Source organism: Engystomops pustulosus, chromosome 7, assembly GCF_040894005.1.
Source record: "Engystomops pustulosus chromosome 7, aEngPut4.maternal, whole genome shotgun sequence".
NCBI classification, from domain to species: Eukaryota; Metazoa; Chordata; class Amphibia; order Anura; family Leptodactylidae; genus Engystomops; species Engystomops pustulosus.
Window position 1 is genome coordinate 134,778,565 of NC_092417.1, and position 72,089 is coordinate 134,850,653.

The 72,089-nt window shown below is 40.6% G+C and overlaps 1 protein-coding gene across 1 annotated transcript; it reads right to left on the reverse strand.

Moving 5' to 3' along the window:
• Positions 1 to 1,711: 1,711 nt before the first annotated feature.
• Positions 1,712 to 52,256, reverse strand: ACTN3 (actinin alpha 3). The gene is made up of 21 exons (XM_072117878.1): positions 51,908 to 52,256; positions 17,349 to 17,463; positions 15,752 to 15,871; positions 14,727 to 14,813; positions 14,492 to 14,579; positions 12,661 to 12,739; positions 10,916 to 10,997; positions 10,738 to 10,823; positions 10,565 to 10,657; positions 9,798 to 10,028; positions 9,530 to 9,677; positions 9,225 to 9,375; positions 7,825 to 7,933; positions 7,596 to 7,736; positions 6,704 to 6,886; positions 6,484 to 6,618; positions 4,550 to 4,729; positions 3,826 to 3,972; positions 3,458 to 3,523; positions 3,162 to 3,320; positions 1,712 to 2,782 (listed from the first exon to the last, which is right to left on the reverse strand). The coding sequence occupies exons 1-21, from the start codon at positions 52,037 to 52,039 to the stop codon at positions 2,624 to 2,626; spliced, it is 2,691 nt and encodes an 896-aa protein (XP_071973979.1). The 5' UTR covers positions 52,040 to 52,256; the 3' UTR covers positions 1,712 to 2,623.
• Between the last annotated feature and the right edge of the window lie 19,833 nt (positions 52,257 to 72,089).

The window sequence follows — 72,089 nt, forward strand, 5'->3', positions numbered from 1 at the left end:
GATGTGGAGGTTGTGTAGACATGATAATTAATGCAGTGCGCAAGAATTTGCAATTATTTCAGTGCTTTTACACCAGAAAATTGGCATAGAAGCAGTAAGAAATCTCCCCCTCTTATACATTGCAGAACTTTTCCAGCTGAATAGTTTTGTATACTGCCAAACACACCTGATTGAAGATGGTGCGGGGAGTTGGTCCACCATCAGATACCATCAGAATGATTTGTGTGAGGCTACATTCACACAGAGCATTGGAGATGCATTTACAATGCTTTAGCAATATGCAAATGTTATGTTAAAATTGTGTTTGCATTGTTTATTATTTAATAATAGCAATGCTTAATTTTAGCACATTGTGGCTCATTTACTAAGGTTCTGTCGGACACATTTTCGTTGGGTTTCTTGACGATTTCCGTTTAGCGCAGAATTGCCCCGGGATGCACCGTCTTGCACGCGACAGAAATCGTGGGGCGGACAACCCGACGGATTTGGACAACGTGCAGGATTTGACATTAAGAATTGTGTCGTAAGACACGCAGGTGAACTCGGGCGGACTAGCTTAGTGAATCACGGCAGACCCGAATCCTCGTCGGACAACCCACTGCGGGATCGCGTCAGGACCGGGTAAGTAAATCTGCCCCATTGTCTTATCTTATTTTCCCCTTCTCTGCGCTCTTTTTGCGCTTGTTGTGAGTCTATTTTTGCACCTCATTTGTCTTTGACGTTTTGGTTCTTTGTCAATTGCAGGGTTTTTTTGCGCCTTATTGTGCGTAAATTTTTTAAAAGGCTCAATTTGTTGCGCAAATCATACCATAGCCTTTCCTAAGCATTGTCAGGACTGGCGCGTTATTGTGCAATTATTTGCGCCCGTATAGGCGCAATAGTATAATAAATTGGGCGCAAACATCTGGAAAGAGACGCAATGTAATGACAAATAGGGTGCAACAAGACACAACGAATTAAGGCATAGCATGCCAAAAAAGCGCAAAACAGCCATTACGCAGCAAAAAGACGCATAAACACCAATGGAAGGAAAAGATAAATGACCCCCATTGAATTGCATTTGTAGACTGCTATTGTTTACTTGTGTATTATTTTGTTTACATGGCTGTATATCTTTTCTTTGTAGGAACATTTAGTATATCTATAGATATTTCATTAAAAAACAAAACTTCTTTATATTGAGTTGTTTCTCTGATTTGGCTGAGTTGATGGAGACATTTTGGCCAGTGCTTACATCTTAAGCTCACTATACAGTATTAGAGCACAAACTTAATACCTATAACACACACATTTATTGATCACCCTCTCCTCCTCAATGTCCTGGCCAGATACATACCAGTCCTTATCTTACTTCACTGACATCAATGCCAGTCTGCCTTCCATGATACACATTAGACTAGGCTGATAAGTTGACAAATGCCAGACATGTCTTAGCCCATGTTGGCTGTTATGGTATTTTGAATGGTTCAGTGTAAAATGACTTCTTTTCAAAGAAAAATTGTATTTCGATAAAAGTTTTTTTTTTAAGTAGGAAAGATTTTTTTGGCAGATTGAATAAAATGAGAAATGATTGTAGTAAAATATGTAACTTATTACACTGCTCTTCTGCAAATGAGGCTCTTCATGTTCACCCCCTGTGAAGTGTATGCTGGTTATTTCAGTGTATGGTTAGTTTTCAAACCGTTCGCTAAAATAAATGAATCGACAACCATTAAATATTCACATTTATTTCCTCTGATATTTAGAGGAGCTTTTCTGAGAGTAGGCCACAGAAATGGTTGACAATGTTATGTGTTAAAAAAATAGTTCCTGAACCATAATCACACCACACTGGGTAAACAGGTACATGACTGACATATATTGGCTCAGCGAGAGTTCACCAACCTTGATCCTGAGTCCCACTCTTTTTACCACTTTCAATAACCTTTTGTTTCTTCAAGGATCTGTGCACATTACAAAAGTATCATTTACGCTACTTGCCTGGAAAGCTAAACTAAAAATTCTACCTTCATGAAAATACAGCAATCCGTGATGTAGAATGTAAAAATGTATATATACACTTATGGGTTTCACATAATTAATTCTGTAGACATGATGCGCTAGAGAATTCCAAATGCAACACATACTTGGACGATATCCAGTTATGACCTTTAGGATATGCATGGTAACCACACAGCTTCCAGAGAAGTACTTGCTACTGCTATATATGCAGTAACACAATAAATAATCAGAAATGAAAAGGCAAAGTGCATTGAGCTTTGGTGCCTCTAGAACACATGACTGTAGAAAAATCATATGACTTTCAAATATCAATAACATAGATAATGTCACATAATGACCCAATGTCCACTGAGCAATAAGAAGAAAATAAATACCCTAAAAGATGAACCTTTAATTTATAGAGGTGATAGTACAGGATGGCAACCTAATGACTCACTTCAGTGTTTGGTGACCGCTTTTCAGCTGTTTTCATTCAATAAAGTGTATATATACATTTTAGTTGGCGCTGTGTAACACTTTACCAAGGTCATTTTGTCCTTAAATAAACGATGGAGGCACAGGGAAGAGGGGTGGGGGGTAGAGCTTGGGAACAGTCAAGGGAAATGAGTTATAGGTGTTGTTTTTACAGATCACTCTCTCCATAAAGAGCACTGGAGAAGGACATATAATCCAGAGCTCCGGAAACGGCATCTGCCCCCATGTATTTTGTCATGCGGCTGATACAATATTCAGCTTGTTCAGGGGGCAACTCTCTGCGGAGTTCATCAACGGTGATGTAGCTCTGAAAGTAAAAAAAAAAATAACTTATACTGATGCAACACCACCAACTGCTTCAATTGAAATCCTTTAGGGCAAAGACAATTATAGTATAACTTTTTTTTGCTATCTCACCACTCTTGCTTACACTCAATAATAAAGTCTAAAGTTAAAAGGATTTATTAAAGGAATTATTATTTATGGCACCACATAAAAAAGTGGAGGGAGTGCACAATCCTTTTACACAGGGCAATGAGCTGCCAATAACCTTGCATCCGAAATACTACATGTACGATGCAATTATCTGACACATGAGCTTGTTTGTCACTAATCAAATGAATCAATCCAACAACAGCCTCTCCATATGACTGGACTTGTAAAGGGACCTTTAGTTTTTAACTGACCTTATCTGATGCCAGGATCTTGAATGAAGCCATAACTTGTTCAGCAGTGTCTGTTTCTGCTGTCTCCCGGGTCATGAAGTCAATAAAGGCCTGGAAGGTCACAACTCCTGTGTTGTTAGCATCAACCAAAGTCATGATGCGAGCAAACTCAACTTCACCCTAGAAAATAAGGAAACCATATTGAATATTTGGACGTAAATGCAATTGTATTATAAATTGTATGACAAATCATCTGTTTTAGAGATATGTCAAAATATAAAATGGATTCATTATTAGTTTCTTGTTTACGGTCTTACCAAATCATAACCCATGGAGATCAGGCAAGCACGGAAGTCATCAGGATCCATCATGCCGTTCCTCTTCTGTATGAAAAGAAGTAAATCCAGTGTTTAGAAATTTTTATTTAGAATAAACAATAAAAGGTTTTGCAGATGCAGATCAGGGGACTTATAAGCTGTAAGGTGACAGCTTTCTTATATTTGGTGAGTTTATTACTGTGTTATGTTTTATTGTTGTGCTCAGTGTCAAAGTGTTAAATATATAAAATTAGAATAATGATGGAAATGATTAAATTTATTTCAGAAGTGTTAATTTTTTTAAAATAAAACTTTGTAAATATTCTTATTAGCTAGTGTGTTCTTGTTGACCAGTAAGGATTACGCACCCTGTCAAAGTGGTTGAATGATGCACGGAACTCGTTCATCTGTTCTTGGCTGATTCCCTTAGCATCACGGGTCAGAATCTGGTTTTCAACTTCATTGATGGTCCTAGCAATTGTTGTAAGGAGCTGCTCCCATCCGACACGGATATGCTAAAATAAAAAAATGATATGAATGTGAAAATGAATGATTGGAAGCAAAAATATTTAATTGTACACTCTAAAGAGTTACCATTTAAATCATAGAGTAAGATGAAAAAGATATGTAATAAAGCATAATATGTACTGTAGTATACACATGGGCTCACAGGGCCTTGGGAGCTATAGAATCTACAGTAGTGTACACTGGATCCCAGGCTGCTGTGCAACATCATCGGCTCTTGTGATTGGAACTTTTTTGTTCCTGGGTGTTAGTGCCGGGTCTGGGCTGTGATAACCCAGTCTAGCCCCAGATCCTGCCGCCAGAAGAAGTACCACAGTAGATTCCCTATACGGTGGTAAATAAGGAGTTAACGGGGATACTGCTTATTACTCTTTTCTTATTACTCCTTATAACTGTTTGTTAATTCATGTGTGTGATACATGTGATTCATGTGGCAGAACAATAAGAGGGAAATTTGTTATCCTGAGATATATTCTTCTTAGAATTAAACACATTTTGAATGCATAAACGGATCAGAGATGAAACAAAAACACATAGTTTAGTTTACCCTTCAAAGACATTCCTTACCTCCATACTGTAGCTGGTGTGTTTGTTGTCAAAGATCAGAGACTCTTGGATGAGTTGATGATCGCCCTCAAGTTTATCAATATTGGTCTTGTAGGAGATGATATTCTGTTCATATTGCTTGAGGTGGTTCATCTGGTCTTCCAAAGAACTGCTGATGTCCACAGATAAGCGGCCAATCTCCTTAATATAAAAAATTAAATACAATCACTAGATGTAAAAAATGAACAATGAACAACAGATACAGCCCAGATATATTTTTGTATCTGCTCCAGTTTTTTTGTCCACACTGCATATAAAAAGTGTCTTTGTATTTATTATGTTTGTGTGCCAGAATTGTGTTGCGGTTGCATTTACTCCTACACTTTTTCATATTATGCACCTAAAAGGGCTTGGTAGTATTTGTTACTACTTTACAACACATTTATTACTGAGATGTGACACAATTCTGCCGTAACAGCATGGAACAAAGTGCACCAAGAAAAAATAGGTGCAACTGTGTCACATCCTGAAAATAGTATGGCCAGTATGGTTACCTAAAGTAACATATTCTCAGTGTAAATTATACTGCTCTCACCCGGCTGAATCTGTATTTCCTATTTAGAAAGTGACATGCCTATGGATATTAATTCTAAGAATTGTCTTGCTAACCAATGCTGATTTAAACTGTTTTTTCACAGATCACAATACTGGGGTATCTTAGTCTTTCAACAGCAGAGCTTTAAATAAGACCTGTCAACCAGCATCCTACCACCCTGACCAGTAATGCCTACTGATAAAGGGTTCCAAAGTCCTCCCCATATCATCTGATATTAGCTGCAAGTGGGGCACTGTACCTCAATTACAGCCATTTTTCTGATATGCAAATTAACTTTTCTGACTCTGTTGTCTGTTGGCTGTGACTCTTCTCTCTCCCAGGCTGGTAGTAAACCCCTCCCCCTCCCCTCCCTAAGAGACTGTCTGCTAATATTCAACTGCAGACATATAAACCTCTATTTGTCAAATTTTTTTACACAATGGGGCAGAATGTTCCTAGTTGCACATGGCAACCAATCACAGATCAGCTTTCATTTAACAGTGCTCATGAATATTGCAAAGGGGAGCCGTGATTGGTTGCCATGGGCAACTAGGAATATTCTGACTTTCAGACAGATAAATCTGCTCCAGTCTCTTGCATCACATTCATGTCATGTAATCAGAGTGACATCATCTCAGGTCCTTTAGCCTCCAAACATTAGCAAACTGTACCCCATGTAGTAGAAAACCCAAATGACATTTGGAAGTGAAGCATCTTACCGGCGCTGAAACATGCAGAGTATCCAAACTGAGCCATTTGGAGAATTCTGCATGTTTGAGCGTTGGTAAGATTCTTCACTTCCGAACAACATTTGGGTTTTTCTACTACATTGGGATAGCTACACTAAGGTAGCGCTATTTTTGTTTCCTTTTCTTATTGACCTGATATCTGGAGCTCTTTGACTTCCAAGTACGGTCCCCAGGTTTTTTCTTCAAACTGTACCCCATGTATCTGACCACATGTAATCACAGCAGCTGCCATGGAGGAAGGGAAGGAGTAGAAGTCCATGGAAGCTGCTGTGACTTCATGTGGTCACATACATACATGGTGTACAGTTTGCTAAAGTTAGGAGGCTAAAAAACCTACGATGATGTCACTGCTGGATAGTAAGGAGGCATAAGGAATGGGGAGGAGTAGATGGGAGGGGCTGGCCGAGAATAACACCTCCCTTTGATGCCAGGAAATATAATATAAAGTTGATTTATGGGGCTGTGCGGGAAACAATTTATATTTAAAAGCAGGGTGTTAGTTAGTTAATAGGGCTCTGTAGGGACCTGTCACAGGCTTTATATGTGAAAAAGTGGTGACAGGTTGCCTTTAAGTAAGTGTTCAAGACTGACTGACTGATTGTTGAACTGACCTCCATCTTGGTCTGGATCCAGGGCCCAATAACATTGGCTTGTGCTGCAAACTGACGACGCAAGCGCTCATTGGCCTGTTGACGGGCCAGCTCTTCCTGCAGGGTTTGGTCTCTGTGGGGAACCAGTTGTTTCACCTGTTGAATATGAAACAATTTTCAGCATTTCAATCTTTTAAAGTTTTCATTCTATGTAATTTTATTATTTTTTTTGCTCACTCACATTCTCCCACTTATTGGCAATATCAAGGTGAGTAAGGTTGGTATATGGATTAATTCCAGATAACTTGATTCCATAAGTCTGAGCAATTTTTTGAATTTCAGCCTGGATGCCCAAAATTGACATTTTTTCCTTGTCAGCCTCAGGGAGAGTTGCCTTGAATTGTTCATGTGCTGTAATGAGACTCTGCAATCAAAAGAAACAAAGCGATTTTAATGGAGGGTCGAAAGATTTACATAGAAAATACATAGATAAACATAGAAAATACACAAAATGATAATAAAAAAAAGCTCCCTATTTTGTTTCATTGATTCCTGAAAATAATTTCTTTGTGCATCCCAGGAGATCAACAATGTAACCCTCCTCATCGCAATCTTGTCTATGGTTGTTACATGGCTGCCCACACCTGGAGCCTGATTATTTTGCTTTGTCTTCAGCAGAAGACATAGGATGCAATGACCCCTTGAATAAGCCTACCACCTCTGAAAATGGGAAAGGTGAGTGCTCCTCGCAAGTTTTCTACATAAACAACTTTGTTGAATACCTGTTGGTATGTCTGAAGTAGAGATGAAATAAAATCCATGTATAACTTTATATTAGCTGTATATGTTATTTAAAACACATATGTGTTTGGTAGATTACCAAAGTAAAAATTACATTTTTATTTAACATGTATAGTTAATACATAACACTATATCAGAAAAGGTGGTCAGGGCTATAGAGTTGCACCAGCCACAATAGCTATTGGAACCAGCTTCTCTTCATATAATAATTCTTTATTTATATAGTTCATACAGATTACGCAGCGCTTCACAGAGCTTGCCAAATCTGTCCATAGATCACTTTGAAGATTACTCTCCCCTTTACAATGGTTATTTTTATTTGATCTCCTTACCTGAATCTCTTCAATACTGTGTACAATGAACATATCCTGCAGATCCTCTGTAGCTCCATCCATCCAGTTATTAAATGGAGCCGCTCTCTTGGCGAATTCCAGATACAGCTGGTCAATAGTTTCCAGGAGCTTTTCTACACGCTGGGAAGAAACATCATGTCTTCAATGTTATTTCATTTCCTTACAAGATAACATTATAAGGTTTTATAATATTATGCTCTACATTTACCTCAAGAGCATCTCTCCTCTTTTGTGTGAGGGTGCCAAGAGTGTCCCACTGGTCACAGATGGCCTGGCAGCGGCTATTGACAGCAGCAGCATCATGGTAGTCGAGCTCACTGTAGGGGCCACATGTTATAACAACAGTTATTGAAGAAACAGAAGACTACAATGGCTAATTGTGTTAATAAGTGATTAACTGGAAAGGTGGTTTGAGAACGCTTTATGTAAAATACAGAAAATAGTATATATAGTCATGGGAAAAATTGTTTTAGGTGTGAGGACAAAATATATATAAAAAATCAGCACTCGTAGCTGAATGGCTGTGGAATGTATCCCAGAGGTAATCCCGCAGCCATTCTGCAAGTATCCCGATCCTGATCCACAAGATGATTTGCAGAAATAAGTAACAAGTTGCTTTTTTCTGAAGATAAAAACCTACAGCAGAAGGGCAGAGTGAATGAGATTGCCATCAATCCCATACACGACAATTTTACTGTATTATGCTGCAGAATCCAATGCAGAGTCCCAACTACTACCAGGATGAAGGACTGTAAACCAAGCACACTAACACTCTGGGTGTGTGTCCCCACTAGCAGGATCCACTCTTCTTTTAGTATCTTTTACCCTGGTTTTTACAAAGAATTATGCAAACAAGCCTGAAGGGCTCTGGACTTCATAGGTGTTAATGGTGCCCCTCAGGCCTCTTTGCATAATTCCTGTGTTTGGTCAGATGCAACTTTGCAAATGTTATCTGTGTTGCCTTTTTCTATTTAGAAAGAAACAGTTTTCTCCTGGCAAACCCTACAAAACGAGCCATACTTCTTACCTGTTTTTTTTTTATAGTTCCCATTTCAGCAAATAAAAAAATATTTTTGTATATTGAAAAGGTATCCAATTTTCCAATATACTGTCCAGATCTGTCCATGGTCATGTGATGTCACACAGGTGCACAAGCCATTATAATATACAGCTCTGATTGTGTGATACTAAGGAGTCGTGCTACATGACCTCACATGACCATGGATTGGTTTTTATTCACTGGAAGTAAACTTAGATGCTTTTTATAGAAAGACAGCAAGCAGAGATCTAGAAAACCATGAGGAATTGATGCATAAAGTATATTGGAAAATTGTATAACTTTTTATCATTCAAACAATAACATTTATTTGCCATAACAGTGACGTCCCTTTAATGATGCTCTGATATGTTAAATAGGTGAATGCAAAGAGGATGTACTTTCTTTTTCTCATGACATACACATGTTTTCTCTACACTGTACATACAGTTAGGGTACCGCCCCTTTAAGATGAATAATTTCCATATAAAAAGGTGTCAGATCATTGCCTTTCTGCAATAACACTATGTTATTTTCAATTTCAACTATGCAATTTTATTGGTTAAACTGACTTCAGCTCCTGTGCAATGGCTGCAATCTGTTCCACACGGTCCTGGTGGGCAGCCAGATCACTCTCAAAAGCCTCATGTTTTCGCACAAGGGCTCTGATCTCCATGAGAGAAGCCGATTCATAATCTCTCTGAGACAGCAGCTCTTCCTTTCCTGCACAGAACAAAAGATTTGAAATGAGAAGAACAGCATCAATCTGGTTATCCGTGGCTAATTTTCAGACCCATTGGTAGCAGTGTCATATATCAAAATGCTCAACATTATTGTAACTAGTGTTCATCAGGTGTCTGAAAATCTGCCTACTTACCTCTAGTCCAGGACTCATGAAGAGTGGCCTTCTGTCTAAACTTTTCAGCCAGATGTTCCAATCTTTCCAATCTCCTGATTTCTAGAAGCAGCCATTCTTCATAACCCTTTTCCACTTGCTCCAAACCTTTCCAGGCATTGGCAATATCCTGATAGAAATATCTCAGTGAGTTTTTTTAATTTATTAGTTAAGTATCAATCAAATAAGTAATTTATTCTCAGTTGGCATATGCACCACATCATAACTCCGGTTGTTATATCATACTTACAGATACCATCTTGCCCTCGGATGGCATAAAAGCGGGGCGGTTGCTGAGCCTCAACTTGGTTTGCAGGGTGTTAAAGTTAATTTCCAGCTGGCATTTCTCCTGAACACGGGGCGGTTTGTGAACTCTTCTGTAATCTCTAAAATCCTCCAGTTTCTTCTGCATGGCACTCATTGCTTTTTCAGGTGTTCTGTTTTCCAGCCATGGGATGGTTCGGCGGATCCATTCCAGGAGCTAAAGTATTCCAAGGAAGTTTGACAGTGAATATTACACTAATAGTGATCAGAATAACTATTTCCTATTTGCTTGGGGCACCCGTTTCTGAGACCCATAAAATTGTGACTTTTCTTTGTATTAATGAAGCTCAGTTAAACCTTCTTTCTTTTATGCAAATTGAGCTGTAGTTTTATAAGTAACATTTTGTGATTTTGTGTGACTTTTCGACCAGTTTCGGAAAATTTTGCTTTTGGGTGGGTCTTGAAAAAATAGCTACCCCTTTTTGAGCTAAAAAAGATTAATATCCAGGATAACACTTGAAAATTCAATTAAATCGCTGCAACTTTGGGACTGCTGTACCATCTGTTTTCCGACAGAGTATACATTGAATATATGGCCAATCGGGGCATTGAAAAAAGTGTTGTGTGGGGTGGAAAACCTTACAAAATGTTGAAAGTACAGCTTTTTACATGCCTTGTCTGCCAGAAAATAGTTAATGTCACCCAATGTTTTAGAGAGTGGGAAAACAAAATCAAGTATAGTGTTAAACTAACCTCACTTGCTAACTTTTCATACTCTTCCATCAACTTTTCATTTTCCTGATTCACTGCAAGAACTTTACAGATCCTATTTGCTGCAGTCTCAGCCTGTGGGAAAAAGATGGTTGTTAAATTGTTCATCAAACCTTAAAATATTATCAAAAAGGTGTATATCTTATTATGATTACCTGTTCAGCTCCAGCAAATGCATGGTAGAAGCAGGACACGTATGTCATAATGGCCTTCTCATCTGGCTTGGGTGTATTCACAATATCTGAAAAGAAGAGAAATAAATAAGGTATTGTGAGTGACAGGTGCAGCCTTTCTATTCCACACTGTTTCCATAAATATATAAAAATTACAAACCTTCTGCATCCAACATCTTTGGAATATCCAGAAACTTTTCTGCTACATCAAAGGCAGTGTTCAGGTTACCAATGGGGTCATCCTATAAAGATTGTTGATTGAAACATATCATTGTATATGTTGTGCAGTATATCTAAGGCTACATTCATATCTACCAGTTTACCCTCCATTGTAAGGATACATCAAGAGTATTCCATATGTATCCTTACAATGAAGAGTAGCAGCATGTATGTTCCAGTCTAAGTCTACAGTATGTACATGTTAAGCATATACACCACAAGCTTTTCTGGCCTTTATGCAGATTGTGTGTGGCAAGGTGTAAATAGAGCCTACGTTAGGGAATATAAATTATCAGTAAAAGAGATTTTGTCAACATTGTCAATTTAACACATATAGGGGGACATTTATCATATGCTAATTGCACCAGTGTATGATTTACCCCTCCCTCACAGCACGGATTTATCAGGAGGCTCCACCCATGATCCCCTTCACGCAACTCCATGGCCACTTTTGGTCCTTGTATACCAGTTTTAAAGATGTACAAGCCCTGATAAATGTGCTCTATAGTGTTCCTAAAGAGTCTCATCTAAAATGAAACGTATAGAGACGTATAGCAATTGCACCAGTTCTCTTTAGGACTTTACACTACAAAGAATGTGCAAACTGCTTGCACATGTATTTAATGAGTGTCTGCGACTCATCTGTGCTGCACTTTTGCCATCGCAACACATATTTCTGCATATAAAGGGGCGTTTCGGTGCTAAGATGAAGTTTGCAACACATTTATCATGCGGTGTCCAACAGAATTGTGTTGCCCACCCTATGTTAAAGGTGCACCAAAAAAAGTTGGTGCACTCTGCCGGAGCAGTGGAGGGAGTGCCAGATGCATGAAGACACCACATTTCAAGAATCTGTTGCACACTGCATACTCCACATGCAGACTGCTTATTGTGTAGTTTGCACTACTTTTTGGTAAATTTGGGCCAATCACTGCAAAGAGTGTTGTAAGTTGAGCTCCTAGTGCCCAAATGGCTCAACATTTTAGTGCAGTTTTGATTACTAAAAATATGAACCTGTAATATTCTGATGTGAAAAAAATGTTAGCATGGATGTACATCCCATAAACTTTAATTAATGTGGGCTATATTACTATACACAAAATAAGAAGCATCTTACACTGTCTTGCCACAATCATCACCACTGAAGCAGCAGTTTGGTGGCCACACACTCATCATCTTCATTCTATGTGCAAAATCAGTGGGAGCCATGACCTCTCCACACCCCCCTGAAGAGCACCTGGGGTGAAGGGGATTATAATCGAAATGCTTGGAATTACTCTGGTGTAGAAACCCTGATAAATTTCCCACCTTTGTTTTTCTGGTATTTATTCTTCCCTTATAAATACATTAATCAATTTAAAAGTGATATCTAATATTAATTTACAATTATTATTTTTTAATAGGCATTCCTCATTTAATTTCTTTTTACTATCCTACTACGTATTAAAAGTGCCACTAAGCTCAACATGTCTGGTGACAATCTTGCTGTATATTTGCACTAACACCATGTACAATTTTCAATCCATCCATAGGCTATACTACAGGATCAGTAGTTTATATCTACTTTGAGTAGATGCGGTGCTGTTGTTAAGTTGGGTGATACTGAGGACATACATTTTTAGTCTTATTTGACTGCTAGACGTAGGAACATTTGTGAATTATGAATATACCCAGAGTTTTCTGTACCTTTCTCAGTTTGGAGTAGTCAATGAGATCAGGCCTGTGTCTATGGATGAGAGCGCACAATGCAAGACCATCCTTCCAGCTTTACATAAGAAAAAGGGAGAAATAACAATGAATATGCGCCTTACAGAAAAGCTTATAATGGATTATTTTTTAGTATATAATTTCTCACATAGAGCTCAGAGCTCAGAAACAATGACAAGGCTTCTAATTCACTTAATCTATAACGAATGCATAAGTGAAGGCAACTCTACCAGCTCATATATTCAATGGAGACTCATAGATAGTGACTTTGTCAGTGCATTTTTCTTGTTTTCTGCCTTCCCTGATATACAGATTATAAAGTTAGCCACACTGTGGGGTAAAAATAGTTGTCCTGACTGATGTCAGCAGATGCACTCTGTAGTTTCCTCTCATAAGCAGATTCCAGAGAAGGTTGTCAGAATAAGGCAGAGCTTATGACAGCAGCCAAAGTCACATAATGTAAGGACAGAAATGGAAAGCTGCCTTTGATCCTGGGTATTGGGAAAGCAGAATGTGTGAAGAGTTTAGAGTCTTGGCACCTTGTAAATCTGTCGCTCTGTATAGTGAGGTAAATGTTGGGACAATAACACAAAATGTGTACATTATGAAATAGTTAAAAGAGATTTCCTAATTATGTGCAGATACAAAAGCAGTGATATAGATACAGAAAAATGCATAAAATACCATTAATTTAAGTACAGGCGGTCCCCTACTTAAGGACATCCGACTTACAGATGAACCCTAGTTAAAGATGGACCGCTCTGCACACTGTGACCTTTGGTGAAACTCTATGAATGTTTTACTATAGTCCAAGACTGCAATGATCAGCTGTAAAGTGTCTGTAATGAAGCTTTATTGATAATCATTGGTCCCATTACAGCAAAAAAATTTGAAACTCCAATTGTCACTGGGCTCAAAAAATTTTTGTGTCTGGATCTACAATTATAAAATATACAGTTTCAACTTGTATACAAATTCAACTTAAGAACAAACCTATGTAACCTATCTTGTACGTAGCCCGGGAACTACCTGTATTTGCGTATTACTACAATTTAAGAATGGATGAAAAATAGTTATTTTTAAAGCTTTCTTCACATTTTCATCATTAGTGAGGATTTGATCCAAAAAGATGAAAAACAAAATACTTGTATTGCTCCAATAGATTACAGGCGGTCCCCTACTTAAGGACACCCGACTTACAGACAACCCATACTTACAGACAGACCCCTCTGATCTCTGGTGAAGATCTCTGGATGTTACTATAGTCCCAGACTGCAATGATCAGCTGTAAGGTGTCTGTAATGAAGCTTTATTGATAATACTTGGTCCCATTACAGCTAAAAATGTTTAAACTCCAATTGTCACTGGGGACAAAAATTTTTTTGTCTGGATCTACAATTATAAAATATACAGTTTCGACTTACATACAAATTCAACTTAAGAACAAACCTCCGGACCCTATCTTGTACGTAACCCGGGGACTGCCTGTACTGTATAGTTGATATAGCTAAATAGAACTAATCTATGGCGTTTCCTTCCCAGAATATATAGCAATAAAAGAAAGGTTGAAATAATGTCTAAAGATAATATGTGTAGGTCTCTAATCACCTTAGCTAAAAAATTCCAACACTCAAGTCTTACACTGATAGGTAGATTGGCAAATCTTTAAAGTATTTTCTGTAGTAGTTTTGGACTGTCCTCTATTAAGCAGTTGGAAACAAGAGGCCTAATGGTACTACCTTCTTCTTCTACAGCTTAAATGATACTTCCTTTTGCAATGTTCATATTTTATTTTATCTTATATTATTACCTGATGTGGAAGTTTTGCACGTTGACATTCCTGTAAGGAGCAGTCTTCCTTTGACACCAAAGTAGCAATCCTTCCTTGGCGGATGTCTCTAAACAATTGCAATGACATCATTAACATAATAAATCATGAGCAATGTAAAGCTTTCTAACCCAGGCTGCATGATATACATGTGCCTTTTGCACACCAGTATGCATCCTCCATAGTAATAATCATTAGGGCAACATTGTATGTTTACCTTCAACTGAAATGTCCTGAATAGCAAAACGAAGGATAATAGTCCAAATCATACCCAAGGTCATCTTCAAATTTCCATCAACAATTTCTATAGAAAGAGGGAACATAAAGAGTTACTATATACAATTATATGTTTAATACAATCATATAGTACCAATTCCTCTGAATCTATCTGTTTAGATTCTAGAGCTTTGTCTGCTACGTCTATGCCATTGAAAGGGGTTGTCCCGCATTTATTGCTTGTTGTATGTACATTATCTCTCCCCATGTTTATAGAAGGCCATATAATGTGGCAGATGTTGTGGGTAATTATGAAGGGACAAATGTTAGTGTTAGTCTCTGCCTTAGTTTCCTTGAAGATGGTGGGCCCAAATGGAAAATCTACCCAGTCCTCGAACTATAATTTATCACTTATATTACTGATCTCCTCATATTGCTAAGTGATACATTATGGGCCCTTCCAATGCCCCTTGCCCCCGGTAGCAACCACAACCATGTGCACTACCCATAGCCATGACAGCATTCTTAGGATGTAATGGATACCTTGGTATCATTACAGGCTTGGGTATAAATAGCACATTACACAGATCTATGTGGTGATATATTTGTACATAATAATTAGGTATTTCTCCTTTTCTCCTAATACCTAATTGTGCAAACATTGTTAACCATCAGAGTTGTAACTTGAATCTGCTGGGCGACAACACAAATTCTGCATTCGGCCTCACAACTACAACGTTCTTGGACCCAGTTTCAATTGCACCCCCTCAAGTTACAACACTGCTAACCACGCACTACAAAACTAACCGCAAACTTGTGAAATGGTTTAACTGCTAGGAGAAAAATATGTAAATATGTATCATATAACTCATATGTGTATCTGTTAATAAGCATAAAATAAGTAAACTCTGTCAGCTAATACCACATGACTAAAAGCATACAAGACATTTTTTTCATCTAGCAATGTACTGTATTTGAAAATATTAGATTATCAGCCAGTTATCTATTTGGGCTTATATAACTTACCTTCTGCACCAATAGAAACCAATTTCACTCCTTTGCTGGCAATAAAGTCAAGAGCCTTGTTCACATTTGCAATCTTATGGAAGCGCATTTTGCCTTTGTCTGGCTTGGGAAGTCTCTCCCCTATAACAGAGAAGTAAAAATGTGCAAACCTTTCAAAAGGAAAATATTTGTTATATTATATTTTGGGTCATAAATGGACATGTTGTAGGAAGTCATTGTGATTTGAGTATGATCTTGATATTTGCCTTTTCGAACTATTTCAATTGTGCACTAATAATTATAATAATAATAATCTTTATTTATATAGCACCATCAAATTCTGTAGCACTTTACAAATCAGAGGGGACAAATACAGATATAATATTACATTACAGAGTACAAACATTCATATAGATCAATAGGAGTGAGGGCCCTGCTCGCAAGAGCCTACAGTCTATGAGGATTGTTTACCTATTATTTTATATTGTGAAATAATGCAATTGGTGAATTATGGTGAAGAATGGTCATTGCATGTCTCAAGGGAGCCATAGCTGCAAAACATAATTTTTCACCAGATTCATCTCTTCTGACTAAGGAATCTATTAGATGTCTTAGTAGGCACAGTGACTGCTGTAATCTTATATTTGTTATCCATGGCCTCCTTCCTTCTAAAATCAACTTTTAAAATTCTGCTAATGAGCATTACCAGAGCGTCTCCTTGCCCAGGCTTCACAGGCTGTTACACTGTCTTACTCCCCTGCTGCCTAAGCACTCCACCCCTCACTTTTCCTGATGTAGTCTCCTGGCAGCAGAGGAAGTTTCAGCACAAAGTGGGAGGGGGTAAGCGTTCATTGCACATTGTAACAACACTGTGGCCCCTAGAGCCCTTGTGTCTCATTAGCATATTTAGAAGATGTTTTTAGTAGGAAGGAGGCCATGGGTAACAAATATAATTACCACCGTCTTGGTGCCTGGATCTATAAGTAAGTGTCCCTGCTTTATCATGCTTGATTTTGATAGATTTCCTTTTATCCTGCAAAGACACACATTATACTGGCTTGAATACAGGATTTCAGACAGTTAATGTGTAGCTATGGGGGAACTTAGATTGCTCTTTTTAAAGTCCAGTAAAACCTTGAACAGCGGTACACCTGCAGTACCAGTAGCAAGACCACGATCAATCTATTCCCTATCCTATGTATTTTTGCAAATTATATATGTTCAATCCATGTAACATACTGATATTTGCAGTCTTCAGTGAAGGACTTTGAGAAATTACTCAAACAGCTGCAACTTTTCCTTGAACATTGTCCGGTCATATTCTAAGCCATGTAAAAAAGTCGGTAGCCTCTTATTAAATTAGGCATTTTCGCTATCTGTTTCAATTTTGTCACTTGCTTAATATGTCAGCTCCTGGCTCACATGTAAATGAAACATGTGTGATGCCCTGCATCCTAGGCATTTCTTTCTTTAAATATGTAAATATGGAGAGACTTTAATTCTTATCCATACGCAAATTAGCATTTCTGTACGCTAAGGGCGTGCATAGCAGTGCAATAGGTAATGTCAATAAAAGCCGATGAAACTAGGCTAAACTTTTCTATTGTAAACCACTTACCTGAGATCACCTCAAGTAGCAGCATCAGTTTCAGGCCATTTCTGAAATCTTCTTCTATGTTCTCAATTTGTGTACCAGCTTTCCTAAGGTGAGAGTTGCACCAGGCTGTGAAGGTCTGTGGAGACAAAGTGAATGATGGATAAGTATACAATTACTTAAATAACAGAATTATAATTAAATAGTATAGGCTATGTTTTAAGATTGCTTGTTATTACTATGGCAACGCAGGCCTGCCTTCCCCCTTATATCCGGAGAGATGCACGCATACGCAGTCACTGCCTTGATAAAGCGCCGAACGGGCCTTCGGCTCTGTGTGCCTCCCAGTGTACAGCCGAAACGTACGTCGGAGCAGTTGTCATCCCTGTGCAGCGGTGTGGTCCACATGGGTAAGCCATCTTCACTTGATTATTTCCTTCTTTGATAGGAACTTCTTCTGGTATTCTTATGTGGTTTATACTCATACACACTACTGGGCTTCTCCCATTTATACCAATGGATTTCTTATGGCCATAGTTGCCAATTATACTATGATATTTTCATGATATAAGTGATTTCATCACCTGCTGCCTGGTATACAACCCTATTTGTGTCCCATCTAGGACAATTTAAAAAAAAAAAAGTATTTTCTTTTATTAATAAAGTATTTTTCTGACTACATTAATTTTTGTTTGTATTATTAAAAAATCTTTATTGGTGTTTTTCTCAACCCTTCCATGAAGGGATGTACAATTAGTTTGATTTTCATGTTTTCCAATGATTGTTTTTTCTGGTAATATACGGTACTTCATAGGGTTACCAATATACAATATGACACTTGGTCAGTACCATAGAACCCCTCCTTTTTTGGCACATTGTTACCCTATGTTGGTTTTGTTCAACTGTTTATTGATTAGTTCATATGAATAAAAAATACTTGGTCACATATCGGTTAGTACCACTTTTCACTTTTTCTCCATTGGACTTGTTCTGTCGTGCTTTGAAGTTTGAGCACAACCTATGTGGTCTTCCTACCACTCCGCTTTACCTGCTGTGCGACGCTCACGCTGTGAGACGCTGACTGATCCGTATAGCTAGCTGTCCGTATAGGTTCTGCTTCCGACTTGATAATTTAATATTGTCCTCGAACTATGTACAGGCGGTCCCCTACTTAAGAACACCTCACTTACATACGACCCCTAGTTACAAACAGACCTCTGGATGTTGGTAATTTACTGTACTTCAGCCTTAGGCTACAGTAAACAACTATAACAGATATCAGAGGTGTCTGCAATTAAGATTTATTGTTAATCCTGGTTCTTATGACAATCCAACATTTTTAAAATCCAATTGTCATAGAGACCAAAAAAATTTAGATTGGGGTTACAATAATAAAGTATACGGTTCCGACTTACATACAAACTCAACTTAAGAACAAACCTACAGAACTTATCTTGTGTGTAACCCGGGGACTGCCTGTATATTAAAAGGGGTTGTGATATGTATAAAAAGACATTTCTGGTAAAACCCCCTTCCGAATCACATCGCACATGTACAAAAAGGCCTCTTATTATTGCACCAGGTTATTAACCTTGGCTTCATAGAATATTTATGTATTGCTGCAGGGAAAGATTTTGTCATAAATTGCTATTGCTTGTACCCAGGAGAATAAAGGAGCTCATAAAGATGTCACCCTGCTATTCAGAGTAGACCTATACATTAGGGGCCCCAAGACATTGCTTGGTCAGAGAAATACTATAATAATAATAATTCTTTATTTATATAGCACCTACAAATTGTGCAGCACTGCAAAGAACTTGCCAAACTGTCCCAGTCTCCATGGGGTTCACACTTTAATCAACTTATGAGTATATTTTGGAGTGTGGGAGGAAACCGGAGGACCCAGAGGAAACCCATGCAAACACAGAAGAGAACATATAAACTCTTTGCAGACGTTGACCTGGGTGGGACTTGAACCCAGGACCCCAAATACTAGGAGTACAAGATGGATTATCTTGTATTTTTTTTACAACATGGGTTGGGTAATGGGTTAGGAGGCCAGTCTTGTAGGCTACCTTATGTATTGCACAACAGACACCAGCCACTAATTGCCATAATCGTTGCTAGTACCTTTGGGGAACTTAACCATTCAGATGCCACAGCTTAACCCAACACTGAGGTCAAAACACCAACAAGCACAGGCTAGACTAAAATAGCAGTATACTACCCAATACAGTATATTGCATGAGCAATCAGACCCCCTATGTTTTAATTAAAAAAAATAATGATCCCATTTGGTCAACGATGTAAGAGAAACAACTGTTTAAATTGCCACTTATTCACCATTTTGCCACCCATAAAAATGTAAATAATTTGTCATCTCAATAAGGACCACACAGTAAAAACCTTAAAAACAAAGCCCTCCATAAAATGGACATGTGGTTTTTTTTATGTAATCAGCCAAATTTGAATTTGTTGAATTTTTAGTAGATTGCAGAGAACATTAAATGGTGTAACTTGAAAGCATAATCAGTCTCACAGATAAGATGGCTCTTATATGGCTGCATAGGGGCATAACTAGGAGAGGCTGGGGCCCATAGCAGACTACTGAATGGGGTACCCCTTCTCCAGGTAGTCTTCTTATCCCAGGATGTTTGAGGGCACATATCTGTCCCAGTCACTGCAGACCACATGGGGGAAGTAGACGGTAGGAAGCTAGAGATGAGAAATGCTGTCCTGCTGTCTCCTCCTCTGACATTTCTTATCTGAGTTCCTCAGCTCACCTGTGTACTGTAGAAAACTTCACTGATATATACCTATTATGATGTACAATGTGCAGCATAATATGTATAGAAAGTTTCACATTCGCCATTCTTTAGTGTGTGAGGTTGGATGCCGGGGCCCCCTGACACTGCTGACCCCATAGCAGTTGCAATGGCTGCTATCATTGTAGTTATGTCCCTGTGGCTGCGTAAATGGGAAAGAAATACAAGTATGTGGAAATGCAGTTCTTAAAAGCATGTAGTTCTTGAGGTGTTACAATCTCTTTTGAGCACCGTTTCATTCGCATTTGTAGGTCTAAGGGGGTGCATCAAAACACTTTGCAATCTGACACAATGCGACTGCAATGCTTTTTTTTTTACTTATTGATTGCAATAGAAAACATACACCACATTCATCAGTTCTTTTTTATGAACTTGGAAACACATATTCAAAACTAATCAAAATTGCATGTGAAAAACTGATACACTGAACAAAATTTGACAAGAAATCCCATAAAACAATCGGCAGTTTTTGACTGACCAAACTATTTTGATTCTCTGGAAATTTTTGCAACACTTGTGTGTAAGAAGGCTGAAAGAGCATTAATTTGCATGTCATGTGAATAGTATCAGGGACATGAGACATAGGAGTAGTGGAGCTGCAATCACTTGCAGTTTGTGACAAACCGTGAGTAAAATCACTAATGGGGAAGTTGAGTTGGAATACAGGACCCAAACCCACAATGTTTGGCATAGACCCGAACATAACGGGGTTGGATCCATTCTTCCTTAATGCTAATGTTTTCTCCGTGTTTGATCTTAATTGCTTGTGCTAAATAATGGACAAAGGGGGCATTTACATTTACCATGCAATGAATATCAATTGTCATACAAGGCATGAAAAAGTCACATTCCTGGTGTACAACTTTCTTCTACCCCAGGACGTAACCTTTGTTTTAATTCACGAGCCAGAATTAAAGGGGAGCCAGGACCTCTTAGTAATTCTGGCATGTCATGCGCCAGCGAGGTGTATATTGAGACATGCATGATGCGCTTTTCTTCATAGATTCTCCCCAATGTTTTACAATGTTTTGTAAATGAAAAAACGTGTGACATTAGTAAGAATTAAATTATTATAGTGGCAATAAGAATTTTTTTTCCCTCTAAATGTGTTGCTGTGGTTCATTATTACGTCTATTTTATTACCAATAGCTTCTTAAAAAATATCTTTTTTTTTTAGGCATCTAGCCAAACCCACAAATCTGTCAGCTTCCTAGAAAGCTATTTTTAGGGTAATGATATCCTGGAGAGTCCCAAAGAGGGTTTATGGGATGTACACTGTACATCATCTTGGAATGAGGGAGCTTGGCTATCCCATACCAAATGGAAGGACAGGTGGAGGATCCTGTTACTGTCTGCAATGTGCTGGTAACATCTTCCTGCAGATTTTATGGCAGTGATGGTCTATTTTGGACACTACATGCCATATGACACGTCTACTGTAGCCATAGAGTAGGATTCAATGGTATAGACAAAGCATAGATTTAAATAATTGGATTTCTAGCCACAACGCCATTATGACGTGCTTAAGTCGTTTATTAAAATGTCTGGATATGCCATTCATAGATTTAGTAAGGACAGAACAATAAACTACCATTGTATGTCCACCATTGCCAGAACACTGACGTACAATGACAATCCAGAAGATTTTCATACCTTACAGATTATCACTGCATGGACTGGATTGTTACTGTGTAGTGGGGATTATCACCATTTATCCAGGATAACGCCATCAGGATGGTAGTCAGATAAACCAGATAAATCATATCCAGATAACTAAAAGGTATATTAAGCCTTTGTCTATTGTATTTATATCCTTGATTATGCCAAACATTTTGCTATAACTTGGCAACAATATCTGATTTGGCACAAATGTCCTCAAATAACCACATTTTTTGATTTGTGGGATTATTTAGATATTTTATTTGCATATTTTTTTCTAGCGCTGAAACTGAATTTGCGCCAAATAGAAATTTGTTTTATGTGCTTTAGAGAAGTTAACAACACATATGGCCATTATAATAGGTTTAATAGGATGGTTGTTACTCATCTTTTGTATAGTTATAAAAAGAAATTTGCTTTATAAGGCATTGATGTCAGATTGATAAAACTATTGGGGACATAAAAACTGGGGACATAAAAAAGATGGATTCCCACCTCTCTATTGGCTACAATGTGGCAAGATTATGTGACCTGGCTGCATAAAACAATGAGGCAAAAGTGGAAACTCATGGGAAGGAGAAATATTTATAAAGGTCAGAAAACCCACTAACTTTGGTTGGATGAACTATGTAATGATAGATTGGGTCCCATCTCAGATGCAGATGTCAGGGGATATCTGGAAAGTATATTCTTCTGATAGAGAATACACGCTTGATCCACAAAAATAAGGACTCTTTTGTATAGGCATGTTAGGATAGACAAATCATTTGGCCAGGAGTTTTCTAATGTGTATGCGCATCTATAGCCCTTAAGTCCTTAGACTGCAGTGTCCTAGTAAATGTAAGTCCCTGTTCTTCCTATGGTCCTATAACAAAGACAATAGAACTTGGCCAAGTGAATTGGGTTAAGATGTCCCTAAGAACAAAATGCATACATTTATCTATGTCTATTACAGTGCTTTTTAAACGGACTTTCTAATGCCATCTATAGATCACTACAAGTCAATGTTAGTCCCATAAAAAAGTCTTTTAACATGACTAAGGCTTAACTATAGTAATTTTTCAAGGCTCTTTTATTACAGAACTTACAGAATAGTTGCCTGTAGGTAGCTCTAGGAGCATATATATTGGGGCTTATTTACTAAGGGTCTGCAGATCGCACTTTCGTCAGATTTTCGGGGTTCGCGCCACTGTGACAGGTATTTAACTGGGGATTGTATCGCACGTGATCAGATTGTGGTGCGGCTGCACCGGCTTTCATGCGACAGAAATGGGGGGGCAGGCCGTCGGACGATCCGACTGATTCGGACTGAGCACGGGATTTAACATTCAAATTGGGTCAAATATGCCCTTACATGCACTAGGAAGAAAATGGTGAACTCCAGCGGACCTGAACGGGAAGCAACAGATGCAGGATATCGGACACATGATCTTAGTGAATGCGCTTTCAGGGAACGCACAGGACAGGTAAGTAAATGTGCCCCATTGTCTTCTGAAAAACCTATGGTGCCTATTTTTTTGCCAAAAAGCATTGCCTTTAAGATTAAATACAGGTGGTCCCCGACTTAGAAAGGACCCCTAGTTACAAACGGCCTTAGGCTAAAATAATCAGCTGTAAGAGTTACTAAATGTGTCTATAATGAAGCTTTAGTCTTAATCCTGGTTCTTATAACAACACAGAGACCAAAAAAATTCTGGCTAGGGTTACAATTATAAAATGTACAGTTCCGACTTACATACAAATTCTACTTAAGAACAAACCTACAGAACCTAACCTGTACATAACCCGTACCATCCAGATCTCCTCAACAAGAACCACTTTCCTCACCTCCCTCAAGAGCTTTTGTAAATGCCTTGCCAATTAAAAAATGTTTCTAAATAGAGCTCATTCACATAGGATGGCAATTGGCCCTCCACAAAAAATGTATCGGTTTTAAGTCTGTTTTGTGTCACTGTATTCATTTCCCAATTTTTTCATGTACATATGGCATCTGTAATCAGCTTTTTCATTTCCGCAAGCATAAAAAAATTAGGGTTTGCAAAAATTGGATGTCAAAACGCCTGGTTTCCCATCTGTCGTCCGTTTTATTTTTATGGACCAATTTATTTTTATTGAAGAAGATGCTGCAGGGTGCGTGTCTGTGAAAAGCCAGACATGCAAACAGGCACATAGACAAAGTGTCAGCAAGCTATTTGTGGAAATCACTCAATCATTCTTAAGAAACAAATGGTTGTGTGAATCAGCCCTTAGTTTGTTTGCCCTAGAAAATAGACTGGAGCTCAAAATCGGATGGGCCTTCCCTCATGAGTTCCATTTTGTGTTACCTTGTTTGCAGTTGTCATCTATCTGTCGAACATAAAGGGATAAAACCAAGCTATAAGCTAAACAAGTTGTTTCCACAAGGGCAATGCATGGTGTCAACTGATGTTGTGGGTAGATGAATGTGACAGCGTTATTGCTACAGACACTACATTCATATATATTGTCAATATGAAACAATAAAAACTTTAATAGAAATAAATCTGCCTTTTTACATGTCCAACAGCTGACGCTAAGCAAATACTGAGCTAGTGGCCAAATGTTCAGTTTTTGGCATAGAATCGTTCATATTATCGTAAATTCTTGCAGACTGCAAGAATTTGAGATTATAATAGTGACTAAAAAGTTTGCAGGTATTCACGCAAAAATACGTCAGGTCGAACCTGGTGTAGTTTCACCCGACAACTTCACTACGCGATGGATATATCAAGAGGCCTAAGCCTTATGATGAGACAAGGAGGGGAGAGGGGTTTGAGACAGTGGGGCAGATTAATCAAGCTGTCTGAAAGTCAGAATATTCTTAGTTGCCCATGGCAACCAATTACTGCTCAGCTTTCATTTTCACAGTGATCATAAATATTTTAAAGGGGAGCTGTGATTGGTTGCCATGGGCAACTAAGAATATTCTGAATTTCAGACAGCTTGATAAATCTGCCTTACTGTCTCAAACCCCCTCTCCCCTATTTGTCTCATTATAACGCTTAGGCCTCTTGATATATCCGTCGCGTAGTGAAGTCGTCGGGTGAAACTAAATCTGCCCCAGTGTGTCCGTCATAATTTGCTGCCGCATGAGTTACAGCGTATGAAACATTTCCCCTATAATTTATATATATTTATAAAGTATTTTTAAAGTTTAGTTTAGTGCAGACTAAAATTATACAGTTCTATGCTGAATATATAACCCTAGCTCAATGATTAAAATACATTTGTTTATCTACCACATAATAACTTGTAGCTCCAGCCTTTTGTGAGAAAGCTACACCCACTTCCAAACAGAGCCATATCTGCTTTTGGACAGCACAAAAATGATAAAAGACATAAAGTACATGTATGCCAGTTTCTTGGCACAAATGAAACCCCAGTTCTACTACATTTATGTTTAGGAAATCTCACTCCCAGGTTTTACATGGTCATAATGCACTTTGTTTCTTAATATTATTTTGTAAGAGATGCAATTATATATAAACTTTTCCTTATTAAGTTTACAATATATATTATACTTTATATGTTATGCAAAAATGCATCTAGTGGTTATTATAAATATTGTGGGTGTTAGCTGCCCACAAAAGCACCTCATTCTTTTTTAATGATATTTTATGTTATCCTCAAATTATAGACCCCAACATATCTTTTCTGTGGCTGATATTCAATGCTTGTATAGAATTATGTACTTCTAGGACATTGGGCTCCAATGATAATAGTATTTTCCTTATTCCATAAAGCTTCCAAAATCTCCTCAACTAACCCCATACTGACACCTTAAAATGCATCTTCCTGTCTCTTATACACCCTTAGACAGGCCCTCCTTTAGAAATACACAAGTGACCTCATGCACTGTGTTTCCTTCATACTCACCCCTCCTCTTTAGTGCAGGAATCTTGATCTAATTTAGACATTACCATTAAAGGATCCACAGTCCGGAATAGCAGCTGTTATATGATGCTGGATTCCTCCTGCTACTCCCCTTACACACGCAAACCATTATAGCTCAGACAGGATCTTTACATGATAGGTTCTCAATAACTGTATGTTCAAAACCAATGGACTATTCCATGAGTCATTTTATCAAAGACTACTTCATGCACGATAATGGAGATGTGTTCACAATGTGGCTGGAAATGAATTCCACGCTTAATCTTGAATGAAAAGAAACGTGTTTGGATCTTTTTTAGTGTTTGGAGAATGTAGTTGATGATAGCAACAATCAAAACAGTTTTCTAATGAAATTTAGGAAAAACACATTATAAATTGACATTATTGAGGAATAGCAGTACCAAAATTAAGTTCATGTTTTAACATAAAATGGATACATTTTTATAATTTATGAACATTAAAAAGGTAATTTATCACTTAATATTTTCTCAGGGTGACATATGTAAAGATGTATTAAAATATGTATTTTAAATTATGATTTTTACGATATATTTTTATTACAGTATTTTTTCTTATACGGCTCTAAAAACAAAAATTGCTTACTTCCAAAATCCATACTGCCACAAGAAAGGACCCTTTCAATCATGTGAATGGAGGTCCTGTCCTCACTAATTGAATGAGGGGGCAGGTCAAGCATGTATTCTACCACGGCATTCAACACTATGGCAGCGTTGCTGTTATTTTTCGTGCACTGTTATTTCTCGTCTTTCATTGTACATGATAGTGCAGGAGATAACTAAGAGCTGTGCTCTGCAATTTGCAATACTCCCATAGCATTGAATGTAGTGGCAGGACACATGCTCATCTTTCTTCTTCAGTTAGTGAAACTGTACCCCAGTTTTTATGGTCGGCGAGAGTCCCTTGTCATGATCAATAGGAATCCCAGCAGTCAGACCCCTACCAATAAGATTGTTGTCCCATATCCTGTTTCAACCATTTTAGCTATGACAATACATTTCAATGTAGTTACGTTATTTATTTGTCTTATTGATAAAATGTAAAAGCTAATAGTAGCATTCAATTGTATATAAAGGACCGTTTTCTGACATTAGTAACATAAGTTTTTGATTGCATCAAAAATGATGCAACATTCTCTCATAAATATTTAGCATAATCTAATGCAAAGTAGCCAGAGCAGCTGACCTGATTTTCTGGCCAGCCAACTTACCGTGAATATTAAGGACATGTTTTGACATAGAAATTTATTACATTATGGTAACTTTGTGTAGTTTTACAAAATGTATGTGCTCACCTCTCCCCACTCACACTGCCCAGGTGACATTAGCAGTGATGTCCTGTTTGGGGCACATTATCTGATGGTAGGTCATGGTAGTGACCTTCACAGAAATGGCAGGTAACTACAGCGACTACAGCACAAACTTTCAGCTATTTACTGACCTAAGGTGCTGTTCCACCGGATCAATATTCATACAAGGATTTCCAATTACTTTTACTGGACTCAAAGGCATTTGATACAGTGTCGCATAAAAGGTTGGTACATAAAATGGGACTAGTGGTAGAAATCAGAGGGTCGTCATTAATGGCACATTCTCAAATTTTGGTGACCCTACCAGTGGTAGCCACTTCTTTTTAGAACTTTTATTAATGACCTTGTAGTTGGTTTACACAGTCAAGTTTCACTATTTGCTGATGATACTAAGCTGTGTAAAGTAATTAAAAATGAGGTTGATAGTTTAGCATTACAGAGGGATTATTTGGAAGCTTGAGGAGTGGGAGAAGAAATGGTTGATGGGGTTTGATGTAGATAAATGTAAAGTTATGCACTTGGGCAATGGAAACAAAAGGTACAATTATGTCCTAAACGGTCAATTACTTGGTAAAACTGGAGCTGAAAAAGACTTGGGGATATTGGTGGATGGTAAATTTAATTTTAGTGACCAGATAGTTTTGCTCTTAAACAAAATCACTGGTTAGGCCACACCTGGTCAGCAATTAAGATTATTCAGGGAAGGGGGGGGGGGATAAACTAGAATACTAATAATATTCAGTTTAGAAAAAAAGACGACTGAGGGGAGACCTCATTACAATGTACAAATACCTTATATACTCGAGTATAAGCCTAGTTTTTCAGCACAAAAAAAATGTGCTGAAAACCCAAACTCGGCTTATATTCGAGTAAAAAATATATAGGTTTTACCAGGTTTTTGTGGTAAAATTAGGGGCCTCGGCTTATACTTGGGTCGGCTTATACACGAGTATATACGGTACCTTAAAGGACAGTACAAGGATCTCTCCAATGATGTTTTTATACCTAGGCCTGTGACCAGGACAAGGGGGAATTCTCTACACATAGAGGAGAGGATGTTCTACCATCAACATAGACAAAGGTTCTTTACTGTAAGAACAGTGAGACTATGGAACTCTCTGCCGCAGGAGGTTGTTATGGGGGAGTCTTTGTACATGTTCAAGAGAGGCTTGGATGCCTTTCTGGAGAGCAAAAATATTACGGGTTATGAGGAAAAAAAACTTTGTTTACTTCTTAAAGGTTGGACTTGTGTCTTTTTCCAGCCTTATAAACTATGATAGTTGATGTTTCTCTATGAAATCTTCAAATTCTTTTTTAAAGGGGTATTTCCACAAAGACAAGTTTCTTAAATGTACTCAGGATAATAAGATAGCACATTGGGGCTTATTTAGTGTCCGCGGCCGCATTTTTGTGGGACTTTCTGACGTTCTGCATGGCAGTGACAGGTGTTTAACAGGGAATTGTGTCGCACGCGATCCGATTATGGCGCAGCTCCGCTGGCTTTCATGCAAAAGAAATGGGGGAGGGTGTCTTTGGACGATCCAACGGATTCGGACTGAGCACGGGATTTAACTTTCAAATTGTGTCGCAAGACCAAGCACTTACATGCAACATGAAGAAGAAGGTGAACTTTGGCGGACCTCAATGATCTTAGTGAATCGTGGCACAGTGCATTACCAGCGGACAAGCTCCACCGGACTGGTAAGTAAATGTGCCCCATTCTCTTATTCACTGTGATTAACAAAGTTACAGCATTTCACAAAAATAATTCCAGCCTGTCTGTATCAGTCCTGGTGAACACAATTTCAGTTTCCCCTAGACATGACCCTGCAACTTCTGACTTAGGATCGGGGACGCCATCTTCGATTTCTGTGTGAAGGCCGTGGAGCTGAGTTTCTCTCTCTCTGCTGCTTGCACCCTAGCCCTGCCCCCTACCGTCCAGGACGGAGCTCACTCACTGATGCACACTGATACAGAGACACTGAGTTCCTGCCGGGAGCAGTGTGAGGACAACTACAAGCAGATAGGTTCTTTATCAGGAGAGGAAGGCACAGCAGATATAGTGTGTTGTGGATTAGCAGGGATGTGGCAGAGATGACTGTGTCATTGTGTGTAATTGGAATAGGGATCTCATGATCTCTGATCTGCCCCCTCTTCCTTCTATGTGTCAGTGTGTTAGTACAATGTTCAGCAGCTAAATGATAGTGTATATAAACAGGGCCGGCTCCAGGTTTCAGTGGGCCCTTGGGCGACAGAGCCTCAGTGGGCCCCTTTGCAGTCAACTTGCGTAACGGCATGGATTCATTATATACAGCCCAGCCCCCTCTTTGCCCCCAATACATTATATGCAGCCCCCTCCTCGCCCCCAATACATTATAAGCAGCCCCCTCCTCGCCCCCAATACATTATATGCAGCCCCCTCCTGACCCCAATATATTATATGCAGCCCCCTCCTCGCCCCAATACATTATATGCAGCCCCCTCCTCGCCCCCAATACATTATATGCAGCCCCCTCCTGACCCCCAATACATTATATGCAGCCCCCTCCTCGCCCCCAATACATTATATGCAGCCCCCTCCTGACCCCCAATACATCATATGCAGCCCCCAATTCATTATATGCAGCCCCCTCCTGACCCCCAATACATTATATGCAGCCCCATCCTGACCCCCAATATATTATATGCAGCCCCCTCCTGCCCCCCAATATATTATATGCAGCCCCCTCCTGACCCCCAATACATTATATGCAGCCCCATCCTGACCCCCAATATATTATATGCAGCCCCCTCCTGCCCCCCAATATATTATATGCAGCCCCCTCCTGACCCCCAATACATTATATGCAGCCCCCTCCTGCCCCCCAATATATTATATGCAGCCCCTTCTGCCCCCCAATATATTATATGCAGCCCCCTCCTGCCCCCCAATATATTATATGCAGCCCCCTCCTGACCCCCAATACATTATATGCAGCCCCATCCTGACCCCCATTATATTATATCCAGCCCCTCCTGCCCCCAATATATTATATGCAGCCCCCTCCTGCCCCCCAATATATTATATGCAGCCCCCTCCTGACCCCCAATACATTATATGCAGCCCCTCCTGCCCCCCAATATATTATATGCAGCCCCCTCCTGACCCCCAATACATTATATGCAGCCCCCTCATGAGATTTCACATTATAATCAAGCCCTCCTTCCCCACATGGATTACATACAGCCCCCTCCTCATGTCCATTCATTACTAACAGCACCTATACTAGTAAATATGACCATTCAAAATAAAATAATAATACTTACCTCAGCCTTCTGCTCAGGTCTGGAGCTTCCCCCTCTCCGTCTTCCTTCTCCTTTCGGCAGCTGGGTTTGCCGGGTGCTGGCGCCGGCCCTGTATATAAACCTGTACCCTGATAATTTAACCCTCCTACTCCGGGATTTTGCACTGACCACCGCTGAGTAATAGGAGCTAAAACAGCAATAAAACTGAGTAAAAAATGTGAAGTAAGGGGTTAAAAATTTTCATTTTCTTTCATGGAAAACCACTAAGTCATCAAGTGTCTCTGCAAAAACCATCTCCAGGGTTATCTGTTCTGCAGCTATTATGGTTAAGTGATGCCTTTTTTTTAGTACCATATGTACACAATATATAAATAATGAAATATAATATATTTACGATAATTGTGTGCCCTTATACGACCCTTCTCAAGACTTAATTAAAGAGGTATTCCCACGAAGACAAGATTCTTAGATATACTCAGGATAACAAAATAACACACATTCTCTAATTCACTGTTATTAACAAAAATACAGCATTTCACAGATATACCTTATATACTCGAGTATAAGCCTAGTTTTTCAGCACAAAAAATGTGCTGAAAACCCCAAACTCGGCTTATACTCGAGTCAAAAAAATAAATATTTCTAAACTCACCTTTCCGGCGCCCCCTGTATATCTTCTGTGTGATCTGTCTGGCAGCGGCAGCAGGCAATATACACTGGGGCAGGGTCTGGCAGGCTATATACACTGGGGCAGGGGCTGGCAGGCTATATACACTGGGGCAGGGGCTGGCAGGCTATATACACTGGGGCAGGGGCTGGCAGGCTATATACACTGGGGCAGGGGCTGGCAGGCTATATACACTGGGGCAAGGTCTGGCAGGCTATATACACTGGGGCAGGGGTTGGCAGGCTATATACACTGGGGCAGGGGTTGGCAGGCTATATACACTGGGGCAGGGTCTGGCAGGTTATATACACTGGGGAGGGGCTGGCTGGCTATATACTGGGGAGGCTGTGACCAATGCATTTCCCACCCTCGGCTTATACTCGAGTCAATAGGTTTTCCCAGTATTTTGTGGTAAAATTAGGGGCCTCGGCTTATACTCGGGTCGGCTTATACTCGAGTATATACGGTAATTACACCCTGTCTCTATTAGTCCTGGTGTTTACAATTTTGGTTGTCCCTGGATCTGACCATAAATCTCCTGACTATGGTCAGATTCTTCTCATGAATAGCTTAAACACACTACAGACACAGGCAATTCCTTTAGTATGGCACTGAGTGATAGGAGCTAAACAGCAGTAAAGCTATCTTTATTGTGTAAACATCACTAGGGGATTAAAATTTGAGAACTTTCTTTCATGGGCAAATACCCCTTTAATATTATTCTTATTATATTTCTACACATTATTTATCAGTCTAGTTGGCTGTTTGTACTCCAAGATATTTGTTTTTCAAACTGGTGCCCAGAACGAAACCGCTAACTATTCTAGATGATGCCACATTAAGGCTTTGCAAAACAGTAAGACTATCTTCCTGTCCTATGAGTCCATGTCTCTTTAATTTACAACCAGCATCCAGTTAGAAACCGAAAGCAGAATGTTTGTAAAACTAGCAGTTTTATAATTAACAAGCTTGATTATAAAATATGTTAACATATTGTATACAGAGACTTTCTGACTTAAAGGGAACCTACCACCCCGATTCTACCTATAAAGGTAGAAGGAGTGGTAGGTGGATGAATGGGACGTGAGGATAGCCCTTTTTTGGGATAATCCTCACGTCCTGGGTGTCTTTTAGAAAACTTTATTGCATGCATATGTAAATTTTTTTATGCGGCTACTGGGGCGCGGAGTAGCCGGACATGAGGCTACTAGTCTGGGGCATGGAGTAGCCACGTTACTCCGCCTACCATTTAAACTTCGGCGCAGCTCCCCGTAGCTGCGTGCCCTCGTCCGAGTCCCCTGGCATCTGCGGCCTTCTGCGCATGCGCAGCAGAACGCAGGGGACCAGGACAATGGCGCACAGCTACGAGGAGCTGCGCGCTGAAGATTAAATGGTAGGCAGAGTAACCAGGCTACTGGGGCGTGGAGTAGCCGCGACTAGTAGCCTCATGTCCAGCTACTCCACGCCCCAGTAGCCGCATAAAAAAATTTACATATGCATGCAATAAAGTTTTCTAAAAGACACCTGGGACGTGAGGATTAGTCCAAAAAAGGGCTATCCTCACGTCCCATTCATCCACCTACCACCCCTTCTACCTTTATAGGTAGAATCGGGGTGGTAGGTGCCCTTTAAGAACAACTAACTTGCAAATGACAACTCTACCCACTATCTGGAGAAGATCTCTGGAAGCCTGCAACTTACTGTATTTTAGCCCCTGGTTTCAATGTTCAATAATTTTCTAAATGGGTAAAACAAAATAGGTAATAGTTATATTTGTTCCAACTTACATAAAAATCAGCTTAATGGAAAACTACCACATGGGTAGTCATGATTTAAACCATATATACTCAGTGCTCGGACTTTCTCCCCCAAATACAGAACCTGGCACAGACTTTGCACTGGGGCTCATCAGTTTTATGTTAAAGTGAACCTGATACCAGGGACCTCATTTTCACTAAAGACAGGTTGCAGAAGCCCATCATACCTGCAGTGCAAAAATGCCTCTCTGCCTTTTCTAAGCATTAGCATTACAATATAAGCATTAGCTCCCACCTTTGTGCTCACGTACAGCTCCTCCCTCCTGCTCCTTCACAGAGCTCACAGCCTGGTGAGAAGACATCAGTGGGGGAGGGAGGAGTTGTACAGGAGCACAAAGGTGGGGCTAAGATCTAAGGAGTAAGTAACACAGACAAAGTTACATGTTGTTTTTTGAAATGCATCCAAACCAAAGCCCAAACCCTGTGACTACCCCAGGATTTTGTTAGGGTACAAGGTAATTTATTACACACAATTATGTTGTAATGCAAATGCCTAGAAAAGGCAGAAAAGCATTTTGCACTGCAGGTATGATGGGCTTCTCCAACCTGTCTTTAGTGAAAATGAGGTCCCTGGTGACAGGTTCCCTTAAAGCCACAGCATGCTGTTATTTAATCTATAATCTACAATAAAGGACTCTCCCAGATTCACTCCCCCAATGACATATGTGGATTATTAGCCCCCAGGTGCATAACTTTACATTTATCCACATTGAGCCTTATTTGCTCAATGGATGACTAAGTACTCAGTTTGTCCAAGTCCCCCTGCAGCCTATGAACATCCTCCATAGACTGTATTACACTACACAGCTTGGTGTCACCTGCAAAAATAGACACAGTGCTATTAATTGCTTCCTCTATATCATTAATAAATATATTAAATAGTAGTGGGCCAAGCACAGAACCCTGGGGTCCACAACTCATAACTGGTGACCATTCAGAGTAGGAATTATTGACCACAACTCTTTTGATACGATCTGTCATTGTGGTTTCAATCCAATTGCAAATGATTCCTAACAAACCAATAGACCTTATTTTACCCATCTATTTGATTTTTCTGTTTACTGACCTGTATGTGGTCTTGTTAACTGTGAGAAAAATTGTCCTTTCTGGTGGCATCATTTAATATTCTGTGTCATGAAATGGGAAGCTGGAAAACATTCCAAATCTTGTGGCAAAAAAAAACAGCTGCACCATTTTCTTATGGTCTTTGTTTTATTGCTTTCAACTGTATGGTCCAATTGACACATTGGGGCACATTTGCTAAGAATGTGGGAAACTGCACTAAAAGTGCTCTGCCTTTGTATAATGCAGGGGGCACCAGATTCATTAAGAACGTGCGCCAGAAATCATGAACCTGGCGTTTCCCTGCATTGGCCGACAGAGTTCACCAACTTTTTGTGGTGCACCTTTAACATAGGGCTTGTGACAGACTTTGCATGATACACGGTCCAAATGAGCACCAGAACAACCCCTAATTTGTATCGCAAGATGCCTAGTGCAGCTGCGCCACAAAACAGTTGTGTGCGACACATTTGTGGTGCAGATATAGGAATGAGGTGGAGAGACAAGAGGAGACAGAGAGTGCTCCTATGGTGTATTACCCTTGATAATATGGATATCAGTGTTGTGGTATTCCACTCACCTCTGAGAGTTGTGCCTCAAGGGCACAACTCCTTTTGATGCCTGTAACAATGCTCTAAGCCGCTGCCAGGTCCCGCTGTTCGCTCTCCTGTAAACAGTATACAGTATTCAAGAGCATCTGAATGGGGTGCGTTGATGTTCTCCTCAAGTTTTGGGACATGAGACAGGCGCTGACATACTCGGAAGCTTTTTTTAATTTAAGCCATAAATGGCGATAAAACAATAAAAGGTTCTAACAATTAAAATTAAAAAATTTTAATTGTAAGAACCTTTTATTGTTTTATCGCAATCTTTATTTTTTTGGCAATTTGGACATACAACGGCTTATTATTATTTATTATTATTATTATTGTCTGCGACATTAGATGCAATTTACAAATATTTCATTTTAGTGGGTCTTTAGCTTATTGATGAAATTTTATTAACTCATGAATGTATGGAGGAAAAGAAAATTGTCAAATTTGGTTTCCTTTCTTTTTGTATTCTTTGGGGGTTGTAAACCGTACACTAAAAATACTATATTATCCTTATTCTATAGATCATTACAATTACGGTGATACCTCATTTATATAGTTTCTTGTATATTTTTACAATTTTACTGGAATAAAACTAATATAAAGAAAATCTCATTTGTTTTCGTATCGCCATCTTTTGGGAGACATAACTTTTCAATGGTACTATTTTGGCGCACATAACTTTTTTTGATCACTTTTTGGAACATTTTTGTGAAGGGATTTGATGTAAAATGTACATTTTTGGCATGTTTTTCCAGTTTCCTTTTTAAGGCGTTCACCGAGCAGGCCCAAAAATGTTTCTGAATGATTTTGTGATTTTTATTACTTTATTAGATGTGTATAGGGAATGTTTGTGCTTAGAGTACTTTAACTTTATTTAATTATTTTTATCACAAACGTTATTTTTTAATTTTTTAACAGGTTGGCTTGAACAAGCGATACTTTGATTGCTTGTTCAAGCCGTCATTCATATAACACAATGTAATACAGATGTATTAAACTGTGTTATGCTGCACGTGCTCAGTGTGTTACAGTCGGGTCCTGCTAGTAGAAGAGAGGATTGCAGGGGGTACAAATTACTTGAGATGCACCATACAAGCGTGACCGCGGTGTGTAAGAGGTTAACAACTGCAATCGGAGGAATCTCTGATTGCGGGCGTTAGAGGTGAGTGTCAGCTATAATAATCAACCGACACCCACAGCTTCTGGTGCAGGCTCTGTTCAGGAGCCGGTGCCGAAAGCTTGACGTCATAATACCGCAAAATGCGGGAACGCACCTCTCGCCATTCAGTACTATTATGTCAAATGTCAGGAAGGGGTCAAACTGCTTTTAATTTTATTTACAATTGACAGTAATAGAGGCTAGTGAATGGCCATTATGGAAGCCTCTCCCAGATGTCATGATAACCGATAAGCATTCACCAGTGACGTCACAATGGCTCCATTTTGGCAGCATCCAGTGTGCATCTTGAAGGGTGAATGCTGCAATAGGTTCCAGGAATAATTATGGCAGCCTGTTAGGAATTAGAAGGAATGAGGCCATGAATAATAAATATACAAAGCTTACTACCATAAGAGTGCCTGGATCTATGGGTAACTGTCCGATTTATCATGCTTGATTTTGGTGGTAGATTTTCTTTAAAGGAAAGGTTTGATCAACTAAATGTTGGGGGGTATTTGTTTTTAACTTTTGTTCCGCTTAGGCATTTAATGGAAATCCACCATCAAAATCCAGCATGATAAAACAGGGGCACATATTCATTGATCCAGACACTGTGACTCTGGTAATCTTCTAATATTTGCTGTCTATGTCCACCTTCCTTCTAAAATCAACTTTAAAATTATACTAATGAGCCTGAGGAGCTGCTCTAGGCCCTCTATGATTTGGCTTTACACTCCCCCTCACCCCTGCAGTGAACACTTCTTGCTCATGAAATTTTCCATGCTCTTTTCCTCTACTCTGTTAACATAGTAATAGTAAAAGGGGTTTTCCACTGAACAAAAGTTAGGCCCTTTCCACAAGATAGGGCCTAACTTGCTGATCAGTGGGGGTGATGATACCCCCACAGATCACAAAAATGAGGGGTCCGATGGGGTCCCATTTACCTCCGTCAGGCCTCTCGTCGCTGTATCAGAGTAATGGAGTAATTTTGCTTGGCAATTTCCGTCAGCGCCATAGAGATAAATGAAGCAGAACAGTCATGCGCGGCCATCTGCTCCATTAGTCTGACAGAACGACGAGGGGTCTGACGAAGGTATGTTGGACTGCATCAGGCCCCTCGTTTTCGTGATCTGTGGGAGTTTCATCACTGAGACCCCCACTGATCAGCAAGTTAGTTACTTACTTTTGTTTGTGGGAAAATCCCTTTAATATAGTAATATACTTCACAGCAACCTCATGGCCAAAGATGGAATAGAGCCAACTAATTGAGGTTTGCAGCAGAATTTTATGAGGAGAATTCAGGGGAAGTCAGCAGAGATGTCAATGGGGTGTTTTTCTACAGAGCTGTTGAGGTGACAGCTGCAAAGAACTTACGAGTACAGAAGTAGCAAATGTCAGTTAGTCAGTCTTAGTGGCAAGAGTGCAAATTACTTGACACAGCACTTTTGATGAATATGGATAGAGAAAAAAACTTATATAAAATATATAACTGCAAAGCATTAGCAAAACAACTTTGTTGTGTTGTATTGTAGATCACCCTAATTTATTCTTTGGATGTGAGCTGCAATAAGGCACAACCCATGGACAATACTAAAAAAAAAAAAAAAATTTTTAATTTGTAAAAGGTCTTAAAACATAACAAACTCTATATACAGTACATTTGTAATCTCAGTGATAATACAGATCCAAAAGAGTAAATGGGATGTAATTAGGGTTGCAATGGAAAAGCTGTAGGAAAATGGCAAGACTACATTTGGATTTTTTCCGGCTTCTCAGTACATTGCATGGAATATTAAATGCTACAACTAGGAAGTACAATTTGCCCTATGGCTGTCAGTAAGCACATCCAAGAATTAGCTTTTCTGGATTTATCTGAATTGATATTTATTATCAGATTATGTCTTGTGGAACAGATATATGACTGCATCCTAAACTGGACTTCATGCCATATCCTCCTAGACTTTGTTGCACAATTTCATTAATCACCCAAAGATACAAGCGAGAGTCAATTTTTACACAGTGTTTTAAGGAGGAACCTGTCAGGTTGATTTAGGATACTAAACCACACAGATGTGCTTATGGATGGGTGGTTTAGTGTCCAAAATTGCCCTGTATGATTTTTAAGCATTCAGGTAAAATAAACTTTATACTTACCTCGATTCCTCCGGCAAGTGAAGCCAAAGCATTACACCATGGCTTCACTGCAAAAGCACCAGAGAAACGTCGCATGCACAGTGAACATGAGATACTGTTCCGGCTTCACTTTGCTCTTTGTGAGATGAGGTGTCGGCATGGGATCTCCTAATGTGAGTCTGACTCACATCAAGGTAGGTATTTAAGTTAATTTTTTATCTATTTATTTTTCCCATTTAAAAGCTTCAAAAAAGTCAATCTGGGACCCTAAACCACAGGTCCTTACTTGTAGTTGGTTATGGGTCCCAAAGCGACCTGATCACACCATAGTTTTAATTTCTTTGCAATCCAAGTCTTCTTAATGTTATTGGGGGGCAGTTATCATTGAACAACATCCTGTAACAGTTTATAGACTAATAGGGGGTTATTTATTATATGGTATGCCAAAAAAAGTGTAGTATTATATATAGGCTTAGGATATATAGGGGAGTGATTTATTATCATTTTTTCTGGTGGAGAAGGTATGACAATCTCCCCATTCCAGCCTGGTTGTGGGATTTTCAGGCGATTTTTGAGTGAGCTGAATGCGAAATGTCAAGGGGATTATTAAGATTGGCCTTTAAAACTCCAGTCTGAATAAATTCCCCAACAGTCTTAAAATCCCTTATGTTTCATTATGTTTTCTAACTCTTCACATATGTTGGGGGGGGGGGGGGGGGCGCTGGATTGGCATTGCAACTTTTTTTTTGCAACATTTACTTGGAGTTCATAAATCCAGCCGAGAACTGCCTTGCACATTGAGACAGATTAATACATTTGTAGCCACATGCTCCTTTGTTTAAGTGATGTCAAATGCCTCATGCAACTTTGGAGCGAATGATGGAGGACAAATGGTACATTTTCCCCATTAGGTTTAGCTGTTATGAAGTCAAGTGAATTGGACAAAACTGTAATACCCTGTGCTACTGCTGCGGTGGGCGAGTAAATGTACTCATGTAAAAATTGAAGGTTGAATTGAATTCCCCCCATTTCCTAGTCATATACATGAGCGTGTGAGCATGTGAGTCCAAATGCTTGCACCATTCTTCAGCTTCAATCGCATCTGCTGGGTAACAGCAGTGAATTTCAATCCCGCTCTGGAAGGTTATTCATAGATCGCTTTCGCTTGTAAAACCAGTGTGTAAATCTCTAATAAAAGTGGCTCCTGACATATCATAAGTAAAAAAAAAAGCATTGCTGTTCTTGTAAGCCGATTGAAAAGCCCCTTAACACAATGGGGACGTCTGCAGAAGGTTTAACACCTGTTACTACATGTAGCAAACAGGATACAGTCCTGCCACACTGGTTCTGTGTCTTTCAATCTGGACAGCTAATAATAGCCTTGCCAACTGCCTGCTATCTTTCAGCATATACCTTCTCTCTTGCCACAGTCCTGTGTGTAACTCGATAGTTAAACTTGGTTTCCTATAGTCATCTGTTCGAACTGTATGTAGATTCAGGATTAGATTCAGGATTAACTACAACTGAATTTGTAGACTGTTTTTGTGGACTATCATCCTCACAAAATCACTGAGAAGCATTTAAATGTAATGACCATGATAAATGCAAGATTGCAACTCTAGTGATAAATTATATTCTATCTTTTTAGGTATTGGTTGGGGTCCCAGTAGTAAGCACCAACTTGTAATTGGTAGAGTCTATGTACCTGCCTGTTCTGATCAGCCGAACTTGATGACCACAGCCACTACACCTTTAACATGTATTTATGCGTGTTACTAGCTAAGCGAAACAGCTGCTATATCAAGCTGGTCATATATTGTTATGTTATATAGAGAAAACATCAAATCAGCTGCATCTAACTCTCTGCAATATTATCGGGTTTGAATTTATGTTTATATATTTATTTATATTTCTGATGTTCTACTTTCTAAACCGTCAAAAAACAAGTCTTTATATATTCATTCTGCTCATCAGATGGAGTCTAAGAGGTCAGATTCCTGAATGGTCACTGGTAATAGAACAATTCCGAATGATGAAAGTTTCGGCGTCACAGCTGACCTCTGAATAACACCTTGGAAAACATATTTGCAAACTTCCCAGAATTCCCTAGTGGAGCATCTATGGCTTTAAGTCTCCACATGCCTGTAAGGCGTCCTTAATTGGCAAACTCTCCAAAAGGAGAACTCTTGCCTTCAGACCCTACATAAGGAGGTCAGAGCCTCCAGATGTTTCCGGTGCAGCAGTGGAACGGGGCTTTCATCATACTCCCAAAGAAACTAACTAGCAGTCAGATGCTCCTAAAATTAATGCCCTTGATTAACTGCAGATATATAATCAATATTTACACCTGGAATACTTCTTCGAGAAATGAATTGTAGCAATGCTGGAAAGAAATGAAGAACAAACTCCTCCAGAATGATGTGACAGATAACATTCAGAAAATAGTTACATCAAGTTACTTTTGTATTCTACGCCTTCTACAAGGTATTTCTACAAGCTATTTATTCATAGAGGGAGATGTATCATAAGCCGGCTCTCCATGCTCCGGCATATGATAAAGCCCTGTCACCACAGCGGATACAAAAGGAAGTTTAGAACTCCTAATGTATCTACTGGTGGACAAAACTCTGTCAAGTCTGTCCAGATGTAGTTTGAATATAACTCATTCAGCGGTTCACAAGTGTTTTGAAAGTACAGGGCAGAAACGTCCCATACTGGCCCTCTCTGCTAATCGCCGCACCTCTTCATGCACCCTCCCTGCAGATGTAGTGCACTGCATTAAATAAGAGATCAAACTAATTCATGTTGGTGTTCCCTTGCATGAATAGATAAAAAAGTAAACAAGTAAATAAAGTTTTATATAAAATATTAAAGTCTAAGAAAATAGCAAAAAGCCATCAAGACATAAAATTGTCTGCTCCCTTAAAATAAAAGGTAGAATAATAAAGAAAAAAATGTTGGAATTTTTCATCATCCATCACAAAAAAATGTAATTAACCCTAATCAAATAACTTTATGAAAATAAAATATACAGGTCTTTTCACAAAAAAAGCCCTCATACAGTCAAATTGACAAAGAATCTCAAAAGTTATGGTGCTTGAAAGGTGGCGTTTCAAAAAGGTTTTTTTCTCCAAAAGTATTTCATTGGGCAACAGTATCCTCGTATGACCGAGATAAAAAAGTTATTATGCTATTTAGGCTTGACGATATAGGCAGAAAATGTTATTAGAAAAAATGTCCGATTCATGTTTCTTTGAAATATACTGCACAGAAAGGGTTAATAAAAGTTCACCCAAATATAAAACCCGAATTTGAGCTATTAAAACCTACATTTCATCCAAAAAAAAAACAAGCTCCTATTCAGCTATAGTGACAGAAGAATATAAAAGTTATAGCTTGTAGAAGGAACTAATGAAAAAAACAGAAAAATGCTGCTATGAGGCCCAGAATGTCAGATGGCCCGTCTGCCCAACCTGCCACACTAAAGAATGGAGGAGGTAAACTATAAAATACATATTATGCTTCACCTTGTACATCATAATATGTATAAAACAGTGCACACCTTTCATAGCACATAGCTGAGCCAGCAGTTATTCTTACTTGATATAGATTTTGCCATCCATTTCTCTCTAAGCCACATTGATCAGGTGTGTTAGAGAGTCTTTAAATGCTTTTACAGCTAATACAAAGAAAGAATGTAGCTTTTTAGCGAAAAAGTCATATGCCAAAATGTGTACCCCCTATGTGAGGAAATAAGGCTTTCCCATCTAGGCTAGAATATAACCCCATCTACATCATAAAGCTGTTAAAGGGAACCTGTCACCACATTTTCACAAATACAGCTAGTGACAGGTTCCCATAGAACCCTATTAACTTACATTTTAGTTTGTTAGTTAAAGGGAACCCGTCACCAGGAGACCCATTTTTAGCACTCCCCCAGTCCCCACAGAGCATAGTACATACACTGCCAAAGTGTTTTTGTATAAAAAATAGGTTTTACAGAAAAAAAGATATGATATATTGTAACTTTCATTAGCATCTGCTGTGTGACTAGGCAGTTGCCTTTTGGGAGGAGCTAGAATGGAGCAGTATAATCAACCTACCAGTATATTTTTAGAGTGTGGGAGGAAACCAGAGGACCCCGAGGAAACCCACGCAAACACGGAGAGAACATACAAACTCATTTAAGTGTGATTGGATATTGCAAAATTGCATATAAGTTTAAATACTGATTTTCGTAACATTGCACCGTGGAAAGGAACCATTCAGGGATAAAGGCAATGCTTTTATTTAATTATAATTTTTTTAAGTTAAGTATTTACTTTGGTTGGGTTAATGTAAATGGCAGGTTCTTTGTAAGAGTGTATGAAGTAAGCTCACATGCAGGTATCCAAACAGGAGAGGGCTTTATGCCAGGGGTTGCCGGCTGTAATTAACTACTGAGACAGATGCATCAGTTTACATGTTAGGTCAAACTCGACCAAAGCACCTAAAAATGGTGCACGTGCATGAGCAGTGTAACATTATCTGAAGATAGAGATCAGTTAAAGGGGTATTCTCGTCTGGCATTCACATTCAGTTTCATTAATCTGCCATATGTAAACATTTCTTCAATTGGATGTTATTAAAAAAATGTTCCTGTGTGAAGATAATTTCTCATAAATGTAGTTATATGATCCCTTAGAAATGAGATAGCTTCCTCGGATACGGCCACCTCTGCTGGAGTGAGTGCACAAAGAAACAGAAGGTTATTGTATATAAAATGTCCGGGAGTTACTACATGTCGCACAGCCGTCCTGTGGTAATGAATGCTGAATCCTGGTGGTAAGGCAGGACTCAGTAGTACATGTCTGGCCACCGCTGCGACGTGGTCGTATCCGAGGAAGCCATCTCGTTTCTATGGGACCATATGACTACATTTATGAGAAATTATCTTCACACAGGAACATTTTTTTAATAAACATCCAATTGAAGAAATGTTTACATAAGGGAAATGAATTTAATTAAATATAAATGTCCAGATGGGAATACCCCTTTAAGTGCTTCTCATGTGGCTGACATTCAGCAGAGGCAGACTACAATTCAGTAGTATTGCAGTTTGTTGTATAAGCCATCAGACTCCTATGGTTCAACCATCCTAGGGAGCCTAAAAAGGACTCCACAGTTTAAGGAAACCTGTCATCAGGAGGCATTTTTCTGGCTCCCCCATGTCCGGATAGAGAATAGTGTACACATTGCCAAAGATTTTTTTATAGTAAAACTGACTTTTTCCAAAAAAAAAAGATATTAGATGAAACTTTACCTTTCTGTATGCAGAGTGGCCAGTGAGATTCCGTCACATCGGATCCCTCAACCTCACCACTGTGTTCATCCCAACTGTAATTCACCTCTAACTTTTCACTATTCACTGGTATTGTTCCATCTTCCTTTAAACATGCAAATGTCACACCCATCCTAAAGCCATCTCTGGAGCCTTCTACTCTGCTGAACTATCACCCTATTTCACTCCTGGAACAAAATGTCCACCTAGAACTATCTTTCTACCTTCTGTCCAACTTTCTCCTTGACAAACTGCAATCTGGTTTTCTACCCAATGATTCACATTTACTATGGACCTTGCGCTCCTTTTCTGCCATACTTTGCATATTCTTTCTCATAATCCACAACACTTCAAGCAATACCATAACTGCGATGGTTCTCTACTGAAGGTAAGAGGCAGGGTATTGTTTGGCAGCAGAGGGGGAGATTAGAAGCAGATCTTAGCACAAAGAGAGACGAGATGGATCTATGAATTAAATACCATCACCCACAATGGTCTAAACGAGACTTTGAGCTCTTACTGTCCCAAGTGTATCTATGCTAATAATTGAATTTCTTCAGCCTGTATATACATAATTTTTGGCTTCATAATTTTTGTTCTACATTGCCCACCGCATTAGTTCACCTTCACGTGTGTTCACTGCACTGTTTTTGCACACAGCTTCCCCCTTCCCTTAATATTATGTATAGATATGATGCTAAAGTGCACTTTCACGGTTCTTGATGAATGGGTGCCTCAAATTCTAAATCTGGCGCACCCTGCACAGTTTGCACTGTTTTTCATAAATGTGGGCCAATCATTTCACTGAGACTGTCCGGACCAAAGTCTCTAATGACATTCTGCCAAGGCAAAACATCACTACTCTCTTCTGCTCCTTTTTGATTTGTCCTTTGCCTTTGACACTGTTGAGCATTCTCTCGTGCTGCAGACATGATGTTCTCTTGGCATCACTGACTTGATACCCCTACAATCGGATGTTAAGTGTCCATCTCTCTCATACTGCTGCTTGATCTCACCCCCTCTCTGTTGGTGTCCCTCAAGGTTCTGTCCTGGGACCCCTACTCTTCACCATCTACACCTGCGGTCTAGGACATTCAATTAAATCCCTTGGTTTTAATAGCACTCCTATGCAGATGACACACAGATCTATATTTCTGGTCCAGATATCTCCTCTCTTCTAGCCAGAATTCCAGAGTGTTTATCAGCCATATCCTCCTTTTTCTCTTCCCGTTTTCTAAAACTTAACATGGACAAAACAAAACAAAATAATCTTTCCTCCAATTAACACATCCCTTCCACCATACCTAACCATCACTATTCACAGCTCCACACGTTTCTAAAGTCTCCTGCCTATGAGTCATCTTTGACTCTGCCTTATCCTTTACGCCTCACATACAGGCCCTTACTACAACCTGCCACCTCCATCTCAAGAACATCTCTTGCATCTGATTCTTCCTCCAGAGTCTACAAAATTTACTAGTCTGTGCCCTCATTATCTCCTGCTTGAAATACTGCAACATTCTTATTTGTGGTCTCCCAGCTAACTCTCTAACGGTTTTCCCACAAAAGAAAATACTCACATTTCAATCCACATTTCCAATTAACCATGACTTACAAAGCCGTCCACAACCTGCCCCCTCCATATATCTCTTAACTCATCAGCCACTACTGTCCAACAAGTCATCTCAGCTTCTCACAGGACCTTTAGCTTCACTTTATTACCATCCGCTCTTCTCACAACTCTATCCAGGACTTCTCCCCTATAATGTAATGTATGTGAACCCCTTAATGATTGAACAGCACTATGGAATTATGGTGCTCTATAAATAAATAGTAATAAACCCTACTCTCCTAAATCATACATGAATCAGAGCCCCAGAGTTGTTGTAACCTGATGTGCAGCCCCTAGTTGTCTTTCGAGAATATGCCCTGCAGTGTTTATGTACATGCAGAACAATGTGTAATGAGTGTGATCTATGCAAGGTTAATTATAGAAATCAGCTACATATTTGGGATACAAGATCAATGTCATAGATACATCTGTCAGACACTTTCACACGTCAGCTATGTGACCATTTACACCTTATCCAATGAACCTAATAAATATAATGTGACATGCTATATATCACATGTCGCTGCCAATTAAAGGATTAATTCCATATATATGAATGACTCATACTAATGCTAGTTATCATGATGATATATGGAAGAGCCTTGCATTCTGACAATTTCCTCATGTGCTCATTCTTTCTATGTGTACTTAGTATTAGATTGCTATCCACTAAGCATGCACATTTAGACAGACAATATGGCCAGACTGGTACATCTCATATATGGGGGGTGACAAAAGGCAAGAATGGTGAAAACTACTATGCCTGAATACTGTTGCCACCATTGACGACACTGGGGAACAAATTTGAAAAAATGTTGTGGTGCCTAGAGTATTTTATCTGATTAAGGTTACTTTTGAGCTGCTGCTTTCAAAAGCACATTACATTTCTCTCTAGCAGCTCTAGTTCATCAGATGTTGAGAGTTTCCATCAAGAAATAACTACAAAATAATATAACGGTACCGTAGACAATGGGGCTTTTTTACTAAGGGTCTGTGGACGCACTTTCGTCCGTTTTTCTGACATTTTGGGGATTCGCACCGCTGGGACAGGTATTTAACTGGGGATTCTGTCGCACGCAATCTGATTTTGGCGTAGCTGCTCTGGCTTTCATGCAACAGAAATCGGTGGGCAGACCGTCGGACGATCCGACTGATTCGGACTGAGCGCGGGATTTAATTTTAAAATTGTGTCGCAAGATCAAGCACTTACATACACTGGAAAGAAGAAGGTGAACTCAGGTAAGGATATCGGGTGCACGATCTTAGTGAATCGCAGCACAGTGGATTATCGGAAAATGCACTTTCTGCGAACTCCGCAGGACCGGTTAAGTAGATGTGCCCCAATAGGTTACACGTATGATGGCTGATTAGTGTTGGAGCATTCAGCATGAAAGTCCAAGAACACCTTATCGCAGGAAATCAGAGAAATGATGGAAACCTGATGGAAAATCTCTAGTCATCAGCCACAAAATATGACATTCCTTTTTTAAATTTCTTTAGCACAAAAAGGAGTGATGGCTAGTTTGAGTAGCGCAGGAGAGCGTAACTAGGAGAGGCAGGGCCTCATAGCAGACTTCTGTATAGGACCCCCATTCCCGCTCATAAAATATACATGTATGTATGCTCACTCATTTATACACTTATATACACACATTTACCACTTACACAGATCTGTTCCAGCAGCTTATGACTACATGGGGGAAGTAGGGCAGTAATTTGTCATGTGAGATGAAAAAAAAGGCCTGTTGTGCTGCTGTCCCCTCCCTGTCTGAGCTGCCAATTCATGCTGTATACTTTGGAGGATCTGCACTGTTACATACATAGTATGCTATACAATGTGCAGCATAATATGTGTATAATGGCACACATCCTCCATTCTTAAGTGTGGCAGGTCAGATGCGGGACCCCCTGACACTGCAGGGCCAATAGCAGCTGCTATGGTTGCTACCGCTGTAGTTACACTCCTGGAGTAGGAGATCTCCAAAGGTAAAGCTGATAGGGGAAAATGGGTGTCATTTCTAGAATCAGGGCCCCAACCTTACTTAAAAACAGTTCCATTTTTTTTAGGCCAAAATGAGTTTTAGCCAGTTCAATTATTTAGCATAACTTACCATTTTAAAATAATAAAGCCATCTATTTTGAAATTAAGTTTAGATCTGAAGTATATGAGAAATCTAATGCAGGGTTTATTCTAGTGCAGAGCTGTGGATGCCCCACATCTGTGCACTAGTTATAGCCTGTGCCAGGATCAGGTCATAGTGCACTTCTACCCCTGTCTGGATCTGGAGTATAACTCACCCGGCAATATCAATCACTGGATGCTGATGCAATTAAATTATATTATAGTGTAATGAAACATCATTGTAATAATATGAAATATAGCAATTTAGAGCAAATAACCAACTAAAATATCAACTATTAGCTGTAGTATTCTCTAATTTGCCTTAATAATATTCAATGTCTAATAGAAAAACCTACAGGTTTAGGCTACATTCACACTGCCGTATGGGGGACGTATATACGGCCGACGTATATATACGGCCGATATACGTCCCCCATGGATGGCAATGTACCGCTCCGCACCCACGGAAAAAGATAGGACATGTCCTATCTTTCTCCGTAGTACGGCGCCATGTACCATATGTTCCTATGGAGAGGGGCAGGAGTGAGCTGCGCTCACCTCCTCCTCCTCTCCCTGCACGCTGCCGTTGTCCGCCGTGCTGCGGTACGGTGGGCAACGGAAGTGTGAATGTAGCCTAAGGCTGTATTATTGTTGATAAACTGTGAATTCAGGGTCAGACCATTAGTAATTAATGTATATACACTCGACTATTAGCCAACCCGAGTATAAGCCGAGTCTCCTAATTTTACCACCAAAAACTGGGAAAAACGATTCACTCAAGTATAAGCCGAGGGTGGGAAATGCATTGGTCACAGCCCCCCAGTATATAGCCAGCAAGCCCCCCAGTAGTATATAGCCAGTCTGCCCCCATGTAGTATACAGCCAGCCCCTAGTAGTATACAGCCTGCCGTAAGTTGCCATGTTTTCTTCCAGCAGGCGCATACTATGACGTGGCCGCTGCTGACGTCATTGTATGCGCCGGCCGGAAAATAACATGGGCGCGTCCATGCCAGCAGTTAAAGAAGACAGAAGAAAGAAGAGGAGCCGTGGGGAAGACAGAAGACAAGCCGAGCCGATATCAGGCACATCGGGGAGCCGCGTGGAGCATCGGGACGCCGGAGGGTGAATGTATATGTTCATTTTTTTAAAGACTCGTGTATAAGCCGAGGTGACTTTTTTTCAGCACATAATTTCATGTTTATTTCATGTGATTTCATGTTTATTTTTCATATAAACATTTGTTTCAAAAGAATACAGGTTTTCATGAAGATGAAATAAAATCAGTTTTTTTGCAGCTCTAACTGTGCGCCAAAATTTGTGGCAAATTTACATTGTGAAGTCAAAATTACATGTCTTTTTCTTTTGGGTCAGTGCAATCATGGAAATACCCAAACCAAATAGTCTTGAATCAAATTTTTGTACATTTTTGTAAAAAACGGAAAAAATTCTGTTCAACCATGTTTTAATATCTGTAACTTTTTGCAGGACTAGCTGACATTTTCATTGATACCAGATTGGTAAATGTGTTACCATTTGATGTTCAATTTTTTTTAAGGGTGGCCAAATAAAAAAAAGTTTCAATTTGGACATTCTTATATTTTGAACAAGCATTTTCGGTTGCAGGGATATCTAAAATTTTTAGGAATGTTTACTGATATTATTTTTAGGGAAAGGAGTAATTTGAACTTTTAGATATTTTTTTTAGACCAAGTGGGTCTGGTGTCTTATTCATAATACTCAAATACAACAGTATATTGCCATAATGGTGCATCTGTAATAGACTTAGATCATTCTACAACGCCCCCAATGTGCTAAACTGGGAAGTTGTCTGGATCGGGGGGTTGACAATCACAATCAAGATTGTAGCATGCATGCACCGCCACAATTTAAGTACCAGAGTTGCATTCCATGTGGAACTTGAGAGGTTAATGCCTGCTGTGATCATGGGAGTCAATGGTGGGTGTCTGCTTTATAATACAGTAGTCATCCACCTGTGAAGTCTCCCCATAAACCCTTAACAATGCACCACCTATTATTACGGTGCTAAGCTGCTAAATTATTATAGGTGCCCACAGACATCCCACTGCCCACTATACAAGGACAAACGTCAAAAACACTCCATCTGTCAAACAGTGCTCCTGCCTCATTCTATCCACCCCCACATAGAGAGTTAGGAGTTAAAAGGTGCCTATTATTTATCTAGGTTTTGACATGTCATAGTGAAGTATAGTTTTCATCAATGAAGGTTTATACATCGACATGCTCACTATCACAAGTCAGCTTTTCCTTCTCTTCATTTAAGCAGGTCTAAAGTTATCTCTCAGGGGGTAAAGGAGAAAATCTTTTGAGACTGGAGGTTTTCATTCCAGTCTTAATATTTCCCCACCACCAGCGCATTGTGTGCCAGATGGCTCCGGCCTGTCAGTAGATCCGCTCACAGGTCAGACATCTTGCCAGGTCAGACTTGGTTTAAACAAGTGGAGATTTCATCTATAGCCGGCAGAGACTATTGTAAATACTGGGCATTCAGGACCCCATACACCAGGCTCTCCACCCCCTCACACGCAAAGTGGTGACAGAGCTATTGGAAAGGGGATTTGTCCGACAACTTCTCTGCCACAAAGCTGTCAGAGAAGGCATCATAGATTCCCCCAGTGTGTAAAACACATTTGCCAGTAGCAGCCATTGGCTGTTTTCTGTTCCAATAATATTGTCAGAGGGGAAACTTTGGCTGGGATGTTTCTTTATTTGTTTTGGCTGGTTGTCTCTAGTATAATGCGGCATTGTGGCTTATATTGTTACATGAGACACCCAGGGATTTATCAAAGTGTCCCATATTAGAGTAGTGCAGAGTACAACTAGACAGTCTTCTGCCAGATTTGTCACTGTGTTCGATGCTCAATGAAAATATAGCATAGTTTGAGACAGTTAATTTATACTTTGCACCATCTATTAGTATAAAGGAGGAGTGATGGGACCTCTATTACACAGAATGAATAATGCATAAATACACTAAAAAGACATTAAATAACAACCATAAAAAACACTGGAAGAGATGCAAAAATATTCTCAAAAAAATAAATAAATATATATTATATATATACCCCTATACTCCCCCTACCCAGCCTCAGTAACTGCTATGAAAACAAGCAAGGATGGCCTTTATGCCACAATGTGACAGCCCCTTTTAGAGATCACGCCCCCTTTATCATACTGCTAAAACTTGTAAAATGAAACCGTACAAAATCCTTGATAAAGCTGCTTTTGGCGCAAATGATGCTGGCATTTGGGCTCAAGAAGGTTAAAGGTTAATAATGTGAGGGCTCTGGTCATATTCTACCAAAGGATACATTTGTATAGCTATTATTGTATTTTATATTTTATAATACAATATAAAATTGTATATATTGTATAATGTATTTTTTAACACAAACATTAACAGATGAAACCTTAATTATTTTTTTTGTCAAAAATAGCCATATTGTGTTAGTAGGTTGATTGCATGTGTTCCTTTGGTCACATTGTACAAATAAACCACACGTCGTCCAATCTTAAAATCAGAGGTTACTCACTTTCCTCTTTTCACTGGGTTTTTTTTAAATCAACCAAATATATGCAAGAATTAGAGGACATACAGCAAGTAGTAATACACTATCTGCTTACAAGGTCAGATGACACAAGGTGCTTGTAGTCTGAAACCCTGAAGGCCTTCGTAGAGACACATATTTATATACATATACTGATATTTTATTGAATGCAAACATTTATATACAGTTATTATATTGATAGAATATTATGCGTGTTAGTACTAATGTCTCTCATGCATAGCATATATAGATAATTTGCAGATTTTTTTGTAAAGACTCTTTTTTGAGTGGTGTATGTTATAATATGTGGAATTTTTAGGTCTATTTTTATTGTTAGCACTACTATTGATGAAAACCTTGTTTTATTGTGATTGCTTGAGTTTGCTTGGTTGGGTTTACAGTTGATATTGACATCAACCAAACATCATATTTCTATGCAAAATTCTTTATATTTTCTGACCCTTTATTATCCACTGTTGGTAGATTAATTTTTTTAGCTCATACAGCAGTTAATCTCATAGAGCAGGTCCCTTAATACTATGGTTTGTATTGATGATTATTAAAATAAATAATAGTGCTATATAATTAGAGAATATTAATTTTGTAGTTTTTATTTTTAACAATGTATTTTACAATGTATTTCACATAAAAAATATGATATTTAATTTGAGCCCCACAATCCCAGTTGTCCTTGAAATCTTTCAGGGTTGAAGAGGTTTGCTGTCCCTTAGCACTGACTGCCTATGGTTGCTAACAAATATTACATTGATTACTAAATGTCTGTGGAAAACTGGAGGTCACCCTCCACTTGATATTAACCGAACACTGTTTCATGCCATTCCAAACATTTATGACACAGGCAGATAAAGTGACTAGACTGATGTCATTAGAGATTTGATAACCATGGTTGTCTCTATATCTGTATGTTGAAGTCATATCCCAACCATAAAGTCTCCACTGTGCCACCTGATCGCTCTCCTCATACATTCCACATAATGATGACACCTTCTACTGAAAATGTCACCAACCTATAAGGCATCAACCATACCAGGGTTATTACAAGGGACCAGCTGCTCCTAAAACCACATATGCGGGCCTCCTTTCCCACCCCTATGCTCCCTCCCTTAAAGGATCACCTTGCAGCTCTCCAACTAAAATGAAGGGGCTGGTTAGAGAATGAAAAACAATCCATCACTCTTGCTGAGCCCACTTCTTCCAAAAAAAGCCTCAGTGGAACATCTTGAGCCAGGGAAATGACAGGGAGGGGAGATGCATATGTGGGTTGGGAGAGTTCTGGTGTAGGCACCTGTTCAGAAGCCAGCTGAGCAGACAGCTAAAGTCACAGAGCAGTCAAAGCTTCTGGCTGTGACTACCTACTGTTCCTCATTCTTTCCTGACCAAGCATCATGATAATAAACTTAACCTTTTGTTTTATCCATGTGTTATTTTAAAACAATATATGAGAGTTACAATAAGCAGAAACAAGCCACTTGATATTACCTTTCTCTGTTGCTTCTCCCATGCAGGGTCTAGAAGTAGGTCTCTATCCCAGTCCTCTTCCTGTTGCATGTAGTCTTCTTCAGTCATGTTGTATGAGTTGGCATACTGTAGATGTGGATCAATGGCAGTCATCTTGGCGCACAACCTTCACTTGCTTGTGTTATAGTTATCACTCTGGTATTATTCTTGGCTTTGGAATTACAGGCTCCTGCAGTCCCTGGCCAGCAGGTAATGGCTTGATAAATGTATTGCAGTGATAGGTAGTTGGGAGATGTAACCAGGAATCCCCTCTTTAAACTGCTTGCCTCCTCCTTACCAGCCTGCTGTCCCTGGTCAAAAAAAATACACGTGACATATTGCCCATAAGTACCATCAGCTGGATACCATGTGGTCAGATAGGCAGCCATAAATGGTGAGTGGGTGGTCTTACTAAACCCCTCCTAGTTAATCTGCCCTATGAGTTCAGACTTTGTGAAAGTTTGGACTAAAGTTTTTTTATAGGGTTATTACATTTATTTTGTGTCCTGTCACATTAGTAATATGAATTTTTAAAGGACTGTGTCACCTGCTTAACTTTGTAATTCCAAGTTCTGAAGATCTCTTATGTCTACTGTATGTGACATCTGTCATGAGGTCACATATACAGAAATAGCCATCTCTCTCCTTGCTGTCTTCCCTGGCGTACACTTAAACTGCTAGCACTTTCAGTGTCCAAGAATAGTTTAGCAGTAAAACAAATAGTCCCTCTAAATAGCAAGTATGTGACTTTGATACTGCAGGGAAGACGCTTATCTCAGAAACTCTTCAAATCAAAACGAACAGAGCTTTGTGAGGGAAGTGTGCAAATGCTTACTTGGGGAAAGCATCAGTTTGGCTTACTAATATATATATATAGTATAATATATGGTTAATAAGAATAAAAAGTATTTTATAAATTGCTGGATTGTTTAGTACATCTATTTGCTGCCAGAAGGTCCCATCCAACATGCACATTTCTGCACATGTTAAATCTATGCCAGCCACAGGACCTCCTGTTATATGCCAGCCTCAGTGTCCCTTCACTTACACCATTGGTGGTTCCTTGAGGCAATTGTCCCAACAACAATTACATCTCAATTCCCCTAAAATGCTAGGAGGAAGGGTTGATATTGATCAGTTTTGTATTGTAAGTATTCATTTTTTTCTACACGTGTTGTGTGTGGAAGAAATAATGCTGCTGTGAAGACCCTGAGGACAACAAGCCAGTCCTTTCTGCCATTACATCAAAGCCTACTATTTCTGGAGTCCTGGAAGGGATGCCCTTTTCAGATATGTAGGATATGTGACATGTGTGTTGTCCTGAAAGTTACAGACAAATAAAAAAATCTATTTACAGGCAAATATTGGTCTCCTGTTCTCTCCCCTGCTCCTGATGTTACAGATAGTAAAGCTCTATTCACATCTTACATCTTAGTTTTGATGGATGTCAAATATATATATATATATATATATATATATATATATATATATATATATATATATATGAAAGCAGAGAAATATACGGTATTTGCACATGATTGTATTGCATATTCCAGCATCGGATGCATTGGCTGGAGATTTTACATGGCTCTCGGAAAAAGGTGTCCCATGTGACTTGTGTTGTCCATGTACAGTGGGGCCTTTAAATGTTTCACTCTTTCTTTCATTGCAGCAAATTGGTAAGATCAAGATCTATTTTTTTGCTCATTTATGTACACTATGCATCCCATTTTGACAGAAAAGTATCCCAGAAATGCATATATTTGTGCTGATTTATTAAACAAGAAAACTGAAATACCATAACTATTAAGTTGTTAAACTGGTAAGTGTCATAACAATTAAGACCCTTTGCTCAGTATTGAGTTGAAGCACCTTTGAGCTATTACAGCTGTGAGACTTCTTGGGAATGATGCAACAAACTTTTCACACCTGGAATTGGGGATCCTCTGCCATCTTTCCTTGCAGATCCTCTCCAGTTTCCTCAAGTTGGATGGTGAATGTTGGTGGACAGCGATTTTCAAGTCTATGCAGAGATGCTCAACTGGGTTTAGGTCTGGGCACAGGCTGGACCAGTCACAAATGGTCACAAAGTTGTTCTGAAGCCAATGCTTTGTTATTTTAGCTGTATGTTTAGGGTCATTGTCTTTTTGGAAGGTGAACCTTCGGCCCAGTCTGAGGTCCAGAGCACTCTGAAAGAGGTTTTCATCTAGGACAGTGATGGCAAACCTTTTAGAGACCGAGTGTTCAAAATCCAAACCGGACCCACTTATTTATTGCAAAGTGCCAACACAGCAATTCTAGCATTAAATTACTAAAATCTTGCTCTGTGCTATACCACAGCTTTCAACAGTCCAGAGGACACCAATATCATTGACAGAAGGTGGGAAAATTCAGATTGAAGCTTCCATGAACAGGAAGAAATGTGGGGCCAAGAGCAGGAGCTTCAATATCTCCATTGACAATCTGACAATGTCTACATCTTCTCTTCCTGCAGTCTCAGGTAGACCCAGATGCTTCATGTCCTGGGCTCAAGTCCTGTCTGGCGAATTCTGTGCTGGGGCAACAGCCTGAGTGCCCACTGATAGGGTTCAGAGTGCCACCTCTGGCACCCGTGCCATAGGTTCGCCACCACTGATCTAGGATATCTCTGCACTTGGCCGCATTTAGCATTACATAATGCTTCCAGAGAATCTTATTTCGCATGGTCTGGGAGTCCTTCATGTGTTTTTTTCTAAAATCTATGCAGGCTTTCATATGTCTTGCACTTAAGAGAGGCTATCATCGGCACACTCTGCCATAAACACTCCACTGGTGGAGAGATGCAGTGATAGTTGACTTTCTGTAACTTTCTCCCATCTCTCTACTGCATCTCTGGAGCACAGCCACAGTGATCTTGGGGTACTTCTTTACCTCTCTAACCAAGGCTCTTCTCTCATGATTTCTTAGTTTGGTTAGGAGGCCAGGTTGAGGAAGAGATAGGGTCGCCCCAAACGTCTTCAATTTAAGGATTATGGAGGCCACTGTGTTCTTACTTTAAGTGATTTAGATTTTTTTGTAACCTTGGCCAAATCAGTGCCTTGCCAAAATTCTGCCTCTGAGCTCCTTGGGCAGTTCCTTAGACCTAATGATTCTCATGTGCTCTGACATGCACTGTGAGCTCTGTGAGGTGTGCAGCTTTCCTAATCAAGTCCAATTAGTTTAATTACACACAGACTTGAATGAAGGAAATATATGTCATATATGTCATACTAGCAGCCATAGCAGCTGCTTAGGGACCCAAAGAGTCAGTGGGTCCTGGCATCCGATGTGAACCATTATATACATATTATGCTGCACATTGTACACCATAATATAAAACAGTGCACATCATCCACAGTACTCAGAATAAATTGTTAGCTCATAAAATAAATGTCAGGGGAGGGGGAGGAGACAGCAGAATGATTAGTAATCTCTCACCTTTACTTTCTGCCATCTTATCCCCCCATGTGGTCAGATCTGGGACAGTTCTGTATCAGTGTATAGATCAGTGCATAAATGGTGAGTAAACAAATATGTCTACTTTTTGAGAAGGAAAGGGGTCCCATTCAGAAGTTTTCTATGGGGCCCTTTCTCTCCTTGTTATGCCCCTGGACCACACTATGCCTTACTATTTATCATATGTATTCCTTTCATCACAACTGGCCATAATGTTCCCCAACACATTTCAGCTACTCCACACTGACCACAGCTGACTACACTCTGCCCCACATATAATGCATATATATATACCCCTCATGCCACAGTAGACCACATTGTGTCCTCTGCATATATGATATATACATTTCAGACCACAACTGACCACACTATCTCAAATTGATCATAAATATCTATGATTACTCAGGAGGTGGGGCTATGCACTGAGCTAGTTCTGGTCTCTGCTCAGTAACTTAGTCATATTTGCTCTGTCTGCATTGTGCTCTTATGTTCCCACACATCACCTCCTCCCCCTGCAGCTGCATCCATAAGCATTCCCTGCACACCACCAACTTCTCTCTTTGCTTTAAGAAAGCTATAGTCAAGTCAGTGAAAAGAAGGGAGTAAAATCAGCACAGCATTCTGATGCACAGGATTAGGACTATTTACTTATTTGTGTTATGTCTCCTCTTCTCTTCTCTGCACTCTCCATCCATCTCGGTCCTCGGATGAAGGGAGAATGATGACGCCTTTTCAAACAGCTTGGCTGACACATTCATCATAGCAGGCAGTGTGTATGGTAGTCATAAGTCTGTTTTAGATTATAATCTGTGTAACAGTGCATAGGTGTATACGTGTATACTGCCAGTGGAAGAGCTCCGTCTTATGGGAAGTGAGTGAAGCTGCTCTGGCCTCAGTGCCCTTAGCGGATGTCACAACCCTCAGTAATGATTATAAAATATTGAAGCAATCCCCCTCATTATCATATAATACAAGAGTACCCCATTAATCATAAATAAATAATAAAGCAGCACCTCCGATACAGCATAAACCATGGGAGTCCACAAACTCCAATTCTAATCCAATCCTATTCATAGGAGGGGAATAAAGCATTGTATATCATTTAATAAGTTAAGGGGGTATTTTATAATATATTTTTGTTTTAGGCAATGGTTAGAATATAATTATTACAGGGGTAAGCTAAATGTACATTATATAATAGAATAGGACTCTGTACATAATGAGGGACTGTATACATTATAATGAATTAAGGTGGACTGTATATATACTATTTAATTTTAGTATAATCACAACCACCAGTCAGTAATCAGGTCATCAGGTTCCCATAAGGTTACATGTATGAAAGGCTCCCTTTTTCTATCAAAATTAAACATAGACAAACCAGGGACAATTACTTACAGATAAGTTTGTTTTTTCAAATTGCAAGAGACACAGCTCCTGCAATTAACACACATCAAGCATTGTGTTTAAAAAAAAATGCAAATGCAAGCAAACATTTAAAAAACGCATGTGTTTTCAAGTATGAAATCGCAACAGAAACTTGACAAAAATGCCACGTGTGTCACTGGCCTTACTCCCTGTATAAGTCTCTGTATTTTCATCCTCTAGCAGCGCATGAAGGGGGTGTCAGACAGTGTGGTACTGGTTGGTGGAACATGGCGTCTGGTGGGTAATATGCTAATCCAGTAGAGGCCTTCTATTTCATGGCGTGAACACAGGGCCAGTGACATGGTATTTATTTTGTATGATTAGTGATATACAGTATCTAGGGGCGGAACTACAGCGGTAGCAGCCATAGCAGCCGCTATGGGGCCCGCAGTGTCAGGGGGCCCCGTCATCCGACCTGACACAATAAAGAATGGAGGATGTGCACCATTACACTCGCCGGCCACTTTATTAGGTACACCATGCTAGTAACGGGTTGGACCCCCTTTTGCCTTCAGAACTGCCTCAATTCTTCGTGGAATAGATTCAACAAGGTGCTGGAAGCATTCCTCAGAGATTTTGGTCCATATTGACATGATGGCATCACACAGTTGCCGCAGATTTGTCGGCTGCACATCCATGATGCGAATCTCCCGTTCCACCACATCCCAAATATGCTCTATTGGATTGAGATCTGGTGACTGTGGAGGCCATTTGAGTACAGTGAACTCATTGTCATGTTCAAGAAACCAGTCTGAGATGATTCCAGCTTTATGACATGGCGCATTATCCTGCTGAAAGTAGCCATCAGATGTTGGGTACATTGTGGTCATAAAGGGATGGACATGGTCAGCAACAATACTCAGGTAGGCTGTGGCATTGCAACGATGCTCAATTGGTACCAAGGGGCCCAAAGAGTGCCAAGAAAATATTCCCCACATGATGACACCACCACCACCAGCCTGAACCGTTGATACAAGGCAGGATGGATCCATGCTTTCATGTTGTTGACGCCAAATTCTGACCCTACCATCCGAATGTCGCATCAGAAATCGAGACTCATCAGACCAGGCAACGTTTTTCTAATCTTCTACTGTCCAATTTCGATGAGCTTGTGCAAATTGTAGCCTCAGTTTCCTGTTCTTAGCTGAAAGGAGTGGCACCCGGTGTGGTCTTCTGCTGCTGTAGCCCATCTGCCTCAAAGTTCGACGTACTGTGCGTTCAGAGATGCTCTTCTGCCTACCTTGCTTGTAACGGATGGCGATTTGAGTCACTGTTGCCTTTCTATCAGCTCGAACCAGTCTGCCCATTCTCCTCTGACCTCTTGCATCAACAAGGCATTTCCGCCCACAGAACTGCCTCTCACTGGATGTTTTTTCTTTTTCGGACCATTCTCTGTAAACCCTAGAGATGGTTGTGCGTGAAAATCCCAGTAGATCAGCAGTTTCTGAAATACTCAGACCAGCCCTTCTGGCACCAACAACCATGCCACGTTCAAAGGCACTCAAATCACCTTTCTTCCCCATACTGATGCTCGGTTTGAACTGCAGGAGTATGAAAATTTCGGTAATGCACTGCACACATAGCACACTCACAGAACACACACAGAACACACACTACACTCACACAGAACACAGCGTGCACACAATCACACAGCACACACTACACTCACAGAACACACACTACACTCACACAGAACACAGTGTGCAAACAATCACATAACACACACTACACTCACACAGAACACACACTACACTCACACAGAACACAGTGTGCACACAATCACACACACTACACAGCACACACTACACTCACACAGCACACACTACACTCACCTGGCCGGGATCACATAAACGCAGGCAGCTGCGGGCAGGTAGAGATGGAGCAGGACAGGGAGCAGCAGCCCCTCTGTCTACAGGTCTCCCAGGGCCTGCGCTCTCACTCCGGGTCTCTCCCCCTGACACTGATCACTGTGTCACGTGTCACGCTGAGCGGTCCGCTCAGCCTGCGCGCTACAGGGAATAATTGCCAAGCGTAACTTTACGCAAGGCAATTATTTTGGGGGGTAATGGTGCCTCATCACACGTCTATGACGCGTGGTGAGGCGTTAATGCGACCTCTGATTATATCTATATTGTACTGCACATGTCCAGCATAATATGTATATAACATATACTGTGATGTGTATATGCAGTATCTGTGATGTGTATAAAGTGTCTGTATACACTGTATGTGAGTATGTTGCATATGGAACTGTAAGTATGTCTATATGCACATGAGTGTATTTATATGTGATTGTAACTCGCATGTGTGAGTATAGTAATATGTATATTTTTTAAGTGGGAAGGGGGGCCCCATGCAGTAGCATGCTAGGGGGCCCTGTCTCTCCTAGTTATGCCACTGACAGTGTCCTATTGTTTATAATAGCGATGGGCCCAGTATTCTGGTATTGACAAGCGTCAAGTGGATTATATAAAAAAGTGATTTTCCTTTTTTTTTTTTTTTAATTTGATGTATTTTGTGATTAATTTCATGCTACTTCGTGTAATAAAGATTGAATTGTTTCTGTGATTTTGTTATGAATTATTGGATATTGAGTACTGTTGCTTGAGTGGAGATTCTTTCCGGGAAATTTATGGCATGTGGGGTCCTCTAGATTGTGAGCTAGATATTTTGGTTGAATATTTTCACTATCCCTGTAATTGTTGATTATTTGGTTTTTCACATGAAGGGTTAAGTCTAGACTTTTTAGGCAGAAGAACAAGAGTTAATTAGCCATAAAGGGATTACTGTCAGGCTGTCTCCTCTATATAGATCTGAGACAGTGAACAGGTGTGTTTTTTTCTTCTTGACATGACTTTAACTCCTCTCAGACCTCCCACTGGCTTTAGACTTCAGCTGGCGCAGGTCCCGAGTCTGCAGCGACGTCGCTGCAGTTTTCTACTGCTCCTGCGCTAGTCTGAGACACCCAGAGACCCTAGGGAGAAGCGGTTTATTACCGCTTCTCCACTCCTCACAGCATTGCGCTGAAGTAATGCATAGAGGACCAAAGCATGCCCAACCAGAAAAGCTAAGGTTAAAGTACCTTAGGGTGTCCAAAAAAAGTAAAGAAAAAAAAAGTCTTATCTATCAAAACGTAATAACTGTTATTCCTGGCGTTAAACTTTGTAAGGGAAAATTGCGCCCAGATGTCCTAAATACCAATTTTTTATAATTTTGCAACATTCTAAAAATGTTATAAAAAGTAATCAAAAGGTCACAATGTCCAAAGAAAATGTCAGCTTATTCTGGAAAAAACGACACCACACACATCTCAGTACACCAATGTATGAAAAAGTTATCAATGCCAGAAGATGGCGAAACAAAGAATTTTTTTTTTGTACAGAAGGTTTTAATTTTTTTTTTAAATATATTAAAACACAACAGTATCTATATAAATTTAATATTCCAGTGATTGTACCAACCCACAGAATTAAGTCGTGTCATTTGGGGCGGACAGTGAAAGCCGTAAAAACCAAGCCCACAATAAAATGGCGCAAATACATAATTTCACCAATGCACTTCATTTTGGAATTTTTCCTGCTTCCCAGTACACGGCATGGAATATTAAATATTATCATTATGAAGTGCAATTTGTTCTGCAGCAGAAAACAAGCGCTCATACACCTCTAAGCTCTGAGCACTCACACAGAAAAAAAAGTTATAGATTTTTTAAGGGGGGGAGTGAAAAATGGAAACGCAAAAATAAAAACAGGCCAAGTCTGTAAGGGGTTAACATGTATACTCTTTTTCACACACCGCGGGTGGGGCGGGGGCCTTATCATATGACGTTCTGAGTGATATCCTACCTGCACTTCATCTCAAAGCACATGGGGTTGGGCCACAACTGATCCCATATGCGTTTCTATGAAAATGCATATGCAGGGTAACTAGCACCTGGTTTTTTGTATTTAGACAATACAAGACACCGGCTGCCGTGTCATTGTGCTTAACGGAATCAAACGGCTAACGTGTCCTCCCACCCAGGCCGAATTCACGCTGACATATGCACACATGGCTACAGCCAGGAGGGCATATGTCTGCCACGATGGAGAGGAGAAGGGGTGACCCTCTCCATAGAGATCCACGGCGTACAGGCATAACATGAGGAAGGATAGCATATGTCCTATCTTTTCCCCGTGTACGATGCAGTAAGGTGCATGGGAGACACATAAATGGTCGCAAGTCCCGCTACGGTCGTTTGAATGTGACCTTACACTGACCTTTTGAATGATCCAAATGGCAGCCACTTATTAATTTACTGCTCTCTCCTCATCTCTGCTGTGGAGCCAGTCAGTGAGGCAGAGGTCTTCAGCTGCTCATTTTACATGTAGGGGGAGGGAGGCACACCTTTGGTGAGGCAGCTACAAACCTCGGGACCTGGAGGCGGGATTCTTGGCAATGCAGGGCATAGTGGGACAATCTCCAAACCGCCCGGGATGGCGGGATAGAGGTAAAGCAACGGGACTGTCCTGCCAAATCCAGGATGGTTGGAAGGTATGCTTTCAGGGTCACTGCAAAATCATTGGAGAAAAGTACCTTTTCTCTTTTCATTTCCCCAATTGATAGAGGCTGTTAGGAAGACGAGCGATGAGTCATTCACTAAGCCGGGCATACATAAAAAATATACAGGCTATTTGCTAGAGACTGAGTTTTCAACTGCCATCCAGAGCTTGAACACAGATGTTTGAGCCTAAACACAAATGTTCGTGCTTTCCGCTGAATAGAGCATTCTCAGTTATCGGAAGCCGGCTGCACAAAAAAATCATGCATGTGCAAGCAGGATCGGAGGACGTTTGCGCTGCGCAAGTTGCTCTTGACATGTTGACATCCTAACATGCATCCCACTGAGACATTGATCATTGCTAATAAACTCTTGCTCTACTGTCCAATTGGGGAAGCCTAGACTTAACTCTTCATGTGCTGCCTTCGAACTACAGGAAACTAAAATTTTGGGGAGCAAATTTTCGGTAAAGTTTCTGTATTTGGGCACAGTATATAATTATGTTTCCCTTTAAGGGGGAACAGTTTATATAAATCTCTCTGAAATTGGGTACAGCGTATATCTATATCTTTCTAAAATGACTCACAGTATACATAGATCTCTCTGCAAGGGGCCAGAGTATAAAAATCTACATTCATCACCTGGGTCACAATATATTTCTGTTCATTATGGAGGATACTGTATATATGTAAATTAGAGTGTTCTGTAAATATGTCAAATCATTTGGGATACTGTATGTATGTGTACCGGGACCCTGTTCCTGGAGTGTGTTTCGGTACTTTGTTTGATGCTGTATCTATCTGTTGACCTCTGTCCTTGTGTTTTTCTGTATGGTGGTATGATTGTGGTACAGTATGGTGGTATGGTTCTGGTAATATATTTAAGTACTGCACTCTTACAATAAGTCAAGGCAGGCACTGTATTATAATATGCAAATTGTAGGGGCATGTACAAACGCGCTGGCCATACACAGGCCTGCATGGGGAAGAAACTGGGCTCTAGACCTACTCGAAGATCCCATCCACTACCGGCTGCATTCCCAAACCTGGACTCCTTCATGCAACGCTGTCAGACTTCCCACCAGTGCCACGGTGGGCCTACATTGGGCAGCCATCATGTTGGGCTTCTCAAGCTCCTTTGGCCCCGATGATCCACAGGCCTCTTGCCACATGCCCTGTTCAGGACACAGATCCCCAGCAGGACCTGACTTGCTACAGGCCCCTGCATCTATCTCCTGTGGCTCCCTCAGCCACATGACAAGTGCCTGCCATCTTGTAACCCCTCATAGCCTGCAGCACACTGCCTGTGTGCTGCTCCTCTCTACCGGCCAGGTTGATAAGCTGTCAGAACTCGTAAATTGTACTGATGAGATCAGGTTTCAGGCTTCTTACTGGAAAACCACACCCAGAGCTGCCTGTGATTGACATCTCCATTTCTGATCCTGGGAAAGCTGGGTGTGTCTTTGTTATCGTTTTGCCTGCAGCTGCAGTTTGAGTGATGGACGGCTGAGCCAGTCAATGCTGGAGGTAGTGTCCATTTATGCCTTATATTCTGTCCAGCCGTTCATTAGGGGCTGGTTATTGCAGTCTATCTGTGTATCTAGTGCTCTTGCCATTGCGTTTCTTGCTATTCTGTGTAATGACTTCTGCTTTGCCTACTGACCAATCTATTTGCTATACAAATCTCTACCTTTGCCGCCATCTTGTTTTTGACCCAGTTTGTTTGACTACGCTTGTCTGTATTATCTGTTGTTTGTCCCTCAGTACCGTTTATTTCCTAGTGTGATCCCGCCTTCCTGTCTGTCTTGTGTGGGTTTCTGTCACCAGTGTGAACACTGACCTATATCCGTATTCCGGTTACCTGTCCGCTCCACCATGTAGAAGCTGCCATATGAATTAGATTTTCCTGTCTTCTTGTAGGGTCACTCAGGGACCCCCTGACAGTGGGTTTATCTGCTTTAGACAGGGCCTTAGCCAACAGGGACATCACAGGGTGAGTTCGCCACCACCTACCTAGTCTGACAGCTAGCGCCAAGCCTGGTTGTGGTTGGACATTTGCTGGACAGGTGCTGACATAAGCCTTCAGCCTTTCTGGGCTCTCCGCAAAGTCCTGTCATCTCCTGCCTAAACACCGCAGCCTTCGTCTTTCACCCACAGACAGAGGACACCACAACTACTCAGGTTGGTGCTGCTCCCCCCCCCCTATCCCTTTCCCCAGACTCTGCCTTCATCCGCCGAATTGTCTGCTCCCGCCCAGGCCCATTTGTGGAGCCCCCAGACATGCCTCCAAAGCCCCAGAGGGCCCTTTCCTCACCCACAAAGAATTCAGCATGGTCTAGAACCCTCTCTACATTGAGGTCAAGCTCACCCCAATACGCGCTCTTAAGTGCACCAGAGCTCTGGATCCCCCATGATATGAACGACCCAGGCTCTGTTCCTGGAGTCTTTGACAATGTGCAGTGGCAAGCACATTGACAGGATGTCAAGCAGACCCCTTAGGATTCTTTGTGCACAACCCACCAAGTCCAGAGCAGGCAGAATGCCTCCTAGCCATTTCGGAATCCGACGTTCCAAGTTTCAATAATGAAAGATTTTTTAAGGGTGGTAATCCCTCTACATTCAATCCTCCCGGAAGTGTCTTAGACATTTTCGAACAACATGTATTACAGGATGTAAAAGCATTAATTCACGACAGTGATAGCGAAAATATATCAAAAAGTGAGAAACAAGCCCTTGTATGGTTAAAAGAAAATAAAGAAATTATTGTAAAAAAAGCTGATAAGGGGGGGAACGTAGTGGTGTTGTCTTACCAGGCCTATATAAAGGAAGCTGAACGACAATTGTTCAACACACAAACATACGAACAGTTAAAAACAGACCCCACTCCAAAAATAAAAACAAAGCTAATTTCCTTATTGAGAGGATATACAGAGAGAGGTGTTTCACAGTCGAAAGCAGAAAGACTAATACCGATATATCCACGAAAACCGGGATGGTACTACTTACCAAAAATTCATAAATCGCTCACTGACCCTCCCGGTCGACCAATTGGGATAGGGTCAGTGACCGAACCCTTATCAAAATATATTGGTTGGCTTTTGAGACCCTTATTGCCTAAAATACCTTCTTACTTAAAGGACACAAATGATTTTTTGAAAGCATCTAGAAGTTGTGTTTGGCAAAAACCTTTCACCTGATCACCATCGACGTGGAAAATTTATATACAAGAATCCCACACACGATAGGAATCGAGGCCATTGAGAAAATACTGACCGGGACAGGAAAAGATCCTAACCTAATTGCATTTATTTGTGAGGCCTCACATTTCATCTTATCCAACAATACCTTCAAATTCCAGGAAAAATGGTTTAGGCAATTGGATGGAACGGCTATGCGGACTCCCATGGCATGTATCTGTGGCAATATCTTCCTAGCCTTCTTTGAGGACAATTTCGTCTATACAACAGCGACTATCACTATGTAGACGATAATTTTATCGCCTGGTCGGGTACACAAAAAGAATTCTAAGATTTTGTTTCATACCTCAATGAAAACATCATGGGTATGCATTTTACGTACAACTTTGGGGGAGAAAAAATTGAATTCTTGGATGTGGAAGTGTTAGTCAGGAATAATGAACTGGTCACGACCATGTTTAGAAAATCCACAGCCACTAACTCGTACTTCCATTATACTAGTTATCATCCCCATCATGTAAAACGAGCCATACCGTATGGTCAGTATCTCCGCCTACGACGGATAAATAGTGACATAGGATTATTCTATAAACAGGCAGACGAGTTAACCAATCGACTCCTAAGGAAAGGTTAACCCCCCCCCCCACTCATTGAATAAAGCGAGGGCAACATAGTTAAATCGGACCCACAATTAAAGGGAATAGCTGAAAAAGCTCCCACTGTGATGGTTAGAAGAAGTAAGACCATTAAAGACTTTGTAGTACGAAGTACACTGCCTGAGAGAAATAGTGAAGGAAACTGGCTAAAAAAAGATGACCCCTCTAGGGAACCACAGATGTGGTAGTTGTTAACCATTGTTCCCAGATGATCCAGGGGAAAACTTTACAAATAGGAGGCATAAACCACAAAGTGAATTCCTTTATTACATGTAGATCTTGTTTCACCGTCAATGTCATCTTCTGTCCATGCGGACGCTTTTACATAGGCTATTAGGACTCTGTTTACCCGGTTTAGAGAGCACAAAAATTCTATTATTAATGGTAAAGGAGCTCCCCGGTTAATAGAGCATGTTAGGACGGCACATAATGGCAATCCTGATATTTTGTCATTTGCGGGACTGGAATTAGTACCCGCCCCGGTTCACGGGGGCGATAGACAAAAACAGCTCCTGAGAAGAGAGGCATGGTGGATAATAAAAACAGAGGCCCTTGGGGCTTTGGGTCTTAATGACAGAAACGAAATGGGGGATTTCTTATGAAGTAAACAATCATCTTTCTGAAAATGTAACTTCATTAACCCCTTAGCGCTCCGCGCCGTAGCTGTACTGCGCAGCTTCCGACGATTAGCTACTGCGCGAGCGCATAGGATTTTAGAATTGTCACCACGTCGCGAGACGTGGTGACATCGGGATGAGATTTGGGTGACAGAGGCAGGAGGAGTTCCTGTCTCTGTCACCCGACCAATCAAATCGGTCCCGCCCACCGATCGCCGTGATTGGCCAGTCAAACCTGACTGGCCAATTACAGCGATTTTAGGCTAAAAAACGTGCTTTTAGCATTTTCCTCTTCCTCCAGCGGCACCATTTTGGTTTGGTATCGCTGGAGAGAGGAAAGAGCGTTACTGTGTGCACCAAAATACACTTTTACACTATAAATAGTGTTCTGATCCTTATCTGATCCCTATCGTTCCCTACAAATTCCCATCCCTATGTGTTTTTTCCTGTGTCCTGTGTGTTCCCTGTGTGATCGCCTTGTGTGATCCCACGTGTCTTCCGTTTTTCCCTGTCTGTCCCTTCTGAACCCAAACGCACTTTTCAGTGCGCTGTGTTAGCGTTGTTCTGCACTGGACGCACTTTTCAGTGCGCCGTGTGAATAGCGCTGCACAGAATCTTTAGCAGTCTTAGCGGTAGTTAGATTGTCTTAGGGCAAACTAGGTGCATTTGTAGCGCCTTTTTGCGCGGTGCACATAGGTTTTTTTTCGGTGCCTGGTAATATTTTTTTCCAGAGCGCCGTAGGTGTACCTGTACGTAGCTATTTTTTGTGTGTGCCATCTGTGCGGCTGGTCCGTGTGGTTTGGTGTGCATTATCTTTTTTTTTGTGTGCTATCTGTGCGGCTTGTCCGTGTAGTTTAGTGCGCATTATTTTTTTTGTGTGCTATCTGTGCGGCTTGTCCGTGTAGTTTAGTGCGCATTATTTTTTGTGTGTGCCATCTGTGCGGCTTGTCCGTGTAGTTTAGTGCACATTATTTTTTTTGTGTGCTATCTGTGCGGCTTGTCCGTGTAGTTTAGTGCGCATTATTTTTTGTGTGTGCCATCTGTGCGGCTTGTCCGTGTGGTTTGGTGTGCATTACCTTTTTTTTTTTTTTGTGTGTGCTATCTGTGCGGCTTGTCCGTGTAGTTTAGTGCGCATTATTTTTTGTGTGCCGTCTGTGCGGCTGGTCCGTGTGGTTTGGTGTGCATTATCTTTTTTTTTTTTGTGTGCTATCTGTGCGGCTTGTCCGTGTAGTTTAGTGCACATTATTTTTTTTGTGTGCTATCTGTGCGGCTTGTCCGTGTAGTTTAGTGCGCATTATTTTTTGTGTGTGCCATCTGTGCGGCTTGTCCGTGTAGTTTAGTGCACATTATTTTTTTTGTGTGCTATCTGTGCGGCTTGTCCGTGTAGTTTAGTGCGCATTACCTTTTTTTTTGTGTGTGCTATCTGTGCGGCTTGTCCGTGTAGTTTAGTGCGCATTATTTTTTGTGTGCCATCTGTGCGGCTTGTCCGTGTGGTTTGGTGTGCAATATCTTTTTTTTTTTGTGTGCTATCTGTGCGGCTTGTCCGTGTAGTTTAGTGCACATTATTTTTTTTGTGTGCTATCTGTGCGGCTTGTCCGTGTAGTTTAGTGCGCATTATTTTTTGTGTGTGCCATCCGTGCGGCTTGTCCGTGTAGTTTAGTGCACATTATTTTTTTTGTGTGCTATCTGTGCGACTTGTCCGTGTAGTTTAGTGCACATTATTTTTTGTGTGTGCCATCTGTGCGGCTTGTCCGTGTGGTTTGGTGTGCATTACCTTTTTTTTTGTGTGTGCTATCTGTGCGGCTTGTCCGTGTAGTTTAGTGCGCATTATTTTTTGTGTGCCATCTGTGCGGCTGGTCCGTGTGGTTTGGTGTGCATTCCCTTTTTTTTTGTGTGTGCTATCTGTGCGGCTTGTCCGTGTAGTTTAGTGCACATTATTTTTTTTGTGTGCTATCTGTGCGGCTTGTCCGTGTAGTTTAGTGCGCATTATTTTTTGTGTGCCATCTGTGCGGCTTGTCCGTGTGGTTTGGTGTGCATTATCTTTTTTTTTGTGTGCTATCTGTGCGGCTTGTCCGTGTAGTTTAGTGCGCATTATTTTTTGTGTGTGCCATCTGTGCGGCTTGTCCGTGTAGTTTGGTGCGCATTATCTTTTTTTTTTGTGTGCTATCTGTGCGGCTTGTCCGTGTAGTTTAGTGCGCATTATTTTTTGTGTGCCATCTGTGCGGCTGGTCCGTGTGGTTTGGTGTGCATTCCCTTTTTTTTTGTGTGTGCTATCTGTGCGGCTTGTCCGTGTAGTTTAGTGCACATTATTTTTTTTGTGTGCTATCTGTGCGGCTTGTCCGTGTAGTTTAGTGCGCATTATTTTTTGTGTGCCATCTGTGCGGCTTGTCCGTGTGGTTTGGTGTGCATTATCTTTTTTTTTGTGTGCTATCTGTGCGGCTTGTCCGTGCAGTTTAGTGCGCATTATTTTTTGTGTGTGCCATCTGTGCGGCTTGTCCGTGTAGTTTGGTGCGCATTATCTTTTTTTTTTGTGTGCTATCTGTGCGGCTTGTCCGTGTAGTTTAGTGCGCATTATTTTTTGTGTGTGCCATCTGTGCGGCTTGTCCGTGTAGTTTGGTGCGCATTATCTTTTTTTTTTTGTGTGCCTGCTAGACGGTTTATCCGTGTAGTTTGGTGCACATTATCTAATTTTTCTAGTTCTCTATTTTTTTTGTGTGCAATGTCTCAGAAGACATACACCGTGTTGGAGGCATATAACATGCTTGCCTCTGACACCGAGTCAGCTAGTGGGGATGATGGTCCCTTTTACCTATCATCATCCTCCTGCTCATCTTCCAGTGACCTGGAAGGACCCCCAAGAAGGCGCCGTAGGGTTCCAGGGACTTCTGCGATTGAAGTGCCTGGGACTTCTGCAGGAGAAGTGCCTGGGACTTCTGCAGGAGAAGTGCCTGGGACATCTGCAGGAGAAGTTTCTGGGACATCTGCAGGAGAAGCTTCTGGGACTTCTGCAGGAGAAGCGTCTGGGACTTCTGCAGGAGAAGCGTCTGGGACTTCTGCAGGAGAAGCGTCTGGGACTTCTGCAGGAGAAGCGTCTGGGACTTCTGCAGGAGAAGCGTCTGGGGCTTCCACTGACCCCACATGGGTAGCCCCAGATAATTATACCCCTCAGGTCCCTGACTTTTTGGGCCATCCTGGAATTAACTTTGACACGACAGGGCTCAGAGCTGTGGACTTTTTTAAGTTTTTTTTTGATGAGGAGCTGCTGAATATTATTATATTTCAGACAAATCTCTACGCTGCACAACATATTGCCCAAAACCCCACGTCCTTTTATGCACAACCCTACAGGTGGACCCCTGTCACTGCAGCAGAGATGCACAAGTATTGGGGCATAATACTCCTTATGGGAATAGTAAAAAAGCCTTCAATCAGGGACTACTGGAGCACAGATATACTGTACCACACCCCCATGTTCCGCATGGCAATGAGCAGGATGCGCTTTGAAGTCATCCATAAGTTTTTGCACTACACTGACAACACACAGTGCCCACCCAGAGGTGACCCCAGTTATGATCGGTTATTTAAGGTCAGGCCCATATTAGATCATTTTAGTGCCAAGTTTGCCCAGGCATATACCCCCGCCAAACATGTGAGCATAGACGAGTCCCTGGTACAATTCAAAGGGAGACTTCACTTCTGCCAGTACCTGCCCAATAAGAGGGCAAGGTATGGTGTGAAGATGTATAAGCTGTGCGAAAGTTCATCAGGGTACACATACAAGTTCAGGGTATATGAAGGGAAGGACTCCACTATAGTGCCCCCAGAATGCCCCCCCTTCCTGGGTGTTACAGGGAAGATAGTGTGGGATTTAGTGCACCCACTGCTGGACCAGGGCTACCACCTCTACCTGGACAATTTCTACACCAGCACCACCCTGTTCAAGTTCCTCACTTCCAGAAATACTGCGGCATGCGGCACTGTACGCAGAAATCAGAGAGGTCTCCCTAAGTCGCTGCTTGGGCAAAAACTTAAAAGGCACGAAAGCAGGGCACTATGCAGCGACTCTGTATTGTGTGTTAAGTACAAGGACAAGAGAGAGATCCTTGTATTAACCACAATACATGAGCACACCACCACCCCTGTCCCAGTACGAGGTGCCAGTACAGAAACCCCCAAGCCAGACTGTATTTTAGATTATAATAAATACATGGGAGGGGTGGACTTGTCTGACCAGGTGCTTCAGCCGTACAATGCCATGCGGAAGTCGAGGGTGTGGTACAAGAAGCTGGCCGTGCACATCATGCAGATGGCATTGTATAATGCTTATGTGCTGCATCGATATGCCGGCCAGAGGGGAACTTTCCTGGAATTTCAAGAGGAGGTAATAAAGTATTTTCTTTTTGGAGACCAGGAAGGGGGGAGTGCTAGCACATCTGGAAGTGAGGCCACATCACGTATTGTACCAGGGCAGCACTTTCCAGGAGTAGTTCCCCAAACAGCCAGCAAGGGAAGGTCACAAAAGAGGTGCAGGGTGTGCTCCAAAAATGGCATTAGGAAGGACACCATTCATCACTGTGAGACATGCCCAGAAAAACCAGGGTTATGTATGAAAGATTGCTTCCGAATTTATCATACATCCCTGGATTTTTAGAGTACCCTGTTGTTACCCTGACGCACAGCTTATACATCATGCCGCATGCCGCACCTTCCCTTCTAAGCCCTGCCATGTGCCCAGCCTGTAGATTACTGCCCCGTATGCTTTACCCGGGAAAACATGCATCATGATTTTTAGGGTGTTTGTCCCCCATGGCAGCAGCTGGGCACAAAATGACATAATGGATATTTTTTACTATGCACTATCCATTATGCACTTTTTCAGGGGTCCACCTGTGGGGTTAAAATGCTAACTATACCCCTAGATTAATTCATGGAGGGGTGTAGTTTCCAAAATAGGGTCAGTTCTTAGGGGTTTCTACTGTACTGGCCCCTATTGGCATCTACAAATCTTTCATGATGCCAAAAAGAAAAAAAAAAGTACAATGTCTGTGCTCCAACAAGTTATTCCCTTTTGAGCCCTGCCGTGTCTCCATCCTACAGATTATTGCCTCCTATGGGGTATTGCCCTAACCGGGACAACCCGCAGAATGATATTTGATGTGTTTTTCCCCAGTGGCATGAGTTGGGCAAAATACTTTTGTCACTTCAATGACATATTTGATAAATTGCAATACAATTGTTTCTCTGCACTACTCACTTTGTATTACATTTGAGCCAGCACCTTAGGGGTTAAAATGCTCATACAAGCCTACATACATTCTTTGAGGGGTGCCCTTTCCAAAATGGGTTCACTACTTGGGGGTTTCTATTGTACTGGTACCTCGGGGGTACCCCCCCCCCCATTACCAATCTAGTGAAAACGAAGCTTGAAAACCTAAATTGTGCTTATTTCTTCCTGACCCCTGCCGTGTGCCCAGTCTGTAAATTATTGGCACATGTGTGGTATTGCTGTACTCGGGACAACCCGCAGAATGATTTTTGGGGAGTTTGTCTAAAGTGGCACGGGTTGGGCACAGTATATGAGGCACTAAAATGACATTTTTGAGATAAAAACGCAATTTTTACTCTGCACCATTTACTTTGCATTCAATTTTGACCAGCGTGTCGGGGGTTAAAATGCTCACCACAACCACCGATAAATTCTTTGAGGGGTCTAGTTTCCGTAATGGTATCATTTATTGGGGGTTTCTATTGCACTGGCACCTCACGGGCCCTGCCAACATTACATGGCACTCCAAATCCAAACATGTGAAAACGGAGCTGGAAAATCAAAATCTCACTCCTTCCGTTCTCATCCCTTCTGTGTGCCCAGTCTGTAAATTATTGGCACATGTGTGGTATTGCTGTACTCAGGACAACCCGCAGAATGATTTTTGGGGTGTTTGTCTAAAGTGGCACGGGTTGGGCACAGTATATGAGGCACTAAAATGACTTTTTTGAGATAAAAACGCAATTTTTACTCTGCACCATTTACTTTGCATTCAATTTTGACCAGCGTGTTGGGGGTTAAAATGCTCACCACAACCACCGATAAATTCTTTGAGGGGTCTAGTTTCCGAAATGGTGACATTTTGGGTGGTTTTCTATTGTACTTTTACTTCAGGGGCTCTTCAATTACACTGTGGCACCACAAAATATTTGCAGCCAAATTGGCCTTCCAAATTCCCAGTATCGCTAACTCTGTTCTGGACATCGC

Bases quoted from the DNA above. Each gene is read 5' to 3' on its own strand.
- ACTN3 (XM_072117878.1), bottom strand. From the start codon at position 52,039: ATGACTGCCATTGATCCACATCTACAGTATGCCAACTCATACAACATG. The intron at 14,580-14,726 runs GTAAACATACAA...GCAATTGTTTAG, and splicing joins TCAGGACATTTCAGTTGAAG to AGACATCCGCCAAGGAAGGA. The intron at 7,737-7,824 runs GTAAATGTAGAG...GTTTCTTCCCAG, and splicing joins AGAGGAGAGATGCTCTTGAG to CGTGTAGAAAAGCTCCTGGA.